The sequence below is a fragment of the Tauraco erythrolophus genome, chromosome 5 (genome assembly GCF_009769465.1).
Source record: "Tauraco erythrolophus isolate bTauEry1 chromosome 5, bTauEry1.pri, whole genome shotgun sequence".
NCBI lineage: Eukaryota > Metazoa > Chordata > Aves > Musophagiformes > Musophagidae > Tauraco > Tauraco erythrolophus.
In genome coordinates this window covers 48,489,655-48,561,743 of record NC_141469.1, presented here as the reverse complement: position 1 = coordinate 48,561,743, position 72,089 = coordinate 48,489,655, and the positions used below count along the sequence as shown (strand labels likewise).

General features: G+C 39.1%; 1 protein-coding gene across 2 annotated transcripts; it reads right to left on the bottom strand.

Annotated features, from left to right (window-relative positions):
• Positions 1-17,401: 17,401 nt before the first annotated feature.
• On the bottom strand, positions 17,402-61,379 carry GRXCR1 (glutaredoxin and cysteine rich domain containing 1). 2 transcript variants are annotated; one of them, XM_086612344.1, is made up of 5 exons: positions 60,933-61,328; positions 55,324-55,326; positions 29,803-30,042; positions 20,761-20,826; positions 17,402-17,581 (listed from the first exon to the last, which is right to left on the bottom strand). In XM_086612344.1, exons 1-5 carry the CDS (start codon positions 61,326-61,328, stop codon positions 17,402-17,404), a joined length of 885 nt encoding a protein of 294 aa, XP_086468470.1. The 2 variants fall into 2 exon arrangements, with proteins under 2 accessions (XP_086468470.1, XP_086468469.1); XM_086612343.1 differs by lacking the exon at positions 55,324-55,326 and having other exon boundaries at positions 60,933-61,379.
• Between the last annotated feature and the right edge of the window lie 10,710 nt (positions 61,380-72,089).

The window sequence follows — 72,089 nt, the reverse complement described above, 5'->3', positions numbered from 1 at the left end:
TGAGTGAACCAAATTAGTATTTCAGTGAACACTAAAATAAAACATCTAAGCAAGGTTTTAGTGCTAGAAACCAAGTGCAGGCTTCAAAGGAATAAAGGACCTGGTATAATATTCCTAATGAAAAAACAACTCCACATAAGCTCCCATATGATGTAGCACTAAAAAGGGCTGGCAGTCAGGTGATACTTAAATTAGTAATAGGTGTATGAGAAGAGAAATTAATTTATCTTTAGCTATGCCAAGATTGACACTAATAGTATGAAACTGTGTACAGTTTAAGTGTCTGCATAGTAAAAAGGTAGCTAGGAAATCTCTGAATGAAAGCCACGTAAATGATTTAAAGACTGGAGAAATTGCCTTGCAGTGAGAGTTTGAGAGCCCAATCTGTTCAGGCCAAAAATAGGGGCTTGAGAGGTGACTTGATTACTGTTTGAAAGAGCCTTCGCAGCAATAAATTATGTATTAAGGGGATATTTAATGTAGTAGAGTCATAATAAGAACATATGGACAGAAAGTTATGCCAGACATTTCTGGCATGAAGTTTTTCCAACAATGAAGATGATTAATCATTACAGGGAAATCCTAAGGGAAATGATGAATTTGTAGTTTCACCATTCATGTCTTTGTATCACGATTAAATGTCTCTCATGGAGATATACATTTGTTAAATGCAACCTCTTTGGTGTTAACTAGGTGAAAGAAAATGATTCAAGATCCTGTGATGTCTATAAATCCTCCACATCTAAACATTGAGACCAGACCTGTGCAACGTCTCTAGAGAACAGAGAAGAGACCTTTATGCATTGCAAAAGTGTCTTTTTTCTTCCCTGAACCTACTGACCTACATGGAAGGACATAGATGCCTATACTCCTGCTTCATTGAGGATGTGCAGAAACACCTGGCAATGCTAATAATTCACATCACTAGATAGATCTTATGTTACAATGAAGTCCTTTCCCCTTTGTAAGCCTCCAACTCTCACTGCTGTCATAATAGACCACTTTATGTAAGTTGATATGTAACAAGCTTTCAGTTTGGAGTTTCAGTGAGCCTTGAACCTCAACAGAGAGAGACGAATCGTCAAAAATAAAGTATCATCTTTGCTGGTTATGTGAATTTTATGGAGAGTTAGCAACCCTCCCTTATAATATTCATTTTTATGTGTATGTGCTCTTTGTGCATGTCGTTCTTCTGTTTCACAGCGGAGCCTTGCTCTAGGATTGCTGTGAAGACCAGAAACCATTCTGCTCCCTCAAGACCTCCAGATTCTGCAGATGAAGAAATTGGTGCTATTCATACATGTTTTAAAGCCATCTAGAGTTTCAGTGGAAACTCTTGATGTTGACTGTGTGTCGATAATCAGTCTTCAAATGCCTATCTTCACATCTTGTTACCATAGAATAAGGATTATTAAATTCATTTGTGGTACAGATCCTGTGTCAATGAACAGCATCTTCTAAAACACTCCGGTCACCCAAACAAGAAGTATCTTTCCAGTATTTTTGACCATGCACAAGGCTTACATAGAAAAGAAACACTGATGGCTGAACTAAATATGATATAGCTGATACAAATAAAAACAATCACCTTCCTTCAGACTCCCATTGGCAAGAAATTCAACTGCACACCTTGTCTTAGAGAAAGGTAGGAGAAAACTGGGAGACTGTTTCTCTGACAATAAGAGAAAGAATCTTCTACTGTCAGACTTGTTCTTTAATAAATGCGGTGTTCATCACATTTCTGTCCATATGAAAGAGATAGTGTAAACAGATTGGCTTGCATAGGGCAGAACACCTCTGGTGCCTTCCCTGAACTCTTTACAGAATTGAAAGGATGCTGTGTATGTGGAGTTGGCTGTAGTACAGCTGGTTTTGGAGGATATAAGGGGAGTAGGGAAATCCAGGGAAGAAAAGTAAGCAGAATCGCCTAGATGAGAGGTCTAAGGTCCTGAAGAGAGTGATTATAGAGCTGTACGGCTAAAGAAACAGTATGTTTTGAAAATTACTTGGGAGAGGAGGTCAAATCAGATATAAAGCTATGTGCTGCCCAGCAAAAGGGACGAAAAATCCTCACTGTGTCATTTTGAAAGGAAAGCATTAGAGTGCACTGGAGATATAAGACGTTGTGACTATACAGAATAGCCTGTTTAAAGTCTGGCTAGTATAAAGTGCCAGTGCTCTGGTTCAGTTAACTGAAGAAGGTAACTTTTTATTTTTCCTTGCATGCAGAAAACAAGAAAGTAGCTGCCCCAGGGAAAACCAGTGCATTCCTAGTTCTGCTTGCTGCAAGCAAAGCTTAGTTGGTTAATTGGGCTTCCGAGGATGAGAAACACACCAGCGGGAAATTACACTATGACAATCACGTTGCAGGAACTCAGCCAGCCCTGTAACATCTGTCTATTCCCAAATTTTGCCGAAGCCAATTAAATTCCCTTATAACCAGTTAGTCTCAATGTGACCACACACTGACTCAGTCAACGCAAGCTGAGCTTTCTGTGCTAGGGCAACGCAGCTTTCACTTCCACCTCTTTTGCACAACTTGCCCACAGCAGCCTCAATCTTCGTCTCGTGGACTTCCTTCACCAAAATGCCATTACCTGCAGGGTAAGGCCAAAGCTGTCCTCAAAAGGTTTTCAGTCTTCCTTTGTGTTTTACTATATGATCCAGATAACCTAATGTACACAGCCAAAAATATCTGATTCTTCTAGAGTTGCAATTATGGTTGTCAAATCAATGTCAGCGTCCCCAAGTCATTACTAGGCATTAAGTGCTGTCCCAGTGCTCAGAGCCTGAAAAGCCTTATATTTCAAAGCAGTCCCTGGCACATGAACCCTCCAACTCACGAGACCAAGGGCTGCACTGGCTGCCCAACCCCAGCCCAAACAATATGTTTCACTTCAGATGCCTTTCTAAGATATCTTTGAGGATTTCTGCTGGTTAAGGCCACTTGCCCCTTGGCTCACTGTCTTTTAAAAGTCATGTAAAAATCAGTTTCAGAGGTGTTGCCTGTCATTTTATTTCCTAGCAGACAGAGTTATTGAGAGCAGAGGGCCAAATAATATGGTATCATGGTTCTGTTGTCTTTCTGCTCCTGTGTATCAATCAATTTAGACCACGCAGCAAAGAAAGTTTTATAGTATAGTAATTTTCATGAAAGTCATATTCATACATTGATGAGGCTGTTGACAGAAATGTAAGTGAATTATAGCCTGGCAAGAGATGAAGCTGTTAAAGGCAAAACGTCCTCCAAGTCATCCTTAACTATCATCAGGTTTTATACCTGACAGCTTTTCTTTACTTAGTGGTGTTTCAGTGGGAATTACAGGACCCCAGTATGTCTTACAGTACTTTTTATCTCACATTTGAAGTGCTGTGCCTAGTCAGTGCAGGGTTGGGGAATGGAGGAAGGAAAGAAGAGGAACATGAGAAACAACATTGTTTTGAAATTAGGAACTGAAGCAGATTTTTTCCTCCATATAACCCAACCTAAAACCTTTATATACTCCAAGCTGAGTAATTGCTATTAAAACATTTATCTGATATGAATTTATCATCACTGCCAATGAAAACTATAGTAGTAGGATTTGTTGTTATAGAGGAAATATATAAATTACCGTAAATGGTTTTTTTATTCCATACAAGCACATTTTATTTTACCTTTTCATCCACAGTTAATAGTATCATCAGTGATCAATATATTTTCATGTTTTCTCTGTATGACAAGAATTAGTTTTTATAGAGAGACAGCTCTACCTTGATAACTTCCTATATGAATTCAACATCTTTATAATCCGCCATCTCTTGCCAGAATGCAGAAATGCCCTGTAAAGATAATGGTTTAGTTTGGTTCTCTTTCAGAGACAAGTCTGGAGGGAAAATAATCTGTCTTACTAAATCATGATTCAGTCTTGTTTATTGAACTCTGAGAGGTGCCGGAAGATCTCAGAAAAAATTATAAGTTCATATAAAAATAATGTTATTCGTAAATGTTCTTGTTATTTATTGATTTTTTTCCAAGTAAATATATTTCACAGAGAGCACAAGGGATGATTCAGTGTCCTAAAAAGGAGGCACTTTAAATACAAACATGATAAATAGCTGATGATGCATATCAAAGCATGAAAGGAAAGGCTTAAACAAGCCCATATGGTGGCTCGCGGTTCAAACATTATTGTTTATATATGTGTGTACATATATAGACACTATATCCATCGTATATACTTTTTATATTTATATACACACACACATATGTGTGTATAATTAACATGTCTGTGACCTACTTAAGATATTCTGAGGAATGGTTTCATTTCAGAAGAGATTATCTGCATATATTTACAGTTTTCCAAACAGTATGGATCCTCTCTTACGTTTTCAAAGCTGTTTATGTCATTTAAATAATCACCAGCATTGTGAAAATGTATTTTAATGTATCTCTGCCAGCTTAAATGCAGTAGTATTTGCATGGCTCAGAAGAAAAAACACCACAGCAACAATCTTTTTGGTTGTTCCTCTGGGCTGGAAAAGGCTGACTTGCTGAAGTAGACAGTGTCTTGGAAGAAGGTTCTTTTAAGCTATAGTTTAGAGACATTAGAGCAAAATAAGTGGCTCTCTTTTATGTTAGTTCATTCTTTGTCCCTTTAAACTTGACCTGGAGTGCCTCTCTTTCTGCAATATAACCGCTTCTGGAGGTGCTCACCAGACATCTCCTTGTTCACCAGGAGTGGGGTTTGGATTGTCTCCTTGCAATTTATTTCCTTTGAAAAATAGCAGTCCTTTTCCATAGGCAACTAATGATTCTCATGACAACATAAACCTGCTGTTCCAGAGCTGGAGGCTTTGTCCTCCACTTTTAAGCTTACACTGTCATGAAGATTTCAGGAACTACAGTGATTCTGTTTCTTATTCAAACAGAATTTATTTCTCTCAAATTACTCTGCCTTTTTCTTAATGATGCATTTTTGATGAAAGCAACACAAGCTTTCTGAGCAACAGAACTGGGAAACAGGGAATTGTGCTACCAATGGAGAAAGCAGCAGGCAAGTAAACAGATCTTTCCCTCTTACACCGCAGTACACAGCATGGACTTTGAGCCTTCAAGGAGCAAGAGCAGCTCTGGGAAAAGTAGTGACACATTTGCCATCGTAACAAAAGAGAGCTTCAGGCTGAGCTTGCAGAGGTGCATTGCCTGTGACAAACAACTGTGACTGCTGAAAACATTCTCAAACAAACAGCAGGTTTAGCCATCTTCTTATTTGTTTCTTGTTGTTGTTGTTGTTCTTTTGCCGTTTTTTATTATCAGAAAAGGCAACAGTATGACAAGTGTGTTATAACACTGTGTAATGGCATGTCCACACTATCACTAGTTGTCTCAGTGTGACTACAAATTTTGCCCAATATGTGAACAGTAGGGTCATCAAGGAGCTTTCTAAACATTTTTAATTACTCCTGTTATCTTGTAAAGCTGTTGACAATAAAATGTTTTCAGGACAAAATTCACTGATAATATACAGCATATCCCACATGGAATTATACCTACTCTGCTGGGTTCTCATTTACAATGATATTAGGAAGAACATTTTCCTCAGCTGCGCTCCAGATGCTGTTTCCATCATTTCCATCAATATTGTGATATTACTGTTTTCTAGTACATTGTTGGTAATATTTCTTCTAATCCCTGCAGTTCATTGCTGGTATTACAAACAGTGTATTTATGCTTCCCGAAATGGTTGTCATCGTGACGTGAAAGTTCAGAGCACAAACCGTACAAAGCAGGTTTTGGCTGTAATTCCACCTACATGTGACCGCATGCTTTCTCAGGGAGAAGCACCAAGCATATGGCACTCATAGGAATGATGAAGATCTAAAGGACGCACTGGGCTCCATCCTGCCAAAGGCAGGTTCTTTCCTGTCTTTTGCTCACTTTCATCATAATTCAGTACAGTGGTAGGAAAGCAAAGGAAAGCACTTCAGCTCTTTTACACCCTCACTTTGGACCTCTTCTGGGAGGTGCGTCAGGAAGTCCTTCAAGATGTGCTCAGGCTAAAGGCACTTGGCAGCTCTGCCAGTGGGCCCGGGTTTGTCAAATAAGATTAAAGAAGTGAGAAGGAAAGAGCAGCCTCAGCTTTGGGTGTCTGGAGTTTCTTAGGGTTTTTTTATTTTTATTTTTCACTTCAAGCCTGTTAACTTGCGCAGTTATGTTAACTGTAAATGATCATTTTAATTCCAAAATGAGATCTGATCTTTTGGAATTAGTGGCAGAATATATATGCTCTCCTTTTTCCTGTGAGCAACAAATCTCTTGTACTGCTCTACTAGTAAAATTCTATTTGTTTATTATAATTCATCAGTTCGAGATGGCAAGAAGTAGACTTTACTTTGAAAACCTGATTCTTTCACAATTTTTCAATGATTTAGCAGCAGAAAAATTATTTATCTTCATTCCCTGATTGGTATCATCTTATCTCTGAGGCTGGAAAACTAGCCAAATCCCCAGTAAATTCTAAAAAGTCCTTGATGACTTCCAGGTCTATAACAAATGTGTGCCAAGGCTGTACCTTCCAAACTGAGACCAACATCAACACTTTTTTTATGACAGTCAATATTTTATTCACCCTCCACAGTGATCATGAGTTCCTGACATAATGGTTCCAATGTGTGTCATATTGCAGAGGTTACATAGTTCCCTTGTGTCAAATTTCAGATTGATATACTGGGTAACATAATAGGCCAGGGCCTGTTGTCAGTGCAGATACTACGGCCACGTGTAACATTAGGTGTGAGAAATCCAAGCAGAAAATATTTTTTTCCAAGAAAAATTTATGGATTTAAGGCTGAACGATGTTAAGAAATATTTATGCAGCTTTGGCAGCTAAGGTATTGCACTGGGTCACCAGTAACCCTCACAAAGGACGTTTCCTCCACCACATCATTAAAATTCAGGCAACTCATCTAACTGATCTCTTGTGATAGATGATATGCACTTAAGTCATGAGCTTAGAGAGGCTTAAATTAGAGTGAGTAAACCCCTGCAGTAAAAGAAGTACGCTAACAACAGGCATCTACTTTTCAGCAGGAACTTAACATCCAATGGAAATCAACATCTCACTCAAAACAAGAGCGATTTTGCTTCCTGTTCAGTCCTGCTCACCATAATTCTCATTTACAACAATTTCCCTCTTATTTACATCATTTATGTAGATATAACATTAAGTGAGGTTAGAGGAACACAATAACATCTCTTGGCTGCTCTTTGTTTCTAAGAGGTATCTCTAGTTTCCCTAGAATTAAATAACACTTCTGCCCCTCTGTTTCTGTAACAATTTCTCTAGGATTGCTCTATAAGTCCTTCAACATCCCTTTTACTGTGCCATGATTTCTATTGCATTCAATCAGGAAGACATGTCCTCTTTGCATGATTACTACAGGCAGTCTGCCATTTTCCAGCAATATTTTTCAGGGTTTCATGACCTTTCCCAATGAGGTAAAAATAGAACCACAAATGACTACCTCCAGATCAAATAACTTTGAACACATCTAGGTAACATTTCTGTCCAGTCTTGGTCTAGTCTGCAGCTATTACCGTGTACAGTCTCAAATTAGTTTTTTTTTTTTTAATTATTCAGTACTCCTAAAAACCTGTCCTAAGAATGCGTTTATGAGTTCAACTGCTGTAGAGGATCTCTTTCAGCAATACAAAGAAGAGTTTGCAGCAGAAGGTACAGTGTTAAAAATCCTAAACTTGCTAGAAGCTCTATAAAAGGCCACATGGCGTAAGTAAAAGAAACTACAGTATTATGTATCACTATTTTTTCCCACTACAGGTCTCACAGTCTCACTGTTTACTCTGGTTTACCTAACAGACTACTTCTGGGTTAGGGCTATTTTACTCAGTCCTTTTACTCCTCCAGAAAAAAAAAAAATCATGCCTAAATTATGTTATATTAAGAAGAAAGGACATGACTTTTAGTTTAGCTATTATGAGGTTTTTTGTACTGGATGGTGATTTGTTCCAATATCATAGAAGAGAAAAAAAAATTAAAAATGGAAATATAATCATTTCACAGCAAGGACATTCACAGTTCATGCTAGAGTACAGGTCAACTCGTTCTTTCATTACTACAGGCAACACGAGAGCAGTGTCATCAGAGATCTATCTGCTTTCTTTAGTGACGTTACACATCAGCCTTACTTTAATACCATTTTTGGCATTGTTATTAGTTTCAAAGTGCATTTAGTGTGATCATCGACTTTGGTCTGAGATAGAAATTTCCATTTGTTATAATTTCCTTTTTTTTGGCTCTGATAGATTTAATCAGGTTAGCTTTCCCTGCTATTAAAAAAATTAATTCCAAAAGAAAGAAAAAATCCCTCCTCACACTAGGAGACTGTGATTCTAGTAATGCTTCATAACAAATACCTTTTCAGAATTTCTACTCATTAGGAATTTAATTGTTGCAAAATATAACTTTAATATAGGACATACAAATTTTGCTTATTTAATTATCTTAGCTGGATTACTGACACAGCAGAAATTAGAGATGAATATCAAATTATCAAATACTGATAAAGATTTAAAAAAATTACCAAACTTGCTACCAGCATATCACTAGTGACATCTCTCTCTAATGAACAGTGATGACATGGTGAATCTATTGCCCAGTGTTAGGTAGTGAATTTACAACAGAAAGCTCAAATTTTCAATTTACTTTACAACATACTTGATTTTTATACACAATCAGATTTAAAAAGTCAAAACAGACATGTTACAGCTATGTTTAACAATTTAATTATTTCTAGGTGTCTAATAATATCAACTGAGGATGAAAAGAAGGAAAGTCAGAAACTGCTAATTTTTCAGATATAAAGCTTTTGGAATAACTATATACTTACAGAAAAGGTTGAAGTACTTCAAAGAAATTTTTTTAGAGGGAGAAGACTTAGTGTATTCCAATTTCTATCTGATAACATGTACATGAATCCAGGCATCAGCAAACATGGTTTTTGTCTGGACGTTCAGATTAGTTTTCTCTCCCTCAGTGCCTCTGAGGCAAGCAGAGATGTTAAAACAGGGATGTCAAATCTGACTTACCATTCAGAATTGCTGTACCGATCTTTGCCATTTGTGAAATAGTTTCAGATTCACAACCAAGAAGTCTTTTATCAATTTGTAATTATTAATGTTATTATCAACATGAAATGCCATGTTGGGAAGAAAGTGCTCGGGGGATTCAGTAAAACTCTTGAAAACAAAGCTCGCTATGAAGTTAAGCCAAAAAAAAAAAAAAAAAAAAAAAAAAAGCGCAGTTATTAACTGCTTTGATTTTATGCTGTTTCTCTCCAGGTGTACATTGGATGAAGACAGTTGGCTATAAGACATTAATAGACATTAATAGCCTCGCTCAAGGTGGCTGCTGTCAGGAGGAGTGAAGGACAAAGACTGACACCAGCTGAGGATTTAGGAGAAGAGTGTAGAATAAACTGCCTCTAATAAGCAAGATGGATAAACTGTTTGAGGGAGAGAAGATTAAATGAATGAATCTGGGATCAAATTTTAAAACCAAGTTATGGTATAGCAAGGTATTCTGGACCATAAGTTACAGCAGAGCAAAGACAGATGGTAGGAAAGCTCCAAGACAGGACAATAGGATTTGTGGCTAGACCCTGAGGCTATAAATCCTGCAATAAGTAGATATACCAAGTACGTTGAAGGTAAGTATAAAGTGCGGCATGACATATTTGGCATTATTGAGCATTAAATGCTCTGCAAGAAGTATAGGATGCAATAAGAAAGACTTATTGCCATCATAGACCTGATAAAGGAGTGGAGAATAAATGTGGAAAAATATTATAGGGTTTTTTGAACCATATTTCTCATGAAGTATGTCCCGGAAGATCAGATATGGTGGCTATGAAAAGAGGAGAGAATTTTATTGTTAACTTTTCTTTGATACAGCATGTGAACATTTGGTTGAAAATGTGAGAAAATACTGACAAATTTAGGATTATTATGTCACAAACTGGTAAAAGAATGTGGGACATGGAAAAAGGAAGCTCAGCATCAGTTGTCTTAATGCACTGTGTGCGCTGCCAGGGGGTATCGCAAGGATATGACATCAAATAGCAATGAGCCCTGTTGTGAAATTCTGCATCCCGCAGAAAACACATTAGTGGGTCTCTCTAAAATGCTGAGGAAGAGGATTACAGACTAAACTTTCTGATACGTTTGTCTGTTAATCTTGCTTTACTTATTCTTACTTCTCCTGAGATAATAACCGATGAAGGGAATAACAATGATAATAACATTCTACTTAAGTTTAAAAGTACAGATTGGTTGTTTGATGGTATTCTAGTAAATATTATTCTGTGATTATGATGAAAAGGAAAACTTAGCAGCATCAGCTATTATCACCAAGCTGTAACGAGAGGCAGTGTGGCTCTCCTATAACACTAAAGGCAATGATTGTAATATCTCAAATATGTGAGTAATGATGATGACTGTTTATTTTTGTGCTTTTATTTAACAAAAAAAAAAAAAACACCAAAACAACCAATTTTTACTGAGTTCTTTAATTTTGCAGACTGAGGTATTGATCTTATGTCCTGTCTGTCTGATTAGATCCTGAGGCAGTATAAAGAACTCATTGCCAGTGTAGCTCTGTTAATGCATAAGATTTAAAATAAATACATCATCCCACAGGTCTGGAAGCTTTTTGCTAGAGTACAACGTCTCTGTCTTACTGTGTGCCATTTCCACTTGTCATATGAGGGGGAAAATTAATGTGTAAAGGAACTTAGGGGGTAAGACAGTCTAGATGTTCTTCAAAGTCTCAGACATTGGCTCAAAGTAAGGACAGAGCCCCAAATGGAAATACTGTAAAGTTGGTACAGGGAGTTACCTCCAAGAATACTCAGATTTAGATGGTGTTTTGTAGATTTGTCATCCTCACTCACTTACAATTTACCTGAGTTGAGATTAAAAAAAAAATTATCCCATATCTGACAGACAAGAATGCATCTACTAGATTTAAATCTATAAAGTAAAATAGCAACTTTTAAGGCCAATTTGATGAATGTTCAAATTTAAATGATGATTTTGATGATTTTTTACTGATCATTATTAGTCTATTTTGAACAGATCATGATCAATAATGAAACAACTTGTAGTCAACCCTTCTTACTGGTGGTATTATCTTTACTTTTTTTTGTATAGTCATAACAAGTTCTTTTCTCCACATCAAAATACAACTTTCTCCCAGCCACCAGAGGACACTACTCTGTAGCATATTTCTTCATATACTTTCAAATTTCAGGTCACTAAAGGATAACATTTTTTTTTACTTAATGTCTGATTGTTGAGGATTTTTTCCTTTAAATAAAACTTTATTTTCAATAAGATGATCCTTCCCTCAGTGGAGAAAATGTGAGGCCTCACAGAGAGACAGGCAGTATATGTCTTATTGGAGTGTGGCTTTTCTTGAGTGGAAAACTTATTGGATTTCATAAATCTTTTAATTCATTTGAAACCAATTGTTCAAAGTAGAGCTGATCAGCTAGAAGAAGCTCTACTTAGAAGGTTTTTTCACAGCCATTTCCTTCTAATGCAATTATTTCCTGATTCATCACCCTTAAGCAAATTAATGTGAGAAGAAAGAAAAATAGGATTAAACATAAAGATTTATTTCTAATAATTTTTACTTTTCAAATTATTGTTGGATTAAAATGTCTTTTACTATCATCTCTAAATTATTTAAAGTAAGCTAAGCAATCTAGGTTTTTTTCCTTACTAAATTATTTAGGGCATAAGTGTTTCCTGTGTGGTCAAATAATGTATCTCAGGCTAAGATAATAAAATTAATTTTAATGTAATAATACAAAGGCAATAGCTAGAAAAAATACCAGAAGTGTCCTTCATTATGTATTTACTCATGAAAATTGTAAAACTCAGCTCAGTAAAATTAATTTCTTATTTTCATTAATAAAACCCCAAAACTCTCAAGAAATTTTTGTTACTTTTTTCATATGACACTGAAGTCAAAAGCAGTAAGTTTTCTTCCAATACATGTCTACTTACAATAGAATTAACTTCTCTTGTTTCAATACCTTTTAAGTTCTTTTCGTTCCTAATTATGAGTTCCCGGATGTGGCAAATAAATTCATCAAGTGAGTGGACATCTTGGAGGGTTTCAAGGCTCATCACATTCTTATTTTAAAAGTGGTTTTTATACTACACAATACATAATGTTAATTAGGTAACTGTATTTCACTTGTAAAGGGAAGACAGGCTAATCAAACAAGTATTTAAATCAGTGGGACAATTCTCATTGATCTGAGAAGACTGTGTTTGAGACCAGCAAATTTCAGAATTGGGTATGAAGGTCAGTAAGCCCTGTGTCTGATGTAGTTTTTAGATATAAATTAAAAGGCAAAGCTTGTTTATGCAGCATTGCCTGCAGAAACTCTCATAATTTCAAATTGATATCAAATATTTTATTACAGTAGATTGCTGACAGGTAAGACAGTCTATCTGGTTTTATGTATCTTTAGAAATAGTATGGCAAGGAAATAGCCAGAGATTGAATGGAAATTAACTCCCAGATGCACTACTTTTTATTAAAAATGGCTGGAATTTTCACACAGCGAAAGAGGACTCATTAGTGTGTTAAAAAAATAAGTTACTCCTCAGCACAAAATCAAAAGTGTTCATTAAATAGTGTAAGATTAAATAAATTTCATAATCTCGTGCTTGCTCTCACAGTACAAATGAGAAATGCATTACTCGGAAATACCCTAATGTTATTACAAAGAAAAAAAATGAGAAGGATGAACACTCTGCTTACAGTGGTCCTCCCTATTTAGAGTAAAAAATTTACTTACACTCTACTCTTACGAACAGTAATATCCTCTACGGAGAAGACCAGTCATATGCTCAGATTCCAACCTAAGACTACATAAAATGGAACTACAGGTAGGTTTGTTAACGTATGATCATCTGTTGAAATTGAAAATATAACTATTTTACTCAGTATGATATGGCTTTTTACTTGGAAAGAAGTCCCAAATGCTTTAAGAACATTAATCTCTTTCTTAAAATTCATTAGATCAATATTAATGACAGGAAGAGAAGAAGATTTTAGGTCAAAACTTGCAGAGGAAAACCTACTATTGCAGCCTTGAAGCCAAATTTCAGACAAGCAGAGAGAAAAGAAAGCTCAAAAGAAGCTCCCAATCATCATCTGCTCAGCGAAAATGAACAGAACTTCTCAGAGTACTCATTCATCTCAGATGGGTCTGAACTCACAGGAGTGAGTGTGTGTAGGTGTGGAACAGGCACCTGACTTCTGTGGAGATCTCCCGCCAAGTGCGAACTCAGTTACTAGTCCCAACTACATCGGCATTTGATTTTGTGTTAGAAAGTACTCATATACTCCTTTCTCTGCCTCACAATGGGCAGTTGTTCCCTTTCCAAAAATTAATCAGAAAATGCGATCCATAGCAGTCTAGTATTTTCTGTCTTACTCTGCTTAGTTTTCCCCTCTGATCTAAACACTCTATTTCAAAACATTCATTCTGAAGTTTTCTCTTTTCAAAAGCGTCATGAGGTCGCTCAAGCATGTGTATTCTGCAGGTCATTATATATTGCAACATCATACTTGTCTAGCTAGTTAGTTAAAGTGATATACACAATCTCCAGAGCCATAGTCACAGAGCTTTTGTTGCTTGTATCTGAAATACTTCGATTTGCCAGAAAGAGCCTTTGCTATGGGAGCGCCTGCGTTTATCCATGAGGTTTCAAGCATGCGAGACCTCAGATGATCCTGGTGTCAGAGCCCATTCCTTGCAGCATTTCAGTTTTCACTTTTTGGTTGTTTATCATAGAGGTAACTAGTCACCAGAGCCAATGAAAAAAGGAAATGAAAAAATAAATTTATAGAAAAATTAGAGGTCAAGTTACATCATGCCATGTCCTAGGATGTGAATCCTGGTAAAGTCAAGCCACCTGACAACTGCAGAATATCAGTATGGGGGATATGTAGCACACTGAAAAGCATGCTCTGAGCTACAGGACTGAGAACTCCAAACCACTCTCTCTTTCTCAGGATCAAAAAGATTATTCTGCAAAGCAGACAGCCTAAGGATTACCTTGCTCTGTGTTACTTGCTCTTCTATATATTAATATGCTGAGTTGTCAGTCAGAGAACATCTGCTTGGATCCTTACCTCAGTGTATCAACAAGGCCAGAAACAAGAGGAGCAGAGCTTGGTGCATTTAGAAATAGAAAATTTCCTGTTCAGTGATGCAGCTGGGTGATTCCTCTCCATCACATGAGAGGAAATCACTGCTGAGTCCTTGCAAGTAAAGATGCAATACTGGTATAGTTCAGAAGAGAGCTGCATCCCTTGTCTGTTCTTAGACTGGCTTAAAAGTTGTATTATTAGCTACCTGATACATCACTTATATCAGAAAGTGTCGATTTCCCTGAACTGGCTCCTGGGTTTGCCTCAGTAATGTTGTCATTTTGTCACCTTCAGTGCTTCTAGGATGGTTGGAGTGAGCTGAGAAGCCAGACTCAAAACCCTGGCAGAGATGGTAAACCACACAGTAAAAACATCTTCTTGCAAAAAAATTTGGGTTTCTTTTTGGTTTTGATGCAGGCTACTACAAGGAAAACATAGCTGGAGAGGAAAAGCTGGTAATTCAGTTAATGACAGAGGGAAAAAAAGCTTTTCTAGTACTGGAAACTCATCATAGGTTTCTTGAAAAATACATAGTGCCTGAAGAAGGCTCTGTTTGTGAGCATTATGTGTTCTCTGTTTTATTTTATTATATTCTAGTCTTCCATAAAAACCCTCTGAAAAAAAAATATTACAAAACATGACCTTTTGCTTTCATCATTTCCCCTTCGGAAAAGAAAATTAAGGAGGTTTTGCCTCATCTTTGCTTGCAGGAGTTAAGTGCCTCTGTTAGAAGGGTAATGCCCAGGCTAGAACAGTCTCTCTAGGTTTCTTGCATGGCCCCTGGAGATAAATCAGGAAAGAAACTGGATTTAGTGTATTTGTCTCACTCTGAAAATAAGTCATTTTCTGATTGCCTGAGAGATGGGAAAACCAGCTTCAAACCCTTATTTCACATCAATGAAGAACATTTTCAGTTTCACTGAAATCAGTTTCACTGAAAATATTTAACATGCTTCGACAAGTTATAGTAATTTGACCATGCGGCACTTTAGTGGAAGAATGGTGATATGGACTATCTCATCAAGCAAAATGTCTGTTTGGAGATGAGGACTGTGGAATTACAGCATCACAAATAAACTGGCATTTTTTTCAATAGTCATTTCTGTCAAGGGCAAGTTTGCTTATGCCATCTTAAACATGGTATTCACTAGTGTGAATGAGCTCACCTCCTAGATCTATAGCATATTAACAACTAAAAATGAGTTTTCACACATCAGAAATGATGTCATTCTAAGCATCAGTATTCTACTTTATGCTATATTTCTTTCCTTATCATACCAGTCTGGACTGCAATATTAGCTAGAAATGGAGGTTACATGATGGCATTAAATAAAAGAAGGGAACTGTATTTTCTTTCTTTTCTTCTTACCCATGCAGTAATAAATTAAACACATCTGCAATGCAGATTTTTATAGCTGGGGTGCTGCCAAGCATTGTGGATGTCCTCTGTAGAAAATTTAGTATCTCTCATGTTATGCAGAAGATCCAGACATTCTCTCTGAGCCTCACTGTAGAAGCTGTAGGAGCAGCAGGATCTTACAAGCACGTTCAAGTCTGCCCATTCAATAGCTCATAGAATATGCATAAGTCCTTTAGATTCAAATGTTCAGAAACATAAGTTAGCCCTACTTGTCCAACTCTTCAGCAACAGCTACCAACTCTAGATATAAAAAGTGGAATAGAGGTGGAGGAAAGGTTGTTTTCTGTGTATCCAGAAGGGGCTTTTTTGCAAGCCACATTTTGTGCAGCTGTAGCTATCCTGCTTTATTCCACAGCTGTGCTGTGCGCAAAACACGGAAAGAAAAGCTGAGTTTCCCATCACGGACAAATTAAGCAAGGTTGTATGGGGAAGAGGGAAGGGAAATGGGATCCCCCACCACAGTAAGCAGCCTCTAATAAAGCCAACTGCTCTTAACCAAACCTCAATCAGCACAGCTTTACAAAGAATGAGGCAAAGAGCAAGAAGTGTCATGGCTTAGCATTTGCTAAAGCAGTTTGGGCAGGATGAAATGCCTACCGTGAAAGCCTTTTCTAGCCAATACGGATTTCAATAAGTAGCCAAACCTCTGTAGTGCTTGTGCCAGTACAGATAGGACAGCAGGAACAGGAGGAAGATGTGCAGTGTCAATGTAAGCAGAAGGTAGTGGTCTACTAAAGCATCCTGTTAAAAAGTACGCTGTGGAAGTGCATGAATGCTAATGCACTTCCAAACTGGAATATATTCAATGTGTAGAGCCCACAGTCCATTCAGACTAACCACCGACTAATCCTCTTGTGCTTCTGTCAGGGAAACTCACCAAAAATAAGAAAGGTATATACAGTGCTGGAGTTGTCTGGGCATAGACCAGTGTCCCTCCTGGAGAGAACAGATGCCCTGAAACACTCGCGCCAGGCTAGCCATCAAACCACAATTTCTAAGCTGAAAAAAAATAAAAGCAGTCTCATCCACAACTTTCTATCCAATCAGTAACATTATCCCATGTTCTCACTTGACCACAATAGGATCTGCTGTGGTATGGAGGATCATAGTGCTCTGAGATAGTACAACACTGATTATCAACAGTTACTGTGTTAAATGTTTGTGTAACTTTGCCTAACAACGTTGATTTAGTACTGATCGCAAAGCGTTCATGGGACCTTGAAGAAATGTTTCTGTTCCTCTGTTGTCACTTAGAATTCAGGCCAGAATTCAGCCATAATGGCTTTTCAGGGTATTGCTAAGTGGAATGGTCCTGGGCTAGTCTGCATCACAAAATCTTTATTTCACTAATCTTGTAAACTGCAGCTACTCAGTAATTTGAAGGCTAAGTTTCATTCTGCTGTAATCTTGAGGGCAAGACTCAGGACTCTGGGAGCAGAAACACATACTATTGCTGATTATCCCACATAGAAAAAGGGAAGACTTCACATCCAAAGGGCTGATAACACTGTAAGTTTTGCAGACTACAAATCTTCCTATAAAGAATGTAGAAAAACATATTTCAGAGTTCAAGTTATGGTCAGTGACCTAAGTTTAAAAGGCTCCAATGATCAAACCATCAGAAGTATACTACAAATGGATTTTTATTGACTGAAATGGATAAACAGATTATTTAAAAAAAAAAAAAATCGTATTACAAACTGGTGCAGTACCATAAAATCAGTTTGTACATGTAGAGATGCCATTCTTAGCCTGCACAGCTCCTGCAGCGCTGCAACCCATTCTCATTGCAAGCGGTACATTTGAGGGCTTTGAATGAGTCCGTAAAGCAGTTCCGAAACACAGACATCTTGCTCCCATGGCACGCTGAGCAGGGCAGGAAACCAAAGCCACCACAAGAGAGACACTCGTGAGGATGCTGGACTCTCTGCTCGAAGAAAGTGAGAAAGACAAAAACATTATCAACCACCACAAGCTCTGGGACAATCAGGACAGATGAGACTACGTGTTCTGCTTCTCATCTTGAGAAATATCCACCACCCCATCCCAAGGTATATCACTGTGGAAGACCAGTACCTCTGCCTTTTCCTTTGGTCAGATCCACATGCAATGGTCAGAGAGGATTACTGCAGGTTCATCAGTCACGCTGTATCTTAGTAGCCTGTGCTTATGCTTGCCGAAACTGCTAGCTAAGGTAGCTTGCATACATTATGATAATGTAGTTTAGATCTAGATCAATTCTAGGAGGTATTGCAATTGATTGAATCTAAACTCCAGGCAGTTTGTGTTGACAGCATATTTTCTATGTTGTATGTTAAGATATTATGACTTTTAGCATCTGCATGCTCGTGGTGAACATGTTCCTATTGCAGTCAGAGTTGATTATATCAAAAAACAATTTATAGCTTCTGACAAGAAGTGCTTGAGGAAATAAGTGGTGTATTCAAATTTATGGGTGTAGAATGCCAAAGCTTTAAGTGTAAAGGAGAAAGATCACTATTCAACAGTTTTACTTGGGCAAAATTGCTGCAAGCAAGGCTTGGGCTCCCTCAGTTGTCCTAATTCCCAAGTAAAACAACAATTTTACTCTTTTTTCTATTGGATTACAGACAATGAAGAGCACAAGAAGAGACTTCAAAGACATTTTCAAGTTTCACTTGCTGAAAATGTTGCTAGTTTGTTTAATGATTGCCTTAGAGTTCTATATCAGAGAAATGAAATGTACACCACATTGGGTACTTACCACAGCACAGATTTTAACATTGCAGTGTTGAGTAAAGACTTTATAGATTAATTTACAAAGGAAGAACAAAAATCCACACAATTCCTGCTGGCATAAGGCTGAGGAATTATTCACCACTAAAAAATTAGTCACAAATTAATAGCAGAGTATACTAAGATACGTACAGATAACGTAATTCTTCTTGTAGCTTCATCAAGAAAACTGAAGAGATTTTCAAAAAATCATTAATAATAACGTTCATCTATTGACAACTCAGATGAACACGCGAAAAAGACGCTTTTTCTTTCCATCCTGTGGCTCGTAAACTTGCCATTCTTCTTCACCAGACAAACAACTCCTATTTCTATTAACTTGTCAAGAGAGAATGTCTGGAAGTATTTAACATAAAATTAGCATTCTTTTTATTTCAGGACTGCCCACATCTTTTGTAATTATGATGGCATACTTAGATAGCAGTTTACTTATTGGACATTATTGCAAATAATCTCAAAAATTTAAGAGAATAATATTTTTAATCTTTACATTCATTATTACTTGTTAGGATTGTAAATAACTACCTTTCCATGTAGTTAAGAGAAGTAACAAAAAGAAATACAAAACTTCTTTAGCTCAGTTCCTTGAACAATGGCCATTTCCTTCTTGCACAGATGACAGTTTGTGTAACCACTTTCTTCATCTTCAGTAATGAAGAAACCTGACTGCCCCTTGCAATTGTAGAAAAGCCATTTTTGCAATAAAAAAACAACAGGCAACGAAGTGTTTGAAGTGGTGTTTGTATTCAGTAAGCAGTTATCATAGTCCGCTGCAGTCTGGCATTGTTTGTCTTTTAGATGCACTTTCTGTCCCTAAATTAGGGGACACATTGGACTGGGTAATAAAGTTATAGGACCCCCATTCATTTTGTTCCAAAGTAGTGAAAAATGTTAAGGAGGCGTATTAGCTAACCTTTCTAGTCAGACAATAATAATGCTGAATGCCTTAATCATATGTATACATTCGTTTAATAGTTTCTGGTTACCTATTCCATATGGTTAAATATGGCCAGCAGGTTCTCCTGCATTTTATACAGATATACATACACTGAGTCATGAGGCAAGGAAAGTTTTGCTGAGTTAAAGAAGGGATGAGGCAGTTCATGATTTACTGGATAGTGTTAAATCTACCTCCTGAATAAGTCAGATGTGAACATCTCTTGGGCTCAGCTTGACTAGAACTTTTGGAGGAGTCCAGGGAAGAGACTGGCTATAAGAAACCATCATGCTTCACAAAGAGATACACTTGTTTTGTGATAAACTCAAAGATGTATGGTATACAAAGAGTTACTGAAAGCAACTTAGCGTGTTAGCAAAGCATATACTATAGTATGGCTAAATGCAGGGAAAAAAAAACCTTGGGGCTAAATAAACTAGATGTAGCTTTCATCACTGTCTTTTATAAGCATCATATCTTCATCATCTATTTTTAATGTTGATGTTACATACTTCTGAAGTTTATGTGTTATCTTAATTTGGTTGGGGTTGATTTTGAAATAACAAGATAATTAATAGCAATACGTCTCTTTTCAAAGGACACAGCAATCCATATAGCCCAGACATTATGACACGTCTCCTCAAAATGTTCTTTGTTGCAGACTATCCAAAGGAAAACAGAAAATGGCTTGAGTAGCCAATAGCACAAGACCAGCGGAAAAGTGATGACCAATGGAGATCCTAGTTTACAGCAAAGATGTAGGAGAAGACTCGCGCTTCAAGTGTCTTCAGGGAGCATGCATCAGCTGGTCATAACAAAAGGCAAACTTGCCCCAGAGAACTTGAACAGCCAAGGCAAACTAAGAGCTGGAGAAAAACATAACGACCTGTAATATCAAATTTGTGCAAAATTGTGCAATTGGAAACTTCCAGTATTTGCTCAGGTTTTAGACGTCCAGATTTAGGTCTAACCAAAATGCAGATGGGCAGTTTGGTGGTGCATTCACTGCACTACACAGAGAAGCAGTGCAGCATCCACACAAGAGGCTTGACTCCTCCAGGGTATGGGGAAGGTTAAAGACCAAAGATGATGTCAGAAGTTATGGGAAAGGGAAAAGGAATTTCATATCCTGCTATGGCAAAACCAAGAGAAAATAGAGATGGACATTTTGGTTTCATGTTATTGCCACTCATGTTTTCTCAAACTTAATGGGCTGTGATATTATGAGGTCATTCATTCAAAGAGTACAACCAAAAAAGCAATTGAGATCATCACTTTATAACAGAAGAGAAGGAATAAGTTCAAAAACAAAAAGAAAAAAAAAAAAGAAAAAATTTCTCAAGTGCAAATATTCAAGGTATGTTCTTTATGTTTATTTGCAGAAATACAATTACCTCAATTTTGGTTAAGAGATCCTGTAGTTCCCCAGATTCATTCATTAGCAAAATTTTCTCAGCACCCTATTAATAATAATAAGAAGAAAAATGTCAGCTGGTTTAGCATGAAAAAACAGAGATGATTAGAAGATTTGGTTTTGAAAATTTAAACAGGCTGAGGATGAATTTGACTCACATTAAGAATTTTCTAATTAGGTCAACCTTAGGAAAGCTAGAAGGAGAAGAGAATCTAATCACAGTTCTGATAGAAGTGCCTGAGGTTTGTTACCAGGTGTCGTATCACATTGCCTTTTTGTAAAAGGTGACACAGCTTGGAAATTCTGATTGTGTTCACTTTATTTTACAGGGTATGCTTCCTGACAGAATAAAAAATAATTCTAGTTACCCTGTCAAAAAATACAATTATATAAATATACAACACATCGGAGAATGCAGCAAAATGAGAGGAGGAAATTGTATTTCAAATATTCTGGCAGCCGAGCACTGAATTAAGACATAATATGCCTAATGTATAACACAAGCAGAAAAAGACTAACGAAAATACTGCAACAACATTAAAGTCAGACAGAACACTGAATAATAATAATTTAGTCTGAGTACATCAGGCCTCTGAGGGCTTCTGTGATCTGAACCTAGACAGTACTGAAGTGGTTTTCTTTTTTTCCTTCTAAAAGTAAATGATAAGAGATTATTGCAGACAAAATTAAAGTGTCAAAGATGATGTAAAACTTTTTTTCTCTTTTCTTCTAATTAGAAGGCCACATTTGAACTCTTACACTTCATTTATGTAACCGATTTCACTGAATGCTACATATTAGCAAACACTTACAGACACTTTTAATCAGTGGATCACAAGAAGCCAACAAAAAGTGAGGAAACGGAGGCACAGACGGAGGGAACTGCACAGCTCTTACCCGCTTCTAAGGGCGATTGGCCACAGGTAGACTGAGTGATGGGTTCACAGCATCGCACTGCCCCAATTTGCTAGTCCCTGCGTCTCCAGACGGTTAAATTTCACCTTTGGGTTTCCTCCCGGTGTGAACTGGGAGGTGCAGAGGGCTGCTGGCACATGGCTCAGATGTGCCATTGCTGCCCAGGTCGGCTGAAGGGGCTCTCAGCCCCAGCTCTCCCTGCTACTGGGAGGTACAAGAAAGACTGCTGGGGAGCACAGGAAACACATATGGATGAGTAATGTACCTGTTAGTGTCTAACCATTCCCAGTGCCTTCCTGGGGATCACAAAGGCTATAAGTGTGTAGCCCAAAAGCCTACTAGGGGCCACTGAAACATAAAGGATTCTGTATGATGCCCTACTGAGGTTAGTTTCCCTGTAGAAAGTCTTCTTTCTCCAGCTTTATGCAAAAAAGAAGTGCTGTGAAAGCTATTCTTACAGCGCTACACTTTCAAAGAGTTTTTTTTTAAAAAAGAAGTATCTACAAGGTAATTAGTTGTGGTTAATTAGTCGCAGAAGATGACAGGAGACTCAGATCAGCTAGCCTTACTTGTGGTGACTCTTCTATCCAAATCTGTTAATAGATCATGGGCACAGAGTGTACCAGCTTCAACATACGCATTAGGGCTCTCTGTGTCCCCAGCAGAGCAGCTTTTAGGAGTCTGTCGGCCCCTTTCATGCTTACGCTCTTATCTTCCTCTGCTTCCACGCAGAGCGGGTGGCGGGATTGATTGGCACAGCAAAGGGAGGGTTTGCCAAGGCAGCCCGCAGAGTATTAGCTCAGCGCCTGAGTACGCTGCAGCGGCTTAAGACAAAGCTTGTGCTGCCCGTCGGATGCAGAGACATTAGGGATTTGCAGCTTTACGGATGTAATTGCCGCACCGCAAATTCCCTGAGGTAGACAAGCCCCAGTGTGCCCTCGTTTAGGAAAGGATCTCTTCTCTGCGGCAACAGTTGGCAAAAGCATTCCCATGGCTTCTGCTGCGTGTCACAGTGATGCTGTACGATAACGCTGACTGGCTTTTACAGCAGTGTAATTAAAAGTCTGACAGGTGTCCCGTTATAGATTCATATTTTAAAGGATTTATATTTCAAATGACATTCAGTTAGTCAGCTGTGTTACTTTCAAAGTGGAAAGACTCATTACTATGGTTTTAAAATTAAAAACCAAACGTCCGAATGGCTATCAATGTTTTTAAGTGTTTCAGAGTGTTTTTCTGGTTAATGGCTGCCTCAAGTGAAATTTGAATGAAAGATACTTTGCAGAGATTAACCTTCCCTTTGGACCTGTGAATCTTAACACACGGAGTCTGTAATTAATAGAGTAATTAAAGCAGCTGTTAAATAAGTCCAATAGCTGCTTTCTGACCAGAAAATTAAGCCTTTCTTTTTCTACCTAGAATGTTCTCAGTCCACAATTACCCACAAAGGGATGTGAAACATCAAAGAGTCTGACCCTCCTAAGGCTCACATAAGGAGCATGAGGGACAGTGGCCATAACATTTTGAGAAGCAGCAGGGAGAAGTGAGTTTTCAGCTTTGTTAACCAATTAAATTTCAAAGCACCAGCCTGTGAATCCTTTATCTACTAATTTCAGTAGCTCTCTGCTATGGTGGAGGAGCTCAGAGGCTGCAGTCTGGTCTTTGCCCTTTGTATTTCTCTTATTGTCCCACTAATTGCAGAACTAGGAAAAATCCAAGGTCCATTAAGTTTCTTACTGCCTCAGCTCTGTCCTGTCACTAAACCAGTCTGTTGCTCATCTATCTTGGATGTAGCCCGTTACTATTTTCACAATGTAGTTCTTCATCAAGGAATACACATAGATATATGGCTCTGCATTTGGCTCAACTAGAATATCTGCTGATTTGGGGAAGCAGCTTCTCTTCCACACCTTTCCCTATAGAGAGAGAAAAATTAGCGTGGCACTGCAGCATCTCACTTGTGGACACATTTACTGTGCAGATAAACTGCATCTCTTATTTCCTTAAAAACAAAGTTTTGAAAAGTATATGGGTGAGGCCTCTTGCTAAGGCAGCGGAATGCAATCACACTCCTTGCCATTACTGGGCCTGCCATGTCTTTTCTCTGTGGCTTACTGAGGAAACAGGCTCTGTATACCCCTGTCTTTGCCTTGAGCTCACACGCTCTTCAGCCTACAACACTACACCTCTCACAGCAAGGTGCCCCTTGGCAGCGGACGCGCGTGGGGTATGATGAAATGCCTGGAAATCTGCCCATAAACTGAGAGAACTGACACTGCAGTGTAGTACCAGCACCAGAAATCTTGGATTTGATATGCAAAGAACTGAAAGATTAATGTGTAAAGAGCTACCAGACTAATCGAACCCTGCTGTTCCTGAAATGTTAAACTGCAAAATGGAGGAAACAAGTGGGAAAGTGTTAGGTGACTCGATGCGATAATTACATCATAGTTTTACTGCCACAAAGCCATTCATATCCACCCCATCAAGAGAATGCCAGGAGAATATGTCTACTCTAACAAGACACGGATGCAATTGAGAGCTACTAATCATAAATGGCCACTGGAAAGCAGCAAAAAGAAAGCTTAATTCTTGCATAACAAGAAGTATGTTACACAGGCATTTTCTAAAAGTCAGTTACAAAAATAGCCTCATCATTCTTGGGAAGCAATCTTAACTAATGAGTTAAAATAATTTAACTGTAAATCTCATGCTGTTGTGGATTCATTACAGACGGGAAAACTAAATAGGAAACTGTTCTTCAGGGAAAAAAATATTAAATTCACATATTTGAAAAACATTCAGGTAGGTCTGTATAGCAAGTCAATACTGGAATTCTATCACATATTTAAAGTGGAAAATAAAATATATGTATTTTAAACTACTATGCAGTGAGCTAACATGTTTACTAAGGATGACTCTATTTGACTTTTTTTAATGCACATCCCTTTCCCAGCAGAGTGGGTCTTTGCATAACAGGAACTTCTAACAATCCTGAGTGCCTTTGTAAAGGAGTAAATGAATGCTCTGTGGTTTTTGGTTTTTTGGAAGTCATTTTTTATTCTTCTTTGGTGTCCCAGCAGATGGCATAATTCCATTTCAGATGGAGACAGCCTCGGGTGAAAAGGAGGGATTAGATCAGCTGGTAATGAGCCCGCTGCAGAAAGAACCTGCAATTTCCTGACAGACTGATATTTAGACAGTGTGTGTCAAGAAATACAATGATTCAATCCTGAAAAAAAAAACAAGATTAAAAAACCTGCTGTACTGTAGCACACAGGACTTTGCTTGACAGGTTGAATATGATTTTTCTATTGCTTCTACCCCCGTCGTGGGTTTGTTTCACTCCCCCTGTGCAGGCAATGATAAATTCCACAGTGCTGTGCAGATTTATCCCCACAGCCTGCGGTGCTCTAACACCCTTGTCCGTGCTTCTAAACGGCTTGGACACCGTATACACTATCAGATGCACATATGCTGTGCTCTGGTGCTTTTGTTAGATTTATCTCATTAAAAATAATCTTGTCTCCTTTCAAAACTGTTCATATTTTAATTAGGGGTTGGGGTTTTTTTCTCCTTATGACTCATTGAAAGGTGCACGGCTCAATATAGATTCTGCTTCGAATTGCTTCATGCAATCTCCTTCAGGGAGGGATTTGCCAGGAAATAAATATTCAAAATTAAAAAAAAAGAGAGACAGACAAAGAGAGGGAGGGGGGGAATCACATGATTAATTTACTGACACATCAGGCTTCTGGATTTCTGTAATGTATTTGCATATCAGAAGATAATTATCATAAAAGGCATTATAGAAATATCCACTGTTACCTATGAGACGAAATTCATAGAATCATAGAATCATAGAATGGTTAGGGTTGGAAGGGACCTCAAAGATCATCTAGGTCCAAGCCCCCTGCCATGGGCAGGGAAACCCTCCACTATACCAGGTTGCCCAAAGCCTCATCCAACCTGGCCTTGAACACTTCCAGGGATGGGGCATCCACAACTTCTCTGGGCAACCTCTTCCAGTACCTCACCACCCTCTGAGTGAAAAATTTCTTCCTTATATCTAATCTAAATCTGGCCTCTTTCAGTTTAAAGCCATTGACCCTTGTCCTATCACTACATGCCCTTGTAATAAGTCCCTCTCCAGCTTTCCTGTAGGCCCCCTCTAAGTACTGGAAAGCTGCTATAAGATCACCCCAGAGCCTTCTCTTCTCCAGGCTGAACAGACCAAACTTTCTCAGCCTGTCTTCATAGGAGAGGTGTTCCAGCCCTCAGATCATCTTCGTGGTCCTCCTCTGGACCCGCTCCAACAGCTCCATGTCCTTCTTGTGTTGGGGACTCCAGAACTAAAAGCAGTATTCCAGGTGGGGTCTAATGACAGCAGAGTAGAGGGGCAGAATCACCTCCCTCGATCTGCTGTCCACGCTTCTTTTGATGCCGCCCAGGATACAGTTGGCTTTCTGGGCTGCCAGCGCACATTGCCAGCTCGTTTTGAGCTTCTCATCAACCAGCATTCCCAAGTCCTTTTCCTCAGGGCTGCTCTCAATCTATTCTCCGCCCAGCCTGTACTTGTGCTTGGGATTGCCCCGACCCATGTGCAGGACCTTGCACTTGACCTTGTTAAACTTCATGAGGTTCTCACAGGCCCACCTCTCCAGCCTGTCAAGGTCCCCCTGGATGGCATTCCTTCCCTCCAGCGCATCCACAGTACCACACAACTTGGTGTCATTTGCAAACTTGCTGTGGGTGCACTCAATCCCACTGTCCATGTCACCAACAAAGATGTTAAGTAGCACTGGCCCCAGTACTGACCCCTGAGGAACACCACTCATCACTGGCCTCCACTTGGACATTGAACCATTAACCACGACTCTTTGAGTGCGACCATCCAGCCAGTTCCTTACCCACCGAGTGGTCCATCCCTCAAAACCATGTCTTTCCAGTTTAGAGACAAGGATGTCATGTGGGGCAGTATCAAATGCTTTGGATAAGTCCAGGTAGACGATGTCAGTTGCTCTTCCCCTATCCACCACATCACAGAAGGCCACCAGATTACTCAGGCAGGATTTGCCCTTAGTGAAGCCATGCTGGCTGTCACCAATCACCTCCTTATTTTCTATGTGCCTTAGCATAGTCACCAGGAGGATCTGCTCCATGATCTTGCTGGGCACAGAGATGAGACTGACTGGCCTGTAGTTCCCTGGGTCTTCTTTTTTTCCCTTTTTAAAGATGGGGGCTATATTTCCCCTTTTACCGTCATTGGGAACTTCACCAGCTTGCCACGACTTCTGAAATATGATGGATAGTGACTTAGCAACTTCATCTGCCAGTTCCCTCAGTAATTAGTTCTCAATCGCATTTAGATGAAACACAAGCCCAGCACAGGTTCTAGACAACTTACTGGCTTCGGAGTCACTGATGCATATTCTCCCCGAGGTGTCACGTCCACCAGGCATTGACATGGCTGTGGGGGTGAGTACTTTGTTGCCAGACCTTCTCAATCTGCAAAGTGTCCCCCTCCTTATTTCTCTTCCTAAGTTAATGAATGCTGACCCCTCTTACGAAGCCATATTAAGACAGAGTTTCCTCTTTGGTAGCGCTGTGGTTTTTAGATTTACTCTGGGATTTGCTATGAGAAGAATGTTGACAGTGCACTGATGTTTATAGCTGATGCTGAGACCTCAAGGACTTTTCAGCTTCCCGTGTTTTGCCAGTGCGCAGTAGCACAACAGGCTGGGGGGAAAGCATGGCTGGGAAAAAGGGCTCACAACTCCTAGCTTGTGGTTTGGGCTTAGATTTAGGATCGAGGCCCAAATTGGCCAATGGAATATTCTATATAATGCAACATCATGGTCAGTGTATAGATGAGGGTTGGCTGGGAGGTTTGGATTCTCTGAATTCTCATGTTCTCTGTCGTTCTCTTTTTGGATCCTTCTTTTGGGGCCTCTCGTTCTTCCAAGATTGCGGTTTTGTGATTTCTCTGATTTCAAGATTGCTTTCCAGGATGGGACAGATATTGGTCTCCGGGTGGTGAGCAATTACAATGCACATCACTTGTTTGTATATATTATTATAATTTTCTATATTATCATATACTATTATTTTAATTATCATTTTTATCAATATTACTTTTGATTTTATTTCCGTTATTAAATTGTTCTTATTTCAACCCATGAGTCTCCTTCTCTTTTCCCCTTTAATTCTCATTCTCTTCCCCATTCCCCGGGGGTGAGGGAGGGTGAGCAAGCAGCTGCATGGTATTCAGTTGCCAGCCAGGTTAAACTGCGACAACCTCCCCAGTCTGATTTTTTCCTATTTTTTAGCCGATCAATACTTTTTGTTTTCTTCTGTTAAATGATGTGAATGTAGTTGTCGTGATGTAATAAATGTCTGTAAACCAGAACACCAGATTTTCTTCATTTTTTTACCTACAGCAGGTAAAACCTGCTGACTACCTGTCAGCAGGTAGTTGGACAGCTAGATTTGTCTCTCCCACAGACATCTAGCTTTCTAATTCAGTTGCCTTCTTTTCTATACACCTCCAAGCACCTCTACAATACTTCAATAGTTTTAATCAGATTCTGTTGCTTGTTACAGTGTTGTTGCTCTGTTAAAAGACAAGTTTCTCATGATCTTTCAAAAAAAAAAAAAAGCAGCAATGAATTAGTGGGTCATCCATCATACCAAAATGACTGTAACCAGTCTTCATTACAGCTGGGCAAATAATTTATTCCATTCATTTCAGTATTTTAACTGAATTCTTTAGACAGATTGATCACACACAGATTGAGATTTTCTTAGAGTCGGTCATAACTCACTACTTTTATTTTTAACATGATAATTAGATGAGTGAAATTTAGTCTGAATCCTGTTGAATTTCAAGCTGCTTTCAAACAAAGCACTTCTGCTCCTGGCCAGCTGGGGAACTCTCCGACTCAAGTTTTTGATAAAAGCATCCTCTGCTGTGAAGTAAAAATCACTATATGCTAATATTCTGCACACAGGCAATTTTGCAGTTGTTGTAACGATCGGTGAGCCCTGTGCCAGCAAATGCACTTGCTGTAGTGCTCGGGGAAGCTGCCTCGTGCAGAGCATATGGAGAGCTAGGAGAGGGATGGGGAGAAAGGGGAGGAAGGGTATTCGAGTGTTTATACAGGCCCAATATCAATTATGCCTGACTGTTGATTACATTTCATTTTGTTACTTACATCTTTTGTGAAAATGAAAGTGTTAAGCAATACAAACACAATAACCCCACTGTGTTTAAATATAGTTTGCCTTCACAAATCACAGTCTCGCTGTTGGTGCTAATTGCTAGTTCTTTATCGCTCGAGACAAATATCTTCTCTGAGCTCTCTAGCTGTTTTCTTTGTGCCTTTTTCCAGACTCCTTTTCTTTTAAACTCTGATTTTTCCAGTTTCTGAGAAATACATTTTGAAAGTACAGGCTGGCCTTCATGAAAAGGTGATTTCAAATATCAACAGGCTTTTAGACCCAGAGTGTCAGAGTACAAATTTGAATTACAGTTTTCTATTTGGAGTTTATGTCTTGAAGCAGGGCAGAGTTGGGCTGGTTTTCTCTCTAAATTTAAGTGTTAACCAATTTTGTATCTAAAACTATGTTCAGTTGATTACAAATCCTGATACAAACTACATCATATGAAATAGAATGCATGTTTAAGGTCTGACACTCTGAGCTGTTAATTTCATATTCAACAGATATTACTAAATGACAGGTCTATGCTATGTATGTTCATTTTCCTGGGTCAATCACACATACAGGGTCCCATGACGAAAAAAATCCATTTCTCCTCAATTTTCATGATTTCAGCTACAAAGATAAGCTATTTTTTAAGAAACACAGGATAGCTTAGATTTTATTACTACCTCTTATTCCCCTCCTATAGCCTCTCTACAGTTACCTTTTACATCTTCAGATCAAACCTATCAGTGTGGATCTGTGCAGCACATATCACAGAGATCTTTGTTCCCATCATTCCAGCATTGCAAGCAATTTTCTAAAAACCCTGCTTCTCATTCATAAAGATTTTCATCTGTTCTTCCAGACTGCAGAATAAAACATAGGCTCGTGCTCTACTTACCCCAAGATAATGGCCATCGATAAACACAACAGGGAGTGAGGGAACTTCACAGACCCTCTTGCATCTTTCGTCTAGTTCTTTTCCATAATCACTGTTCAGAGCAATGTTTTTTTCTTCGAATTTAACTCTGTGATTTTGAAAGATCTTTCTAACCAGTTCACATTTTTCAAAAGTGGTTCTCACCACACGAAGGCTGGTGGTATAAATTACTATACGGCCAAACTCTAGCACTGTTGATACCTGGAAAAAATAAAATAATTCTTGTTACTTCTTGTAAGGTGTTAGCAGCTTCCAAGTATTGATTAATTTCATTAAAAATATTATTTAAGAAAAAAAATGCATCTTAAAAACACAATCCAACATTCTACTTTTTTCAAATGTAAACACGGAAGGGGACAAAATAAATTCTTACAATCACCAACTTATAGCAATTTAAGCTGTTTATCTAATTAAGGTGCAACTCTACTTTTTTTTGGAAAGTCTCAGAGATGATGAATCAAGTTAAACATTTTCAAGATATATTCAAGATATATTTAGATCCTGGTGGACTTCCAAATGTGAACAAATCATCACCATTTTGTTGATGTCTGATTCTGTTACAACAGTGACTCATGTTTGCACAAACATAGTCTTGCTGTACCCAGACTAAGCCTAAACTTGCCAGCTCAGGTGTTATTGACAGTCTCCTTTAAGCAAAGATAAGAGCCTAAGCTAAGCTTCATCATACCACTGAGCCAACATTAACTTAAAATGCTTCCCGTCTCTCCACGCTGAACTAGATTATGACAGTAGACGGCACAGACCTATCCCTAATTTTTAGTGTGGATCCATGTCAAATTACTCTAACACCCAATCAACCACAAAAAAAGTACAATTCATGTGTATTCAGTGTTTGATTCAAAGCTCACTGCAGCTAGGGGAGGCAGTTCCCTTGGCTGTAAAAAGTTTCAAACTACAATTTGGATTTGACTTTTTACTCCACTTCTTTGTATGTAGAAGTTTATGCTGCATCTTTCCCTTCTGGGATGAAAAAAATTAGAGAGTATAATATTACGGGGATTAGTTTGTCTAAGAGAGAGTGGTACATTTTCAAAAAGCCTAATGATCATTGCTCTAAACAATGATGTTATGTTCAGATAAATAGCTAAAATCCTAGCTTTTTAAATAGGTACTAAGGCATTTCCAAGCTTTTCGAGTTATCCATTATATTCAGCAAATGATACTTAATTATTTCAGCGGTATTCCAGGAGTAAAAACACAAGTTAGAAAATAAAAAGCAAAGACACCTGTAACATACTGTAGCAATCTATGGAAAAATGAACCCTGATGGAAGAATAGAGAATTTTTGAAATATGTCATGCAATAACTGTAAAGACACAGTTGTAAAATCAGGCAGATGTCATTGCAGATTTTACCACATTAAAAAAAAGTCATTATTTATCTTACTATGTAGATGCAAAAAAAAAAAAAGAAAAAAGAAAAAAATCATTGCAAAAAGCATATTATGCTTAGAAGGTGTTATAAGGTTTGACATACAGTGGAGAGTTCTCAGGAAAAACGCGTTTTACAGATCACTTATAAATCACTGGAACTGTAATTGCAAACATATGCAATGTAGCAGTTTTCCATCTTCTGTTCCAGGAAGGAAGCATATTGTGATAGGTCAGTATTTATTGCTCTTGAATGGATGTCAGAAATTCACATTTAGGAACAAATGTTATAAAAAGCAGGCAACTTTTCTCCAGCCTGTTTTCTAGATTGAAAATCTGTTATACAACTACTGCAGCATTGACTCTTCTCCAGCATATTGTTCACACTACCAAGTGAGAGGAATAGCTCGTCCTCTACTTGAAAGACAAATACTCTACATAAACATTGCCAAATATTTTAGTAACCACACATGGGTTGCTGGAAGGAAGAGGAGTTCATCATTTTCAGAAATAACCAAAAGGAGTTCTTCAAGTATTCCTTTAGAAGATAATTTCACATGCTCATTGTTTCCCTCGTCTTGGAGTGAAATGCGTTTTGAAGGGCAAAACTATTCAACAGGATGAAGTTCTTGTTCCTTCATAGCTCTAATCTCTAATGCTGTTTGTTCCCAGACACCAGAGGCTGGCAGCATAGATACAGTCATTATCTAGCGAATCATCAGGACTGCGGTGTCCCTACAGCATATAAATAAGCAGCTGGAGAGACGGAAAAATGGAAAGTTGTAAAGTGATCTGGAAAGATATCAAGTGGAAGGTGCGTACGCAGAGTCACTTTACGCTTATTCCGTTATATTTTCCTGATGTGGCAGTGAAGAAATACCCTTGTTTCTCCTGCAAAGAAGTATCAAGAGCATTAACTAAATAATTTTTTAGGGAAATTTTAGTAAACATCTTGCTTTCTATCTTACAAAAACACAGGACTTGTCCTTGACAGGACTTTATCATACCAGAAAAAATCCTTCCTGTCAGCAGCTTGGAAACACATCGGTAATTAAAAATAGGAGTCAAGACAGAGATTTACAAGGTTTTTCTTAATGAGAATCTATGATAATTCTTATTTTGCTAGTCAATTCAATGGCTACAGCCTGTAATATTTAGTGATTAGAATACACTTTTGAAGAAAATCAGTAGAATAATGTTTGAACACTGTGCCTTTCCTTCCTAGGTTGGAACTGTGGCAAAAACATAATAAATGACAAGCAATGTAAACAAATTAATAGAAAGATATTTTAGAAAATGAACTTTTACCATTTTGCATAACAAACTTCAAATAAGAATCATCTCACATAACTCACAAATGCACATGAAATTTTAGCTGAAGTTAAACAGAAGGTAATTCTGTGCTTAATGGACACGACAAAACTTTACTCGGGCTGTGAAGGTCGGACGAATGAACAAACCAAAAGATTTGGAGCAACTTACATTGACCATTTTCTCACAATTCCTGTAAGTGGGATTCTCATTGAAACTTGAAGCTTATGGAAATCATTCGGTCTGAGGTGGCAAAGTTTGTGAGAGATTCAGAAAACCCCGTGCACATGGGCCAAGAGTGTGCTTCTGAGAAAGTATCCATGTAGAAAGACTGCCAAGGAAGGGATTTAAGGTTTCAGAGGGAAATAAAGTTGCTGTACTAACAATCCTCTACACCATTTACAGCCCTTAGTTTAACAGCACGGTGCTCCTGTCTCCCCAGAGTCCAAAGGCGGTTTCCATTTTACTGCATGAACCTGGAGAGCTTGCATTTTGCTTGGAAGTGTCAAGTAGGCAGCAACAGCAGTGGCATGACCTGTGTCACTTCATGGCACAGATGCCACTCCCAGTGACGCAGGAACCGTTGCCCTTTTCTTCTCAGTCTAGAGAGAAAAAGTAATTATTGCACCAGTTCAATCCTATGCATGCTTGAGCATGAGAAAAACAAAAGTTTTTTCTTATTTTGCATCTGACTCAGTCTTTTCCCAGACTTCTTTACCGGGTGGATTAAGGATTTTGCAAATGAGGAGTTAGTTACACTTTGGTGTACAACTGAGGGAAACCTATCCGTCTTCCACCCCACTGACATCCATCTGACACAGTTGCAACTAAATGTAATAATTGACTGAGCAAGTCCTCTGCAAAAAGCATAAAGGATATCATCCCAGGAGGCTAAATACGTGAGTTTAGCATCAAGAGAGACCATAGCATAGAGGAAGAAACTGCTGATGAAAAAGAGAAGGCTTAATAGAGCGAGCAGATAAGCAACAAAACAGAGGGATGCAGGGGACTGAAAAACATCTGAAAAGACAGAAATAACCTGTAGATTACAGATTTATAGATTATTAACCAAAATACAAAATGTCAAGATACTGAAAAAGGAAGAGTAGTACAAACTACATGTAGAAATAAAACCATGAAAAATATGACAGAAAAGAGATAGACAGCAAAACAAAACAAAGTAAATGATAAAACAGAATAGAAGGTCACAGAAATATGACAGCCTGAACCTCTTTTAAAATAAATTATGATAGTCAGTGTAAGTGTACAACAACAATATAATACAGAATATATGAATCTCCAAGTTGTTTCAATATTTTGTTTTTTTTTTTAAAAAAAGTGTATTATTTGAGCTGCAGAAATACTAAATATTGGGGAATAACACTCCTAAAATAAGTATTTTAGAATTTACCTTTTCTGTATAACAGCTGCCATGACAATAACAACAGACTTCTCAGTAGCTCTGAAAATATAGTATAACAGTCAAGTGTTTCCGTAGTGTTTCTGGAAGCCAGTTGAATATGTACACCATAAATCTCCCACAGATGTCTCTGGGTTCAGATCTTCCCCACTGTATCTTTTCCCCGGCTTCTGGATCCAGCTGCCACTGAAGTAGCAGCAAAAAGCGTCTGTGTTTCTCTACTGGTCCCAGACTACCCTGGCCCTGACCAGTCTCTGCAGCCTGAGCAGCTACCACTCACGCTCCTATTTCTGAAGGGGATTATAAAATGAATTACTGAATAATAACAATAGATAATTTATTTGGCATATTTGTCATGAATTGCTTTCCCAAGGCTATAGATTTTCTTTAATACCTTTTATGACGTTTTTATATCTGCCTTGCTGACTTTGAGGGGTTCTTTGTCTTTGGACCAAAACTTACGACGTGGATATTTTTGCAGCAGAGCTAAGGGCTGGCCAAATTCAGTCCAAACCAGCGCTATTCTACTCATGGTACAAGGACCACTGGTGGACCTTGGGGCATGAAGTCATTGCTCATAAAACAGTGGTAACATTTTCTTTTAGAAAAACTTTTGTATATGACTGTGTCTGCAAGCAAGCAAACAGACAAGCCTAGCAGTAAGAGGAATACTCATGACATTAACCTCATTTTTATTTGGTTGCAAACAAAAACTATGACAGCAACACTACAAAAGTAGTCATGGCATTATCTTTTTTAAAAAGATATCCTCTCTCTGGATAGAAAACATAAGCATGTATTTTAACTTCACTGAGGTGAAAAGAACAGCTGTTTACATTCATATCCATATATAATTCATTTCAAAGGTGGCATCACCCACAAATTTACCCTCGTTTGTTTTTTAAATACAAAGTAACAAAAAAAACCACGCCACCAAACCCCCTCTGTACTTTGCATTATATGCATTATATGAGCAACTGTTTTCTAGCAAAAAAAGAATAATTTTCCTCCAAGATTAAGGGGCTGTTATAGTACTTTGGCAAAAGCTGAAATGTTAATTCCAACCTTTATCACATAGGAGATTTTTAAAGGTTTTTACTGTGTTCGGATATAACATTCAACTAATGTTATTCATGAGGTAGTGAATTGCTTCTGTGACCTAAATCAATGGCTGATATGCCCTTCTCTGTCTCAGAATATCATCTTTCAACATCTCAGACGGTTCCACTGAAACATGCACCCCTCAGCTCTGTAATTAGATACCATCAGACTGGCAGAAGTATCTGCTATCCACTGTTGGCTGAGGCAGGAATCTAGACCACATTATAAACCCTGTGCCAGGGATGCTTCAGTGAGTAACACAGTGTTCATGATCTAAAGAAAATGTTGAGCAAGAGAAAATGAGTATATATATGTACGCATGCATGTGCATTTTTATTTTTATGTATGCTTGCATATCTCGAAGCTTTGAATTAAGCTGTTCACTTCATAATGGGTATTGCATAGCTTAAGGCTTGAATTGGTATCAATAACTGAGTGGCAAGAAGAATTATCGTCTAACATTAATTTTCTGATCACAGTCTGGTTTGGACATTTTGTTTTTACTTTCCACTTAGAAACAGAAGAGATGAAAATAACAACAACTTTCTTGTTGAAGAAGTTCTGCAGAAAAAAAACATATTAATTCAAACATTTCATTTCTGCAAGATCGGAAAGCTTTTACTAGCTTTTGAGTTTTAAAAGGCTTTCAAAATGTATACTAAGAGTAATGAACACTTTCTGAAAGATTATTTTAAAGTAAAAAGCTATCACCAAAATGATTCAATTTTTTTCTGCATGACACTTCATCAGAACAGACATGTTTTCCAAAATGTATAGCATTTATAAGAAAGCATATATTTCATAGTGTCACTGTTCAGATGAGAATGTGCAACATTCTTTGAATGAGATAGCTGGAAATTGGAGGTCTTTGTTCTAGAGAAAACTGCAATATCTGGCATCACAAAAACATAGTACAATGGTATTGGAGTTTTTGAACCACTCCCTTCTGTCTATCATCGTTGATTGCCTGGTTCAAATTAAAGTTCAATGGCATTTTTCAGGAAGAATTGTCTCGTTAGCCAGAAGAATTCTTCCAACTAACAGACCTCATCTACCAAATAAGATGGTTTTCTTTGGCGGGTAAGATCTATTTACGCATACAGGAGGAATTGTAAGGGTTCCCCAGCCACAGTGTGCACTCTTGATGAAATCACATTCCCTTCCACTTCACTGTTTGCAGTTCCAACCCTCCATGGGCTCTCACACAGCAAAGCACAGTGGGCACTTAAATTTAAATTTAAGCACTCTTAAGTGCTTTATTACTTTAAGGTTTGTAGTTCTGCTTGCATTGTCTTCAAGGACTTGGCACTATACAAATACTTGGGAAATTCAGAACTTGAACCTTATTCAATTCAGAAGACGGCGTTTTAGTAAAGCTCAGTAGAATAAAGACTACATTTCTGCAACAGTGCAAGTCATATACTCCAGTCAAAGCATGTACTGACCTCCTCTTAAATACATCGCTTCAAAAACACTACACTTTTTCTTATCCAGTTTTGGTAATTACAGGGACTATAACTGTAGGACTCAGAGTCTGTGATTCCCTGGGACAGTGCAATGATATCATCAGTTATCATCCTGCCCAGCAAGCTGGGAAGATCTATCAATACCAATTTACAAGTGAGGGTATCAAGAGCCGTGCTCCTAAACAAGGCAGCAGGAAAGTCTGAGACAGTCCCAAATATAGATACTAGTTTTTCTTTCCTCCAGAAAGTGGTCGGGTCACTGTTTTTCTCAGCTTTTGAAATGGCACAAATATTTGTGTGCCTTTTGTCTGCCTGTATTCTGGCACTTGCACCCCTAAAAACAGCAGCCCTAGGAATATATCAATTTCCAAAAGCTATATAGGAGAGAAGGCTCCTCTGCCTGATTGAGTGTCCCAATACAGTGTATGAAACATCTCATTTTTTCTTGTTTCAGTTTTATAGGGCTACTAGAGAGAAGGGCTGTGATCCAGCAAGAACCTGAATTCTTTGATCTTCTAACTCCTGGGCAATTGTTGTCTTGCTTATCTGCACAGACGCCACATACTGCTGATTGCAAAATAGCATGGTTTTACCTTCATAAGGTTGACATCCTCAAAATTGCTCATCAGCTACAGTGTAAAACAGATATAGGATGTCATTATACCTAAGACATTGGTATAGTATATTTGTATCTGTCCGTAATTCATTTGTACTTTTCAGTCTGTATAGCAATTGTGAGCATGTCAGATGAAAATAACAAAAGTAATAAAAGTATTGCTTGTGATATTTATACTGTTCCTTTGATCCTGAAATGACTTGACTGAATGCTAACAAAACCCAAAAGGAGGGCTTTCCATGCTCTGACATATGTGTATTTTTACCCTTTCTGTTCCTCAAATAATACAATATAACATCATACCTTTTTCTCTGCCACTGCAGGCTTTCCACGTATCTTCTGGCACAGATCGCTGTTCAGGGGATGTCAAAGTATTTTCATTTCAAAGCAGAAAAATACTACTTACAATAACACAGCAAAGGAGTACAGGGCATGACCCTGCCTCTCCCTGTTCTTTGTAATGCTTCAGCTATTGGCAGGTTCAGAAGGTACAAAGACTACAGCTGAGCTCACCTCCCCATGTCCTTATTACCGTTCTCCCAGCACACCCCCATACAACCACGCTGCAGCCTGCCCTCTGGTGACCCGAGCTCAGATAAGAGAGCAGGTTATCTCCCTGGGGTTCATGGTCTCCACTAGACCCTGATGCCTCTGCTTGTGTAGACTTTCTGAAGTCAAAGTGCCTGCTACAGGTGTGGCACTGGCTCAGGGGGAAGTGCCTGAACTACCATTCAACAAGGCACACCCATGCCGTGGAAGATCAGCCAGGGGAAAATTTATTATGGTGTCCAAATTAGTGAAAAGAAGATCCATATCTGTCCATGCCTAATTGGATTTTATTTATCAAGCGTTGGAAGGTCTATCAATATTTTCTTGTTAGTTTATTTATGCCATTCGGCATATGATAGGGATAAATGAAACCTTTGAAAACCAGAAGCAAGAGATAATCCTGTGAGTAATTCTAACCTAGCCTGTAATTCTCCCAGGAAGAAATGACACTATGATATAATGCTTGTTTCTCTCTTTGCTTGCTTGCTCTTTATTTCTCTCTCTTCATATTTACCAATTCAACATCCCCAAGAAATTCTTCCTGGAGAAAAAAAGAGAAAGAGTCTCTGGGAAGACCCTTGCGAACATTGCATAGGTTTGTAAGAAAGGAGAAGCATTCCCTTGTTGCACAATGGCGCTGCCCACAAAGACTGAACAGGAAGAAGCAAAAGCTACCGAAAACAGTTTTGTCCCCAGCAGTTTACATGAGACACTAGAAACTGTTTGAAAAAGGAGTGTCCAATAATCGCCTTTCACATCACGCAGTTCTTTGAAGTATTCCTGTATTCAGACAAGTTTTACCTGGACTGTCCTGTAACACTCATGAAGCTACTTGTGGTAGTCTGGCATATGGGGCGTAGGTTAAGACAGGTAATAGCTGAGCTATTTATGCTAGTTTAGTGTTTCTGTCTTCTATAGCTTACAGTCCTTGTCAAATTAGTAGATCTCATCTTTCTACTTCTTTCCGAAGGAATACAGTGACTTAAAAGAAATGGTAGGGTATTTTTGATTGCTGAAGTATCTTACACTTGTATAGTCAGCACAGTAATGTATCTTATAGCTGATAAAATGTAAGCATTTAGAGAAGCAAATCACATCTCAACAAACTATTCTCTCTCATATCCTTTTTTTTTTTGGAGCAGCCAGTTGCATCTGGAGATGGAGAATAATAGAAGAAATTACTGAAGTAAGGAGTAATAATGGTCAAAATATCGTCTTGGAAACAACAGATATTGCAAATTACCAAAATAAGGTTTTCCTTTTCAATTGATGTGAAAATCGCTCAAACATAATCCTGGTGCATTGTGAAAAAACCTTCAAATGATACACTCCTCATCAAATACCGTTTATGTATCTAGTAATGTACCTGCCTAAAATGTTTTTTATAAGTGAAATATAATTACAGTGTTAGTTGACAAAATGCTGTTGCACTGTCCCTAACATGCAGTTGAAAAATCTTTCTAAGATAGTCCAGTGATGGTAGTAAGAAATAATCTTATTTGGATATTTCTTACTTAATTGACTTTATTTCATTTTGCTCATTGTTTAAAAACCCTTCATTTCTGCAGAGATCTCTGTGATTCAATTTGCTAGCATCCTCATCCCCTCTCATCAACCTTACAAAGCCACCAAGAAAAATACAATGTTAGGAAGCCCAAATCAAAGAGCAACAAGATATTAGAGCCAGACAAATGGTCTCACGGGTAATCTTTTTACAGTTGGCCTGTATAAACTTTGAACTGCCAATAACTTTGAAACTTCTACTACCAGTACAAAGATAATCTTTATTACTCCAACCATATCAGAAAAATGTGACACGTAATTCAAGACGGCGCAATCTTCTTACCAGCACTAGCCAGAGAAACTGATTTCAGAAAATTTTCAGCAATGAACGCAATCACTATGCAAAAATAATGAGCAATTACTTTTAAGAGCAGACAGATTCAGTTCTTTGCCACTTACAGCAGGAAACTCCTGCTGCAAAAGGCAGCAGTCAGGAAATATCCAAACCAAGTTTCAGCAAGGCATATGATAACTTTCCCCTTCATTTGCAAAGTGTGCTGTGGGGTCTTACACCAAAACAGACAGTTGGAACCTGATATACTATCTTTCAGCCTTATTATGATCTCATTTACAAAATATGAATCTGGAGCCAAATATTTCCTGGATTAAGTAACATTTAAAATCAGGATTTGGGTGTTGTCCCATTGCTTTAGTTTCTTTGAGTATATCAATCATCATAAGCCATGAAAAGCATTACTCTAGGATGATTATTTTATATCAACTAGTTTGACTAATGATACAGATACATTTGGAGCCTTTTAGCCAGTTCAAATTGATAACCAAGATTCAGCCCTGTAAAAGTAAACGTGATGGAAGAAATGCTTTGCCTTTCACAAGGCATTCTCTAGATAAAGTGAACGAAACTGCAGTATTTCCTAGAATACACCATGTAAAGGGAAAATGTTTGTCACTAAGAAGGTTGGCTGGAAGTAATTTCACAAAGTGATTTTTAGCTCTTGGACCACAATTCCTTGAGCACACATCAGTGACAATTCACCTGGATAAAGTTCCATGGGAGTTCCTCAGTGTATGCATTTACCAACACAGTGTTTGTTTGTCAGGTGAGCCACATGGGAAATACACTCGCTCTTTCTGATATTGATCTTCATCTTCACTGAGAGCTTGATTCCTTCTCAACCTTCATTTGCAGGGCCACCTCACCATCCAGTCTTATTCTTTCATCTGTTAGTTCGATAACTTGTAATGTCAGCTCTGAAATGAACTGACCGGGAAAGGGGAGGCTACAGGAATTTAAAATTGCTCTGACACTACTCATCAAACAACCTGTTCATCTATTACCTTCCTCTTCCCTCATCAATTCATTTCAGAGTAATTAGACTTCCTATACAAGAGGAAAGGTGCTGGGATTACTGTACCTATAAACATAGTATTTGCAAAATGGCTTTTTTGAGACAATGAACAAATCTCAAGACAATTGTTTTGAGACAATTAGAACAAGTCTAATCTATAAGACTTTTCTTTCCAGCAAAACAAGCTCAGTTTTTCAGTTGGGAATGTTGCTGTTCCTGATAAGTAGTTTTCACTTTTCATAGCTGTTTACACTATATTTAATATGAACATGCTTAATACCTGCCTTAAACTATACCGAATACATCATGCAAACTTCAGCCAGCACTGTCCTAACAATGAATTTCCTTTGGCAATGGGTTGTTCTGTATTTCCCCTCTGTGCCTGTTTTGAAAGACTAATTGAAGTGTCCTGTAACCTGGCATCCAACCAGGGAAACAATTGTTTTCTACAGGTGCAGTGTTAGTAGGAGAGTTATAAGCTAGTTTTACTAATGTTTATTATCTGCTATGTTTGATAAATGGCTTTCAGCCGAACAATCTGAGTGGCAATACGAACAATTTCTCTTTGTTTGATGTAATCACTGGATCGGGAAATTAAAACCTATACTTTCGCAAAAATGTGTTACAGGATATATAATCTCTCTAATTTACTCCTTGGGTCTTCGGCTGCATAAAACAAATGCTAATTAGAAATGCTTATTAAATTTTAATACCACTTCTTAAGAAGCAGGCTATGTCAGTCAGGTACAGATGGGGAGCTAAATTCAGGAAAATTCAATGATAAAAACTGCAAAAATTTTGCAAGACTTCAAATTCCCTTGTGGTAAGGACTAAAATTCTGGTGGAAAATTATGCTAGAGTTTGTTCTTCTGACTAAAACACAATTAGGAAGAAAGTTCACCTTAGATGTGCTTAAAATATAGATATTTTAAGTTGTAATCAAAGAATTAACAAAAGGATTATTCTTAACATTGGTCATCAACAGGTTTTGTTGCAGTACTGTGTAAAAAAATCCTGTGTCCTCCCATTCATCTGGCTTTGCCGAACTTCTGAATTCAAGCTATAATTCATAGAATCATAGAATCATAGAATCGTTAGGGCTGGAAGGGACCTTCAAAGGTCATCTAGTCCAACCCCCTGCAAGGAACAGGGATATCTCCAACTAGATCAGGTTGCTCAGGGCCTCATCCAACCTGGCCTTGAACGTCTCCAGGGATGGAGCATCCACCACCTCTCTGGGCAACCTGTTCCAGTGTTCTACAACTCTCATGGTAAAAAATTTTTTCCTAATATCCAACCTGAATCTACCTCCCTCTATTTTAAAACCATTACCCCTTGTCCTATCACAACTGGCCCTCTTGAACAGCCTCTCCCCATCTTTCTTGTAGGCCCCTTTGAGGTACTGGAAGACCGCTATAAGGTCACCCCGGAGCCTCCTCTCCTCCAGGCTGAACAGCCCCAACTCTTTCAGCCTGTCCTCATAGGAAGGTGCTCCAGCCCTCTTATCATCTTCGTGGCCCTCCTCTGGACCCTCTCCAACTGGTCCATGTCCTTCTTATGTTGGGGACTCCAGAACTGGACGCAATACTCCAAGTGAGGTCTCACGAGGGCAGAGTAGAGGGGGAGAATCACCTCCCTCGACCTGCTGGCCACGCTCCTCTTGATGCAGCCCAGGACGCGGTTGGCCTTCTGGGCCGCAAGAGCACATTGCCGGCTCATATTGAGCTTCTCGTCCACCAGTACTCCCAAGTCCTTCTCCTCAGGGCTGCTCACGATCCATTCTCCGCCCAGTCTGTATTTGTGCCTGGGATTGCCATGACCCAGATGTAGGACCTTGCACTTGGCCTGGTTAAACTTCATGAGGTTGGTACGGGCCCACCTCTCCAGCCTGTCGAGGTCCCTCTGGATGGCATCCCTCCCTTCCAGCGTGTCGACGGCACCACACAGCTTGGTGTCATCGGCGAACTGCTGAGGGTGCACTCCATGCCACTGTCCACGTCACCGACAAAGATGTTGAAGAGGGCCGGGCCCAACACGGACCCCTGAGGGACGCCACTCGTGATCGGTCTCCACATGGACATCGAGCCGTTGACCACTACTCTCTGAGTACGGCCATTGACCATCCTTATCCACCGAGTGGTCCATCCATCAAACCCATGCCTCTCTAGTTTAGAGAGAAGAATGTCGTGCGGGACAGTGTCAAAGGCTTTGCACAAGTCCAGGTAGATGACATCCGTTGGTCGACCCTTGTCCACCGATGTTGTCACCCCATCATAAAAGGCCACCAAGTTGGTCAGGCACGATCTGCCTTTGGTGAAGCCATGTTGGCTGTCACCCACCACCTCCTTGCTCTCCATGTGCCTTAGCATGGTTCCCAGGAGAATCTGCTCCATGACCTTGCCAGGCACAGAGGTGAGGCTGACCGGCCTGTAGTTGCCCGGGTCCTCCTTGTTCCCCTTTTTAAAAATGGGGGTTATGTTCCCTCTCTTCCAGTCATCGGGGACCTCGCCAGACCGCCACGACTTCTCAAATACAATGGCCAGTGGCTTGGCAACTTCATCCGCCAGTTCCTTCAGGACCCGCGGATGGATCTCATCAGGTCCCATGGACTTGTGCACCTTCAAGTTCCTCAGATGTTCCCGAACCTGCTCTTCAAGTACAGTGGGCGGTGGTTCATCCTCACAGTCCCTGCTAGTTCTTTCCACAGCTTGGGTGGTAAGACAAGAGGCTTTATCAGTGAAGACTGAGGCAAAAAATTCATTGAGTACCTCAGCCTTCTCTATGTCGCGGGTGACCAGAGCACCAGTATCCTTCCGGAGGGGGCCTACATTCTCCTTGGACTTCCTTTTGTCCCCTACATACCTATAGAAGCATTTCTTATTGCTTTTTATATCCCTTGCCAAATTCAATTCCTTCAGGGCTTTAGCCTTCCTCACCTGATCCCTGGTCACTTTGAATTGAAAACTCATGTTTCCCTAGTCCTTTTTTTTTTTTTTCTCTTTACTTCAGAGAACTGACTAGATTGCAGACTAAGCTTCCCTTCCTCTCCAGCAAGCCTGATTGCTCTTCATCTCTCTTCCAGGTCAAAGTCATCTCTCAGGACTTTAACACTCCGTTTTCCCCAGGCCTCCAGCAGAGATTTGTACATCCTCCAACGCTGCCAGCACGTAGAAGCCTTTCTTCTCCTGCCTCTCACTTTCTGCTTTATTTTCTCAAGACAGAGTACTTCACTGACACACTTGACATTTCTGGCAGCTATTGAGAGACTGACTTGAGTGCAGCCCTTATCTTTTCATAAGAGTTACTTAAGGTCAAAATTACAATCCTGTGCTGCAGGCAGGGTACAAGAATGGTTGGTAGCTAGAGACTTCCATGGTGCCAGCTCTGAAGTAGCTGGTGCCTCCTTATTATGTTTCAGTAGGGCCAAGCATATAATGAAACAGCCAAAATGGGACAGAAGCTCACCAGAGGACTCACACCACTAAGCAGATAGACGTTGCCAAATCAAACCTAGGAGCGTTTGCGGTGAGCACAGTTTCCATGTTTCTGGACACATCTTACTTGCTGAAAGCGTCACACATATCTTCTCCGTTCATATGAAGATCATCCCCATACATTGCCATAGAGCACGTCTAATGTCACCACTTCAGATGAACTCTGCCTTTCTGGTGCAAACTAGTGCCACAAGCTAAGCCAGGAAGAGACTGAGACAAAACCTTCAAAGCTTTGAACTGATTGCAGTTTATGCCTGAAATGTGATTAATTCAAAGCATTGCTTCCCTCTCTGGTAGATTTGTTGAGGAATTCTGTAAATCCAAGTGAACACATTTACCAAATTATCTTAACAAATACTGAAAATACAGAGTACTTAAATCATTGCCGAGCATCTCCACAGCCATCACACCAGCTTTCCAGGCTCTCAAAACAACATTCCAAACACTGACAGTCACAGCTCTTCTGTTTCCCTCCAAGATGTCTCTGTGAATCCAGATAGCAGGAAGCTTTCTCCAGCACCCTGTGGATAAACTCAGTTTTTCTCCACAAGTATTTAATTTATCTCTTGAATTCCCTCTACAATATCAGCGTTCCTATTTCATTCCTCTCCATCTTATCCCATATATTCACAGTCACTGACCTTGCATAACTACCACCCGAAATTTCTGCAAACTAATTATCTACAACCCAGCAGTCTCATTTGCCATGATCTTGGTTTCTGTTAGTTCTGGCTCTTGGTTAGCTTCATCTTTCCAAATACCTCTACAGAATAACTTGACAAGGATGCTACATAATTTCATGTTATCAACTTTACTCAGAGACGTTTCTCCAAAGACACTTCATTACCTTTATCATCTCTCAAGAAGATCTCTTCTACCTCCACCAATAACCTCTTGTGTTTTACCCATTTACTCCCAGTATCTACTCGTCATAGTTTTCTGTCTCACTTCCTGCACTGCTTGATGTATCTTGAATTCGTTTAAAAATCATTTACTATAGTAATGAGATATTTAGCTACGTGAAAATAATTTGCACTAAAATTCACACCCAGTCCACAGAAAACATGGTAGCAATGAAATATGATGATGATGAATGGTCAAACTGAAACTTCCCACCTCTGTAAGATTATTTCTGGCAGATATGGCTCGTGTTGTGACAGGCCTGAATACAGTTGTGATGTCTACAAAAGTGTACAATGTTATGTCGTTGCATGAATCGTGACCATTTAGAGGTCTTTTAGATTAGATCTACATTTTGGCCTGAACTTTCATTGCATATTAAACTCATTTTGGCTCCAATAAAATGTATGATCTGTGCAAAACTAAAGACACATAGCTTTTAAATTATCACAGTGATGGTTTATGATTGTATTACACCAACAAGAATGGAAAGGAAAAGAGCTGCATTTCTTTTTTGGCTGTTTGCAGCTGTTTACCTGGAGACAGTTTTCTGAAAACTCTGCTCACAGAACAGCAGCATAACAGTTTATGCAACGTGCCTTTGACATGAGAAAGATATAAGCTTTTTAAAATGTCTGGAAAATTGGAAAGTCAAAAAAAATGTGAAAATAAAAATGGTAGATTCACAATTTATCATTCCTACTCGTTTTCTGTGTCTAATAAAAGGCAATGTGAAGTTACAGAACAAACTGGAAGGTCACTTTTACTTTTCCAACATACTTTGAAAACAGAAACTAATTAATGTAAGAGAGGGGAAAAAAGAAAGTCTGCTGCATGTCGCTTGAAGAAATGCTGCCATCACTAAATTAAAATGTATGGCTTGAGCTGCATAGCATCTGCCTGCCCAAAGCTACATCTGCAATAGTGTGGAAGATCAGAGAACTGAAACAATGGATCACAGATGGGTCATGAAAAGAATGTTAATATTAATTAAACAATTCTAAACAATGTGCGAGCCCCAGAAATCTGAGAATAAGTCTCTATTCCTAGAAGAAAATTATCCTAGATAACACCATTTAATTTCCTGTTACTTGACAGTTATGAGTTACTACTTGGTGATAACAGTTATATGTAGAAGTATGAAAAATAATTAGTATTCAACATTTGATCACTGTTTATTTCATTTCTATCTATCACTGGCAATGGGGAGAAATAGACTGAGTAAAATGATAATTGAACTTCGATAAAATTGAACTTTTTCTCTAGTTTGAAAAGCATTTCATTTCTGTATTCATATTTTCTAGGCTTTTCTGTTTTCTGGTTCTACTCAAAACAGGAAGAAAGGCTGGAAATCAAACAAGAGATCATATAGGTCAACTTGAAAGAGTGCTGAGCAGCACTTACTGTTTGGTTACTTGCCCAAAAAGAACTTTTAAACATATCCAGACTTGCCTATCTTTGGTTGTTTTTATGAAATACTTGAATAAATTACTAGTTGTTTTTCTTGCATAGTTATTTTTCTTATTGTCAGTTCACACTTTATGTTATTTTGGGACTTGCCTTTTAAAAACAGGAGTAGGATTTTTCAAATACGTTTCACTGTCTTGAGAGAGAATGTTTTGTCCTGCTACTTATTCAGACTTTGGTGGTAATTCTACTGTTTACTTATGTACCATTTCCCATGATATCACCCTAAATGATTAAAAAAACCCACCACAAAATATTTGTCTTAAACATTACCCTTAGTTCTGGAGCCCAAATCCTATTTCTCTTGTCATAAGCAGCTTTTTATTTTCTTGTTATTTATTAAGCTGTTCAAGATGTTTGAGTTTCAGTTGCCTGTCTGGGGAAGATCATTGGGCAGCTTGTGTGCTATCTGAGAGTGTTCTGTAAGAATGGCTTTAGCCAGAAGTGAACCAGAGCAGAACTTCCTGCGGGTAGGCAGATAGAGATGAAGCTGTTTGATACCTCAGATCAAGTGGAAAAGTTAGCAAGCAGCATGGCTCCGAGTCCTGGTTTGAGCACGCTGGCCCCATCTGTCTGTACTCACTGCTGCTTCACTCAATAGAACATTTCGTACTGCTAGAAACAGACTTGTGTTGATCAGCAGCAAATGGCTGTCATGAAAATTACCACATCTACTCCGGCCCATTTCTTTTTAACTTGGCAGAAGCTTTGAAAACTCTGTTTACTGTTCTCTGACATGCAGATGAAGTTAAAAAAAACCCACAAGGTTGCTATCCTTTCCCTCTTTCACTTTTCTCCTCTTTTTTACCTTACTCATCCTTCCTAAAACATTCCCTTTGTCTTAGACTGCAAGAGAGACTGATAGATGCTAATGATAACTTAATAGTAATACATACATACATACATACATACATACATGGATCTCTGACTCAGTCATTTTACATTTAAACATAGTCAGGTGCAGTTTATTCATGCAGTGATTCCCTTTATAGTTCCAAAATGTCAATTACAGTGTGGTTAATTAAAAGGCATTAGTGGTCTATGAAAATTATTTCTAGTCTGTGGAGTATTTTACAAATGTGATTCATCATATTTCTGACTGGAGAGTAAAATGGTTCATGAGATCCTGCTCGTGATATTACATGGCTCTTCCTTCTTTGCCAGGCTATGCTTTGTGAGGTGAATGGACCTGTTTTCTAAGACTTACCTTCAATATACCAGAATATCATAGGAAACAGCAAAATAGTTCATGGCTTCTTTCTTATTTGCACCAGTACTGCAACTGGTGATTTTCCTTGTGTTAAACACAATCAGCAAGTAAAAACTGGTATTCAGGAAAGCTCTTATCGGTTAGACTTCACTCAGTTGAAAATTTACTGCATTTTCATTCACAGATGTTTCAGCCTTTCATCATGGACTAATTACACCCTAGAGTAAGTCTGTCTTGTAGAACAGAAGTACTTCTGCTCACTCAGAAAACAACTGAAGAAGGTAATAGCATAAATGAAATAAGGTGTCATTCTCAACTGCAATCAGTAGCAGAGAAAATTCGAAATTACTATCCATTCTTCACAATTTACCTTCCTAAACAATAAAGTCAGAGGAAAGAGTTAAATGAAGCCTGGTTTTGATTTGGGATACACACCGTAGTTTTCATGTTTGGCAGATAAGCTTTCTGTCAAAGGTCATTTTATCTTTTACTGTATTCCTGTGAACGGAAGCTGGAATGAGATGCACTGAGATCTTGAAACCCCCAAGGAGTGTTGAACAAAACTGGAAAACCATCACCCTCCAAGTAGGCTTACTTTTCATTTCCAAATGTCTGGCAAATTATGAACTTTTTCTTTCCTGCCACTTCAGACAATTTAAATTCTACCGGAAAACGTTACTCATCTGGGCTCAGATAAAGACAGGTTGTTTTGTAAAAAGTTGAAGTTGTCTTTGTACAATCAAGGAAAAGGCCAACCATTTCTCAAGTGGACACAGCATTCTCTCACATAGGGTCCCAAAGCACTCTGCAACCAGCAATGAATTTTGCACAGGTCTTTAAATGAGGCAAAGAGCAAAGTTAAGCTGTGCTTAGTGCAGCAAAGTGCTGATGAAGTGCTGATTCAGTCGTTACTCCTCAACAAGAGCAAGCCTTACCACTCAATATATGGAAGTGATGAAAAGCAATCTCTTGTATTTATAGCACTACTTTGTTCCATGTTAGCACTGAGTGATGAAGGACTTTGTTTCCTTGCTATATTACTTAACTTAATTGGAACTACACTCAACTATCTCATTACTTAATAATATCTAGAACTTCGGTACCTTTATCGTCGAACCCTGAGTAGTTAATTACCAGCTATACACTTAATCTCCGTTTCTTTAAATTAAAGATCCATCTGCTTTGCACACATACGATGCTTCATTCCTTTTCTTACGCAATAGACTCCAAAACCAAAGGCAGAGAACTTGAGATTTTTATGTGGGCATAGAGGATGCAACTCCTAGACAGCATACACAAACCAGCTCTGCCCTAGAATAGCATATACTGTGGCTGTTAGCCTTGATGTACAAAAGGGGACAGATGACTCATCCCCCATTTCCATGTGAGCAAAATAGAACACATCTCCTTGGAGCAGAGTTACAGACTTTGTTCCTGAAAATAATCTAACACGTAAGCTTTTTTTTTTGCTTTTTTAAACAAATAGGTAAAATATCTGAAAATCAGAATGTAGCAGGTTGTATGCTTTATATTAGCTCCTAAACCTGCAGTTAAAACAGCTGCCAAGTTAGCTATTCTGTACATATTACATCTGTGGTTGGAGTAATTTTTTAGCAAGGTCAGTGTGAGCAGCTTTATGCTCCAGTCTGATTCAGGATTTAGCCCACAGATGTGTATTTTTTATTCTTATAATCATACTTTTCATATAATACTGTTCTCATAATAGGGCTAGGATCTATATTATGTCATAGAGTTAAATGTGTTCTGGTCAAGGAATATGACTACTACAAATGCAAATGCTGAGATGATTAAATTGACTATCTGCTTTTCTTTTGGAGCCACATTTCAGTGGCTCCTTTGCATAGATACCGTTTAATCCTCTGCAGCAAGAAAAATCAATAACAACATTTAGTCTAATATCATATCATGTCTTCAAACAATGCTGAAACTCCATACTGATTACATTTCCGCCAGTTGCATAACCTTCTGCCAAAATGAGAGTTGAGACATCATGAAAGACAGGTCAGAAAGTTCAGTAGACATCTCTCCCTTTTTGACAACTCTTGCCCTTATCTGTTGTGACTTCAAAAGAGAACTGCTGGAGCAGCTGAGGATAAAAACTACCTGGCTGAAGGAACTACATCGTTCAAGGCTGCTCCCGGTCAGTGGCAGCAGAAAAAAAAAACAAACAATAGTATAAATCATCTGTACCCAGCTGCAAATATTGGCCTGTAAAGTGCCCTCCCACCATACAGTCTCTCACGTGAAGATCCACGAGAACATCATGCACCAAGCAGATAGGTATGCAAAAGGCCTCATCACCCAGCAGATACAAAAACAATAGCTGTCATGACAAAATTTTGCAGACAGATTTAAATGAACTGAATCTATTTCCTGAACAAGTCATTTAGAAACTGCTGTCTCTTTTAAATCTTCATGACAGCTTAAGTTTGGACGTGGAGGGACTGAGTAGGTGGTTATATTTTTGGATCGTGGTGGGATTTGGAAGAAAAAATGTAGTTATCCACTGCATATTTGGGAATCTGATTGAAAGCATCAGTCAACGTCTGGAAAGGGAAGTTCTCAAGATGCCGATTAAGACCTGCAGTAGATGAAGGAAACTCCAGCAATAATGCTTCAAGGTCTCATTTTTCACTGTATCTATCAGTCTGTTTCTTATGACATTTTCCACTTGAACAGCAATGAAAGGCTTCAGAGTTGCCTGTGGGGCTAGGAGGGAGAGTCCTTTGCGTTTAGATATAGTAAACCAAGAGCAGGACATGAGCAGCTGGGTAGGAGAAATCACGTTTTCTTTAAAAGGTGTAATTTCAGTTGCAGGTTTAGAAACTGACCGCTTTCTTATAGAAGTTGCATAGGGAAACAGATTTTTCTTAAATAACAGTGTATGACTGCTGGCAATGCTTAATATTTTAAAAATTTGTTAGATAATTAGCAATCAGTAGTATTCCAAACAAGGCTACTAGAAGTCAATTCCAAATTAAAATTTCTTTGCTTTTGCACCAGCATTGACTCATTTGTCAATGCAGAACATAGCAATGCGTGCTGTTGTAAATGTGTGCAAATATTTGCCAGTAAGTTTTTCCATATTTCTTTGTGAGAAGTGTAGAAAGAATGAGTCTGCATGTGGTATTTCTGCGGTATAGAAGACATACTCCTCTGACATTATTGATGGATGGTATCTCTAGATATAGTTCCAAAGTAAAATTGTACTAAAGTTGTTAAAATGCTTTCCACAATTCATATTAGCAGTGAATGATGGCTTTTCTGTCTTCTTTCTTGCCATATGTGAAATGAGTCTCTACCTCACTGACTCCAGCTGCTCACCTGTGACCATTTCTGTTGCTTTGCATGATGGAGGCTGTAAAGAGTTGTGCTGTGACAGCCTCTCCACAACAGAACTACTGCGTCAAGCAAAACCACAAGATTGCCTGCTTGGATGAGAAGCTATATTTTTCCAGCTCCTTTTCAAAACCAACAGGCTGGGGATGCTGTCTTGATTACTATTTATCTAACAAGTTTTGGAGAAATTCAGTGAGATTTGAGTTTCGTGCTTTGTACTAGCTTCTACTGGATATTGCAGCGATGAGGAAGGTTTTCATGCATGAAAGTCATACCTTTTTCTCTCTAGCTGCAATTTCCATCCTGAATCATATTTTATTGCACTTAAGCTATAAACTTATGACACTGTTGAACATTGCAGTCACAGGTTAAAGCTCCAGCCAAAAAAAAAGCAGTGTCTCTTTGACCGTTTCCTTCTTTCTAGCTGTTAATCATGTACCTTGTGTTGGTGTAGTGTGTAATAAACTGTCAACGCCAGTAGACAAATGTAAGAGCAGGCTGCTGACAGACCAGAGCAGTCTAGCAAGCGTTGTCTGCAAATAAAGCATGGCTCCATTTCTTCTCTTTTAGGGAAGGAAATAGTCCTCAGTGTCACCCACACACCAGTTAAATTGGCAACAGGCGATGTGGTTTTGGTCAACTGCTAAAATGCAGTTTTCCTGGGTCATTGTAACACAATACCTGCATGGTATGTGTACATTTATATTTGTCCAGCTTGTGTTTTCAAGTGCTAGTGTAAGTATTTGCAGATCCTGGCTCAGAACTGAAACAATTCTGAGATCTGTAAACTAAATGGAATTGTAATGTAACTAACTTGTTAGAAAGTATTTTTGCTAGTGCCTTCTGTGGCGTGAAATCAGAAGCATTAGTACATGCCTGGAGAACCATACAGCTAAGGTAAAGTAATTCCTCACTCTTTTGAACTTTTTTTTTTTATAAAATAAAAGAGCTGTGTTTCATCCTCATTATTACCATATTTTTGCAATTGCACAACTGCACAGTCGTGAAATCTGGTGACAAATTGGCCCAGAGTAGCCAAATATGTGCTTCCATGCTTGTAAATGTAAATAAAACATACTTCACCCAAGACAATCAAGTACAATGAGGACCTTTAAATACTTGGTTGTAAAGTAATTTATTTGTATGCAAAAATTAGAGCTCAATGACCAAGAATGATGCATATAGGGTGGTTTGTATTTGTAGGCAATTTATTTCAGCTTTATGTGTTCCATAAACTTTGCATATGCTATGTCAAAAGCATACAGATACTCAGGACATAGCAAATGAGGTAGCAGGCAGCCTGGTGTACTCTGGCAAAGAAAGGGCAATAGCCCAAAATTTTCTTGATGTTCCTAGTTTTGAGAATATTTTAAAATATATTTTCTTGCAATTGTCCTGCTGAGTTACTGAGTTGAGCCCCATAGCTAGGAAAAGAATGAAGGGCTATTGCTACTAATTAATGATTAATACTAATCAGTTCATCATTTTCATCTCTGTTATAAGAGGCCAATTTAGAAAGAAAAGATTTCCTACTGTTAGAATAAGTAGAAAAAAAATCTGCACTCACATGATAATAATTTTTTTGATAGGCTGTATACATAACATCACTTTTTTTCAAGCCAGTTTGAAGCAAGATGAAGCATTTTCCAAGTTAATTTAAAGGTTGATCACCTTATTGAGCAGTTCCACAAAGGGACATTACATAAGAATCCCAGAGCAGTACGTGGGCTTTGACCCAGTGTTAGTCTATCAGAATGATAATTTAAAGTAAGAGAATGACAAGCATATATGGTATTTTGTCCTAATACTTTCTCGTTTTATGACTAATTTCAGCTCAGAGAATTTGATGAGGCCAATATGATTTAGGAATCCCAGTTAGAAAAAACAGGACGTGTCTTTTTCCGTTCGAGATTCACATCCATTGCCTAAGAACAAGTACACTGGTGCTTTCTTTCAGAAAGAAAGCAAATGTATCTTTAGGTTTAAAGAGAGAGCATGAAACAAGGTGGCAGAACATGGCTATTTGCAATCTCTCATGTCTTGGCTACCTGCATTCAGTCTCCTCTCTACTTCTTGTCACTAACAAGCAAGTCATAGGCTACAAGCTTTTCTAGGATACCTCCATGGTGAAGCAGTGCCATCTCTATTATGCTCAAGAGAGAGGAAGAAAGAAATGGAAGTCAAGCATGATGCTGAAACATAGTATGTGAGATGGCAAGTTGAGGATCAGCAAGCCTGTGTTCCGCTCCTACACCAGCAACTTATTCATGCTGTCTCGTGACTGTCTAATTCAAAGCACAACTCCCACCACTGCCTCCTGCAGACACGATTTGTAACAAAGCAGCATCTGCTTATGTACAGTTTGTGTAGGATCCGATCCATCAGGCATGCTCAGAGGACACCTACTGCCATCAAGCCCTGCAGGTGAGACAGGCAAGGGAACGCCTATTTCGTGGTTCCCGTAGGACATAAGTAGGAGGTTACTGTCATGTCCTGTCAATACTGAGATGCTGAGGCACATGGCCAAGGCAGATCATTAATCAGTTTCATTAATAAAAGGTTTTTGCTGCCTTTGAGACAAGGTGGCACCAAAAAGAGATTTGGAGGATCACAGTTTTGGAGCTTAATGTCTAAGTCCTTCTTCAGAAGCCCATGGGTTTTTTGAATCTGTACCTAAAGTCTCAATTCACTCTAGTACTACATATTCTGTAAATACATATTCACTGTGGTATAAGCATAACTTCTTTGCTATGCCTTTTGTCATGCAAAAGATAAGACCAGGGGATTAATAAATCACTCTGGGAAAGTAAGCACGTGGAGTAGACTTCACAGAGGGAACAACTTAATTCTGTTCTCTTTCACAGTCCAGGTCAGCAGCTCTGCTATTTTCTACAGGTTGCACAATCTGCTTGGACCACAGGCACTTAGACCCCAGCTGGGGTAAGCCTGATACAGCTCTGTTCAGTACCAGTCCATTGTTAGAAGTCATCAAGAGAAGAGAGAAGGTGCTAATGAAGTGCAAAATTCTCTTTTCTCACTGCTGCTTCCATCTTGCACCTACCAGAGTATAGTTATACTTGAGAGTCCAGTGTGTTTCACAGACCCTTGCTAGGATGTGCGTCAGTTCAGTCTCTGTCTCAGGGAAGGCTAGTGTGCACAGATAACCCTGTCAGTGTTCAAAACCACACCGCTCATGTCGCTAATGCCTGACTGCAAAATGCGTAAAAGCTATTCCTCAGTTGTCTTGTATTTTACGTAGTCATTTCTACCTATGCTAAACAGATAAAAATATCACAACCAGTGGGGAAATATTAATTCAGTGTCATAACAGTTTTCACTCACCTGCAGATGTAGGTGTGATTCAAGAAGCAGTACATGCTTATGACATCCTCTGAAGCAGAAACATATGTAAACACAGACCAGAAATGTTTATTGTCCCAGGGCTTGCTTCTGCTTAGCCCCATATAGTGCACCTGAGTGTCTCAAGAACAGTATCCTCATTCACAGATCCTTTACAAGGATCAAGATACAGCAGAACAAGGATAATTTTGAGGCCATGTGGTGCTCTGGAAGGTTGGACAGATGTCCAGTACATGCTGATCAGATCACCAGCATAAAAGTCTAGCAATTTTTTTCTTCAATTATTGATTCAATCTTCAAGAAGTGATAAATGTATCCATGGTTTAGTTGCTAAGCTTCCCAGTGCTGAGTGTATTGAAAAGTCAAGACATCCCTTACCTATGTTTTTAAAAAAAAGAGATAACTAAGTCTATATACTCAAAGCTTGTATATCACTTTCAGAGGTCTAGATAAAGTCTATTTACTGATCATTTCAAGTCTATGTCAAATATGTATTTCAAGTCCTGATAGCAGCAAACCCTAAAATATCATGAATAGTTAATAATAGACTTGTTTGATCTCAGTGCTTTACAGCTGATTTGTATGAACATAAGAACAATAAATACCAACATCTTAAGTACTGACCAACCCCAGGCTCCAGTTAAAAGCACATAAACCTGAACTTTTTTCATTAGCGTGGCTATTCAGCCACCAGCTCTGGAAACTACCTGTTTTAACTGTCACTTAATCAGCTGAATCAGCTGAATCACTGTCCCATGCACTTTGGTCACAGATCAAAACACTTAGGAAGGTACAAGGGAATTGATAAAGGCACACCGTGCCCTTTTCAGTGGTGATCCAATTGTCCTTCTAACACTGAATTTTCTGTAACAAATGGAAACCCGCTTTTCATAATCACTTGATCTCCTGTGTCATTAAAAATTTCCCTATTCTTCAGTAGATTTCAATCATTAGTTTTCAAGACTTGCTAATACTAGGAACATACACTGGAACTTTATACCTCAGAGGAGGTACCTACAGCTCAGTGGGATTTATCTCCACCCGTGTAAGTGGCATTACTACTGCAAAGGCTATAGTTTTAGGTTATTAGCAGGTTTCCCTAACATTGCTGCTAGTAGGTACAAGCAATCCAGCACGTCTTTGTAAACTATGCCCACTTGGGAGTCACAGGGCAGTGTTTAGGGATGGAAATAGGAAGGGAAAGTTCAGGAAACCTTTTACAATCTTAGTCTAGTCCTAACAGAGGTCTTTGAGTTCAAAGAGTCCAATAATGTTGGAGTGTCAGCACTGATCATCTGCCAAAGAAGTGAGGATAGCATTGTGACTTCTCCAGTCAAAGTGCAGACCTCGCTTTCTCTATTCTCCCCAGAGTTTTGGGGGTTGTAGTGATACATGCTCCAAGAACTGGAGTGGTAGACAACGTGCCACCCACCCTAAATTCTTTGCTTGTACTGTTGCACCAGAAACTTTCCTTAACAACACTGCAGCATCTGCCTCTTTGGAAGACAGTTGCTTTTGCTGCTGCATTTTATTTTATTTTCACTCTGGTATTAGCTAGCCCTTCTGGTTCGTAAGCTCTGCATGTCCTGCTGTGTATTCACTTTTCCAGGTCACCTACAAGTAAAGAAAGATGAAAGTGAACCTAACCACCCCAGAAGCTTTCCTTCTCTTAACAAACTTCCATCTGATTCTTTAACCCTTTCCCTTCTCTCTATCTAAACATTAATGTTATTTCTTTTTCAGGCTGAATATTGACTTGCACTTTGCAACCTTAAACGTTAGCTCTGCCCGAGGCACTGGGCTGGAATATATTGGAGAGATCAAGTACATTATGTCTGACTCTTCACCCGTAACCCTTCTGATGCAATGTTCACAGAGGCATTAATCAGATTTGTTAACCAGGCCTGCCCTTCGGTAATAGACGTCAGCAGGGCCTCCTGAGAATGAGATCTGTAGATAATTTAGCAGAAGGTGACCTTTCAGAGCAGGTCAGAAGGCCAGTGGAGCTCGTAAGTATGGAAACGGAGGAAAGGACTCATGCTAAAACAGTGGAAATGAGGGGACACCTGCGTAAAACCTTTGGCTGAGCTCCATTACATTGCACGTTGGGATGGAAACCTGGTCTGGTATGAAATGATCATTGCGCCACTAAGTAATATACCAGACGACCCAAGGATTTTTGCTTTGTGTCACCCTGAAACCACCACAGGAATGGCCTAGTCACAAAAATCGGTCATGAAGAGAGTTACTTTTATTTCAAGGAAACAAGAATCATTTCTCTACTACTTACTATGAGAAAATATAGGAAATATTCATACCCATTCACATTTTAACTATTCTAATTATTAGAAAACAAAAATTTTAGTAATGTACTGAAATAGGACCACAGTAAATTTGGATATGCAGAGAAGGGGCTTGTGTTCCTGATACTAATTAGCAGGTCATGTACTCAGCTCCAGAGCTGCCAACACCATCAGTTTCAGTGTTTCTGGAGGAGATGATTTCAATTGCACCGAGGAGGTGCGCAACCAGGGAGACTGGGAGCTCCAGATCCTTCCCATTATTAAGGCGTTTGAGCAGTGTGCATTTCTCACAAATAAAATATTCCCGACTGATTGACCACTGTACCACCAGCCCTGGAGGAGCCCACCCCTCCAGTCCCAGGATACGTGCACGTGGAGGCCGGGTGGACGTCTGTGACCCATCCCTGCTCTCCACCGATGATCACCGACTGGCCTCTCATTTCCCCACCAAGCCGGGGCTCAGAAGACATTGACACAGCTACATCCTCTCACCCACCCACCCCCTCCCCAGGATGTGGTTGCCATGTCAACACTCTCCTTGTGGCATCCACCCCTGGGAGAAAGAAGCTGGAGAAGTTGCCATGGAAACTATGCTCCCCTGAAGCATCAATAGGGACAGTCTCTTCTCCGTCTTTCTGCCCCTAAAACACCCTGCTGTGAAGCTGAGATGACCCCTGGACATGTGCTGCTCTGTCCCACCCGTCCCCACGGCCGTGCCAGCCCCAGCTCTCACTGGGCTCACAGCTTCACCATCCATGCAGGGCCAACATGATAAGAGACCTTTTACTGTCACAGCACTGAAGCTCGCATCCGGGAAGACAGTCAGTCATCAGGTAGATTAATGCGACAGTCCTAGTTTCTCTTCTCAAGGAACAGTGGAAATAGGAAGTCGCTGGTTGTGCTGGTGATAGAATTGTTCAGTGCATGGATGTGAGAAGATGTAGCAGGGGATGCATGTCTACTTAGCAGTAAATTTACATTCTCAGGCCAGGCTTGTGTCATACTATAACAACAACCAAAACCACCTTTTCCTCTAGAAATACATCCTGTATTACAATATTTTGTTCACATTCTCAAAACTCCAGGAGGTGTGAGTTTTTCAGATGAGTCTGTTGTGGGAAGGAATTGTCTGAATCAATTGAGTAGAAAGGCTGTAGTTAGAAAATGTTGGAAAAAAAATTCAAAAACATTAAAATACATTAGACATTAAAATACTTAGAATTGCTTTTAGAGCAGGTATCTGAACAGAAAACATCAAAGGGCTTGACTGCACAACTTAACAAAGCCTGGTTAATGAGTCTCTGCTTATCGCTAGAATATCTGAGCAAAGTGATTTGTTTTAAAGGACCTCTCTTCTACCATAGGGAGCATATGGGGATTTTGGGTAATAGGACAGTAGAGGAGTTTGTAGATATAGTCGGAAGAATCAGAATACTGACACTGCTCAGGATTTAGGACTGTCAAGAGATCACATGTATACTCTGAGATTACAAATGCCTGCTTTGACACTGACTGAGAAATGTGTAATGAGGTGATCTGCTGCTGAATCATCAAAGCGGCAGAGATGGGCTCTCCTCAGGGATAAGGGATTTTGTATACATCTTAATTATTGTTATACATCTGTTGTTACTTACCTAAGAGCAGCAAAACTTGTAACTGCAGATGACCTCACATAGAATCATAGAATCGTTTAGGTTGGAAAAGACCTTTAAGATCATCAAGTCCAAGCATTACCCTTACACTGCCAAGTTCACCACTAATCCATGTCCTTAAGTGCCACATCTACACATCTTTTAAATACCTCCAGGGATGGTGACTCAACCACTAATCAAGGAGGGAACTTAGAAAAATACCCAGATTAAGGATTTTGAGTTATACCTTCTAATAGAGACATATTTCTATCTTATCATATCTTTGAATGCAGAACTCCTGTTGTTCTCTGCACAACTAATTATCTGGAACATACTTACAGAAAACTAGAAAACATCTTCGAATCTTACCCTATAGGTCATTGCTTCATTTGTAATTGGATGGATTTTGATCGTATTTCACATCGGGATCAAGCAGTTCCCTATCAGTCCCAAAGCCAATCTTTGTGCTTTGCTCTCCTCTGTGTTCTCCATGTGGCACAGAAAATTGGCTCACAGTATGACATAAAAGATATGCAAATGATTATTCTTCTTCACTAGACTTCAAACTTCATCTCTGAGGAAACAAGAACCTATGTTGAAACCTCAAATCATTATGTATTCTATATTATTGATTGTATCTTTGATGCAGTAGATGCTAAAGGTAAGAATATACAATTATTTCTGGAAATCAGTCGTCTAGATCTGTCTGAGCAGAAGCTGCACAGTTCCCCATGTATTTTCCTCATCCATTTTTAAACTTGCCTACTCTTTTGGCCTTTACAATGCTTTACAGTGTAGTAGAGTGCTGAAATTTAATTATGTGCTGTATGAAAAACTTTTAAGTTTGTTTTCACCAAATAGTTTAATTTTTCTACTTTCTTATGCTGTAAAATACAAGATCCTTATCATTTTTAAACCATGAAGTATTTTACAACTTTTAATTACGAACTTCTATGGTGGGCCTGGCTATATACCATTTTCTGATGTTATCAGATGGGTATGCCTCCTCTCAAGCCTCCCTTTCTTCTGGCTAAGCACCTCATGGAAATAGTAGTGGTCCTAGCTAGATTTCTTACAGGAATAAAAGAAACTTCATTGAAATCAAAGTGTATTGATTTCAGTCCATGAACCTTTTCTGAAGAACTTCCAGCCTAAAACCGAAGACAAAACCAGCAAATAACAGAGCCATCAATGAAGGTACATATGTCTTCAGATGGGTCCGTCTATTTAGGTGATTCAAATTTCTTAGCTTGGTGTCACTGATGCAGCGGAGGGAAGGTTTTAGGAGGGAATGAGGCTAGAGAGGTGAAATTATGTACTCCATGTAACAAAATAACATGGACCAGTATTTGGAATAAAGGTTGGAGAAGAATCCAGACACGCCCCCAGTTAACATTTTCTAACTCATCTACTTAGAAAAAGTGAGTTTATTACAAATTTTATCAGAGTAGGGAATTCAAAGACAAACTCTTTAGTGAGTGGCTTGAAAGAAAGCAAGCTACTTGAGTGCTATGTGATATAAAGAATAAAAACGAAAAATGAACAGACAATTAATCTTTGAAATATCCATCTTCCACTGAAACATTGATATTGACAAAAAGACTGTTATAATTTAGGTACAACATAGAGGATAAATTTCTATTCAGAAGCAAGAGAATGTTAATCCATAACCATTTCTAAACACATGAGATGACTTAACTTCAAAGTAAGAAAGATATTTTAGAAGATTTCGTTTCAATACACAACAGTTGCTACTAATATCAAATTCCCCATACTTTAAGACTGCATAAATGTTATTAAAACAATACTCTGAAGCCAATTACAGGTTAATTTAAATTACCATCATAATTCTGGATAATAACAACCTTTAGAGTTTGGTTGCATGTATGTTGCTGTTTTGTTTGAATATTAATGACTTAAAGACTTAAAGACAGTGTATATAGAGAAATTATATATACATGAACTAAAATTTTTAGAAATTTTATCTTGATTTTTCTGAGGCCTACATTTCTCTGCCTAAAACGTCAGTGTGACATACACTGTTTCAAATACAGATATTCTGCTCTGGAATAATGGAAAACAGACATTAATAAAAGAGACCTCCGACTAAGATTTCATTCCTCTGAAATTTTCATGTGGGAAAACTGTCATTGCTGCCATCCTGCATCTAATTTGATCTACTTTGCAAATTAAACACAATGGAATTTGCAAGTATACATAGTTACATGTAGAGGACAGTAGATAACATCGTAAACTCATTAGAACTAATATAATAGAAGTGGAAACATGAGACGTCCCTGTACAGTGGATCTGTACAGATCTCCAACAAAGAGCCAGTTAAGTCCTCTGTTACATTTCTTTCCTGGTCTGTACACGGATAGCAAAACATACTCATTTCTAGCCAGCAAATTTTAGGTCAATTTTTAAAGAAAAATCTTACAGTTAATTTGGAGTGGGGAGCCAGAGTAAACCAGGAAGAGCAATGAGCCCCTCCTCTGCAACAACAAGTGGACAGCAATGGGAATGAGGCAGAATATTGAGAAATCATAAACAAGAGGTTTGGACAAAGGGAAAGAATAATGTGGTGAGTTAAAAGGGACAGACACAGGGCTTACAACCAGCAGGACCACACCACCTACCTGAAACACCTTTGCCAAATTGTCAAAGAGGGCTTGACCAGCGCTGACTTTATGCTTGACTCCCCTGACTGTGCCATTTTTGCTGAGGATGTTGACTCTTTTTGTACCAAAGCCCCTCTCTTTAGTGGCTCTGACTAAAATGAGCAAGTCATCCTGCTCGTTCTCGTTTTCGTCGCACTCGGACCCTATGTGCCCATTCTGCTGTCCGTCCACTTCGCTCAGCCGGCTGGTTTGGTCGGTCTCCGAGCTACTGGCATACTCGGAGTCCAGAGAGTCAGCAGCCTCCCCATCAGCATACACCTCCTTCAGCACCCGCCCGCTGTGCGAGGACGCAACGCGGAATCGAACCTTCCTCGACAGCCTCTCGCTGTCCGCCTTCATCCCACTTTTAAACATCGCCTCTTCCATTGACATAAGCAGTTTGCATTGTTCCAGCGTGGTGCCCATTGCACTTGCCAGTCTGTCACACTTAACAACAATATCAGCACTGTTTCCTGTCGACAAGGGTTCTCATATTAAACTGAAGAGGGTTCCCAAGAAGCTGCACTGCCGTTCTGCAGTTAATAATGGATACGTTTGTGCTATGGTTACCTTTAAACTAAAACCCGTAACGCGATCTCATCAATTAAATATTAAAAAGCCGTTGTGTACTTTTTAGCACTAGGGAAGAAAGCAAGAAAGGGAGAAATTATATTCATTGATTAAGATAAAAATTGAAAGCCACACATGACAAACCCAGTAATAGAAATTACTTGAGTCTATATGAATGCCGTTTTTGTTTGCTGGGAAAGGCAAAGAAGAGTTTCTCACAAGATCTGCAGACTCAAAACTGTTTACGTACATTGTACCTGAGGGGAAAATTGCAAAATTCAGCACTGGAGTCAATGATGGGCACACTTCTTTCACCAAAACAATTAATTCCTTCATCAGTCAGACCTCATTCAACAAAGCTTGCTTTTTAGATGAGCTTGCAGAAATTCAGCAGGGAGCTCTGACTTATGTTTTGTGATGCTGGCCTTTTCACAGGCTGGTAGAGCAGTGGAGAAGCAATTAGTCACAATTTGTTGCACAGAGTAACACAGTGTTATTAAATAAAACCAAGCCACAACTAGTACCACACAGTAACCACAGCCTCTGTTCAGTTTTGTCAATTATTCAACGGACTGGGCCAAGGGAATCTGAACAAAGGAATAGGAGAAACCTAATTAATTGGGACAACAAGGATCAAACAAAGAAAAGTAGGCTAACGTACATTCTACCACAGGGGAAGCAAATCCCCCTATCCTAACAAATCACAAGTAGACGTTGGCACAGTATTAGGCTCTAGATGTAAAAATAACAAACCCACACTTGAGGTTTCTGGCTACGTCTACTCAATATCATGTAGTAGCACCTTAGATCCCCAAGCTGGTTCTGAGTTTGTGTGAAGATCCCTACTTACAATGCTAATTCTGCATTTTCTCCATTCAAAGTAAAATGCAAAGCATTCCTTAGAGCAGCATCAAGAACTCCATCCCCTTCTCACTTTCCTGGCAAACATTCCCTACACACTCGCTGAAGCATCATTTTCTCTCTAGACTCATGAATACTGAATTGCTTTCTGAAGCCTCTGACCCCCAACAGGTGTAGGCATGAAATGAGTCCCTAAATGCTCAGTCAACCCAGAATGGCAACGCCTGTAGTCATGAGCAGCTGCATAGCTTTAAGCATCTTAGGAGACTTTCTGGCCAAGATTTTGGAAATGCAAGCTCAAATGTTTCAGCAATTAGGTGGGAGTTATTGTGACTTTCTTTTGAACAAGAGGCATGAAAATACTGCTCTTCAGCCCAAGTAAAATCACAATTTTTGTGATTAAACTCTTAAGTTACTTCTTTTCCACCTACAAAACAGAAACACAATTTATTAGTGGCATTTCATAGCACTTGTGGTTGCCACAGTTCTTTCTAAAATGAGATGATTCACTGTATTATCGACTACTATTATTGACATAGAAAAAAAGTAAAAATAATGTTACAAGAGTTAAAATGCTTATCTTTCAGTGAAGAAAAACAGTTTGTATCAAAATCTGTACTAATATTGAATACGACTACAAGATATCTTGTGAAATTCATCGGGGGAGAGTGGTGGGGGTCTGAATCACAATGTAACACAGCGACTTGACCACAGGAGTTTTGACAATAAATACAGCTCATTATTACTAAAAATGAACTTCAAAACCTGCAGTAATGAACATTTTTAATATTTTTTTAAATTCAATAATAAAACCCTAATGTTCTGCAACAAATCGCCACAGATTAAGAAATCTCAGCTTCTATAACAGAAATATTTTGCACAAATCTTTTATAATATTTTTATCTTCTCCAATTGATGCTGTCTTTGACATAGTAACCATTTTACTCTCATTTCTGGCAATGGGAAAGCTTGTATTGTCTGTAGTGGAAAGGATTTCATGCTACTCAGGTGATTAAAAAAGTTAATGTGGCATTGAATACATGCAGAATTAACCAGTGCCACATTTTAAAAACACACTAAACACTGTTAGCATCTTGTTCTCTGTTAATAGAAAATTAGTTCATCATTTACTTTCATGGCAATTCCATTATTCATTGGGAATTTTTTTTATGTGTAGTTATGAGACATGAGAATCTGTATACATAGTTTTCTCTGCAGAAAAATAGCTAAGCACAGTGGAGACTGCCCCTTGACAGCAATGTTTACACACATAAGATTTCATCTTGATGTTCCAGCTGTGGACCTTTTCTAAGCAAATGTGACTTTGGGGGAAAGTGCGCATTGCCAACAGGAAACAGATAACAGACTGTTAAGTGGTTATATTCATGACATGAGACGTTTGAGAGATCAAAGACCTGAAATGCACATGTTTGTACCATCTGCTGGGTGTATGTTCTCAACAAAGGCAGAAATGATGGAGCTTGACTAGGCTATCTCTGTCCCTCCTGAAGAATAATATTTGTAGTAGATGCTGACACTAACTCCACTTACTCAGTCTCGTGCTGCACCCTGACAGCTGTTATATTTGTGTTTATAATTTTCCAGCTCCACCAGACAAAGTTCTTTTCATTCAGAGGGTTATTTCATTTAATGAGCAGTATCCATTAAAAGCTAATGTGGCGGGGTCTTGCAGTAATGAGGTATTTCTTACCCATAATTATGACTCTTCCTGAACCATTTGGCTGTTGTTAGTTCTCATTTCTGCCTGTTTGGTCCTAATGTTCTGCTATTGATTAATTCGAGGCCAGGGGTTCCAGCAAGCATAAAACTGAAGCACACAGAGAAAAAAGTTGTCACTACAGAGATTCATCATGAATAGAGAAGTATTCTGTAAAAAAACACCTGGAAAGAAGATATTACATCCACTGCCTCTTCTTTGACTCTGTCTCATCTCACAAGGAACTGAATCAACCCATTACCTTGATGTTGCTACTAAGTAATACAGTTTCCAGTAAATTCCTCGTATTTTATCACATTCAATTTTATCATTAAGTTGAAAGGAACGAAGATGATGATGCTTCTACTAGTCATTGACTTCCGATGCTTCTTCTTGACACAGTCAAGGTAACAGTACTGGATGAAGCCCAGGGGACAGATACTATACCATGCAGTCTAAAAGACAAACACCTGCTCTCAGATGGCCATCTGAGAATCTTCCACACTCCATGCAGGAAGGTGCCTGCAAAGGGCAATTCACCACATCGTTCTTCCATGACAGAGAATGTAGAGAAAGTCTAACTAATAAGCCTAGTCTGAATATTTACCTTTTATATGACTGAAATTAGGTCAGGTGAGACAAACTCTATTCCACTTTAAAGATGAAAGCTTTGAACTAAGCTGAAGGAGCCATCACATTACTCCAAGTGAGAGGAAGAAAAGAGCAGAGGAGAATAAAAGGAAACTCTAGTCTCATTTATAATCCTGACACAATTTCTTTAATATGTAGGTGGTGTCTAGCTGTCAGAGTTCGTCATATATATATATATATGTACATGTATATACTTCAATTTCAGCAGGTAATGCAAGTAGAGAATGTGTTCTAGGCACTCCATTTCTGTAAGTTTAGAACACTACCAGATTCACCTCATGAAAGGACCACAAATTAATAACACTCGACCGTAGCAAAATACTTGAAAGAGTATCTAGATATGTGTATTAAGCAGCAGAGATTGTTTCCATTTTGCTGAAAAATGCGGAATGTACTATTTGGAACTACTGTAAAAATGGACTTCATGATGTTCCCATCGATCAGAAAATAAAAGTTGAAGGTATAAAAAACTGTTAGAACTTATAGTATCAAGATAGTAGTGAAATGAAACCCAAATCATGAAAATGAGACTTTTGGAAGAAAACAGATGTCCAAAAAAGAAATTAACCAGGTTGAAATCAACAAATGCCTTTTTCATTTCTGAACATGTGATAATTTTAATAGAGCATTTATCCTAAGACAAAGCGTTACACTCTCTGTTTTGATGCATAGTGTAAGTAGGGTCATTTTGCCTCATGTATTTGCAGGTTACTAAGTATATATAGCAAAACTGTAGGCTGAGCTGATACCATTCACACTGGTGTCATTCATCATTAGACAGATGGCATGAATTCACAGTGACATGTCTTGTGATACTAATTTTTCTTCACTCTACAAGTGTGTTTGCAACTGTCTCTAACTTTATTACACTGATAGTAATCAGAAGCATATTCTGTCATCTGTAATTCTTAATGCACAATTAGCAAAGCATTCATGAGGACCCAGATATTCGAGAGCCCTAGATTTCCCATCTGTTGTTTGGAAGTAGGTATTTTGGCTTGTAAAACACATGTGGCAAGTTAAGTTTGTTTATTCTGTTACAAGTAAAGTTTGTGAACAGCATGCTCTATGCTTTAGAGACTACAAAAACAGATGATCTGAGCCATGAATACTAACGTGTTTCTAGCCGAGACAGATTTAGTGCATTTCCCACTTGCTCAGAGAAGGAATATTCCCATTTGCTAAGCTGGGAAAATATCTATCTACTTTCCTGCAGGTCCAGAATAACATTTTAAAGGTAATAAAGTTCAGGAGGGCATAGAGAGCATGTTCAGGTACCCATCAGAGAACTCTTGTATGTGGCAGCTGTTTGTCAGGCATAGCAGCTGCTAAACAGAAGTACTACAGACGAGAACAGACTGAGTGTACTGTTGCTATTATAGTGTCTAATTATTCATAAGTGCTTTACACCACCATTTCTTTTTATTTGTAGATATGATTTAATGTCTGTTAAACAATCGTTAGAATGGAAGGGTTCTGTTTACATTAGTGAGGTCGAGTGTGCTGTTTCTTCAATTTATATAATGAATGAGGAAATCAAGACATGTATATAGGCCATGCACACAAGTGCATAAGGAGGTAAGAGGACATATGGGATCTTGCTGCTGCCTTTTTTGCCAGAGGTAGGAGAAAGCCTCCATTTCCAAACTCTTTAGGGAGGAATGCTCTACATTGTAACTGGAAAGGTAGTCAACAACTATCTTTAACTTGACATTCACAGCCATTTCAGCACAGTTCTTTCATTTCTACTTTTTCCACGGCAGATTTCCATAGGAGCCAAGCTGTTGAGCTAAGTGCTGAAGCAGTAGTTCATGAAGAGCTTCTTTACTTATAAGGTAGTTCAACTTCAGCTGAAAACTATTTTGTTTACTTACTCTGAACAAAGTAAAAACTCAGTTCTTAAATGTGTTAAATATCTGAGTTATACGAGGCACAGACCAGTTTTGCTTCTTCAGGAGAGCCTGTCAAATACTTCTAGCCTACTGACTACAGTAGTAAGAATAGTGGCTGGAAACTTTGATCCATGTCATATGGCTGATAACAGGCATAATTGTTTATTTCTTCTCTTACACAGTCAGCCTCAAAATTCATTGCTTGTAGCTCCATTCTTTTTAGTCATGTAAGTTGTCATCATAGGATGTGTGTCAGTGTTAGCTGTCTTTAGCCGATAGTCGGCCACCAAAATTTTTGGTGGCCACAAATTTTAGAGTCTAGGATAGGATTGAATTTATATGCTGATCTCCATTAAGATCTTTGGTGTATATTCTCCTGTGTTCTAGTTGAACACATAAAAACTGTGAGAGAAAAATATTTCTATTATAGCAGCAATTTGTAGAGAAAAGAACAATGATGTTATGAAAAAAAAAAATGGTTTATAGATTTGATGCATCAGGAAAAAAATATCTCCAATTCAACAGAGAAAAAAAAACATGTCATAAGAGGTAATTGCTCAGCCAAACTGTTCCTTTGTATAATGTACTGACTAGATATCAAGCTAGACATTAAGTTCTGTCTACCCAAGTAGCACTATGGTGAATTGAGAACCTTGCAGTTTGTTGGGCCACTTATGCAGTCCAGACACGTCCTACTCAGTGCAGAATAAAGAACAGAGTGTGCACCTCACCAGGAAGCCGCCTCCCAAGTGAGCATGACAAGTCCCAGGGAAGGATGTCTGGATATCAGAATCCAGCATAGAACACATCTGAGCATCACTGTCAACTAAAGCTAAACTGCGGAGCAACTATTAAAAAAGGACAAAAATGTTGTTTTGTGTCTGATGATTCCACAATGTCTTTGCTTGAGCTCATCTCAGATTGTGTTTAGTCTCATTAATACTGGAACTACAGATGAGGTTGTGTTATAAAAGAAAAAATGGGAGATTGGAAGACATTGATGGTATGGCAAAATATTTGTACATATTTCTTGTAAGTTCTGCTTAAACTTCGTAAATGTGGAAAATGTGATCCCATCCTTTTTGGTATGGTTTAGAAAACCTTTGTTTGAAATCTGGCCTCAAATCTGATAGTCCTTCTCCATCAAATGTAACAATCCATATACTACCAAAGATTTGGAAGAAGAATCTGCCACAAGAAGGTCTGATTCACTAGGAAGGATATCCTCTCCTGTACTCAAACTGCATTTATTGTTTCAATGACAAAGGAACAACCAGGAAATTTTGAAAGAGATTTATTCTTTGCTTGGAAAGTAAAATGAGTCTCAGTGAGACACTGGAACAGGTTGCCCAGAGAACCTGTGACTGTCCCATCTCTGGAGGTGTTCAAGGCCACGTTGGATGAGACTTTGGGCAACCTTTTCTAGCGGAAGGTGTCCCTGCTCATGGCAGGGGGGTTGGAACTAGATGATCTTTGAGGTCCCTGCCAACCCTAACCATTCTATGATTCTACGATTCATTAGCATTTACTAACTACTCCAAGTACATTTTCCAGTCTATTCATGATAACGGATAGCATCTCTGTGTAATAACAGTGTCGTGGTTTTAGACTGATCCAGCAACTAAAACTCACACAGTCTCTCCTTCTCCAGTAAAGTAGAGAGAAGAGAAAAAAAAAACCAAAGGGGCTGAGGGTTGAGACAAGAACAGAGGGAGCACCCACCAACCATGGTCCTGGGCAAAACAGGCAGAGCTTTTCTCAAAGCAAAACAGTTTATTAATAATTACTTAGAAGGACAAAGGGAAACAAAAAACGATTACTCGAGAGGACAGAAAGAAACAAAACCAGATCTTAAAACCGACACCTTCCCCCCTCCCTTTGCTTTTCCTCCCGGCTCTACCTCCTCCCCCCAGCAGCACAGGGGGCAGGGACTGGGGGAGTGCAGGTCAGTTCATTCCGTGCTGTTACTGCTGCTTCTTTCTTAAAGGAGAAGGAGTCCTTACACCCTTTTCCCCTGCTCCAGTGGATCCCCTACCCACGAGGAAAAATCCACAAACTTCTCCAGCGTGAGTCCAGCCACTGGAAACAATCCTCCCCACAGATTGCTCCGGTGTGGGCTATACCACAGTCTCGGGTACTTAGGGAGCTGTAGCCACTCGCTCCGGCGTGGGTCGTCACGCAGACTCCAGATGCCTCTCTGCCTTGTCGTGCATCCCAACACGACCATCCTCAGGCTCAGGCATCTTCTCCCCACGGGCTGCGAGTGGGTCTCTGCTCCACCGAGGCCGTCCTGGTTGCAGGGGGGCCGCCTGCTATCTCACCATCAGCCGCAGGGGAAACTCGGCTCCGGCACACCTCCTCCCGCTCCATCCTCACTGACCTGCTGTCGATGCGGCTGTTTCTCTCAGATCTCAGTCCTCTCAGGTGAACTCAGCCCAGTGGGCACCCCGGGAGTGGGGTGCCCCCGAGTTCCCCAGCTGGCTCCGCCGCCGCCATTCTCCGTGGGCGGCGCCGGCCTGACGCAGGCAGCTGCCCGGCCGGGAGCCAGGGAGCGGGGGCAGTGCCCTCCTCCTTCTCTGCTCGATCCTGGGTGAAGCACCTTTTCCGGTTCCTTTGTCCTGACTTAAATAGGGCAATTCGCAGCGGCGCCCTATTGGCTCAATCCCGAGGGGGATGGCAGTCTGATCTGGTGGCCAGAACTAAGCCTAACCCGGTTCCAAAACCGGGGAGGTCACAGGGACCAAAACCCCTCTCCTGCCACCAGAACCCCCCCCCGCCTCCACATCAAACCATGACAAACAGCTAAATAAAATTTGAAACAAATTCTATCAAACATCTGTCATCTTTCAACTCATAAATATATATATTCATATGCATATCACACACAAAATCCATATAGCCTTTTTTATAAGGCAGGTATTTCAGACCTACTTGTTCCTTTCAAAATTTTCAAATGCTGCATTGTTAAATTTTGGATGTGGTGGCCTTCCCCTCGCATTGCTGTTTTGTTAAACAGCTGATGAATCCCACTGCTGAGGTGTCAATACTTCATTAGTGAGTGACCTTATTTAAACGTATCTTTTAAATGTTCCTTGGAGACAAGAAAGACTTAATTCTATAGTTTTACTGGAACTCTGAGACTCATAAAGAAATAAAAAGGATTTATAAGTACTGTGAGCAGACTTATGTTTTTTAAATTTTATTCTTAGGTTATGAAAATATTTTTCAGGTTGGTTTATATCTAGCTTGGGGTTTTAGATGGGTAATATTTATTTTGGGACTTTAAGTCTGAGGGAATCAATGCTAACAACATGTAAGCAGCCCTTTTTAGTCAGATTTATTCTTCTGTGAGAGTAGGTACAAGTTATTGCTTGCAGACCATGTGGACATTCTGCTGCTGAGCATGCAAATGTCTACCAAATCCCTGTATCTGACTTGAAGCATAGATCTTGTATGCATCTCAAAATTTCCAATATGTAGTATTTTTGACATATATTTTTGAGCCAAAAATATGACTACTAATGATTTAGAATTTTTCTTTTCTTGCATCTCTGGCTTTCACAGGAGAAAGTCATATTCAGTGTTTTCTTCCTACCATTTTTTTTCTCTCCTTAGAAAAATCGCATAGTTATTTTGATTGTAGACAGTAGGTACTTTAGAGATAATAGCATATAATAATGCAGCTCAGCTTTCATTTCGCACATGGGAATAAAGTGATGAGAATAAGATAAAGGACTTTCATTTAGTTTCTTTGTTACTAGCTAATGTTACTGCTAGTATTCTTTCCGTGGGTTTCTTTTATTCAAAACTTGATAAATCCTTACATGTTGTTTGTTCTCCATGTCTTCAGATCATTGCTGAGAAAACAGAGACCCAAAAATCTCGTTAAATTGGGATATTTCCAACTGCTCTTCATGTATGTAACAGCAGACTGACTCCTGTATAGGAAGATGATTTGCACACACTATGATTTCCCATACAGCCACTAGCTGATAACAAAAATCATCCAATCCCTGGATTGCCATGGCATTTTTAATTTAAGATAGGGTGGGTATCAGTTTTGGTGAAGGAAATATTTATGTATATACAAATGTATTAAATGCTAGATGGAAAGGAAAGGATAGCATTTCATACAGCCTTCAGGATAACAGACACATCAACTTTATCTTGTGTGCCCCTGAGGAGAGTTTAATAGCCATGATTCCCAAAGGTAAGTCTTTATCAGACCTGGAAGCAGAAGAGCCATCCATGGACACAGAAGAGGTGAGATCGATGTGACTTTTCCACATGACAGTAACATATACCCAAGTCTAGACTTGAACAAAGACCAGGCAGAGGACAAAGAATTAGGGTATTGGTCTGTTTAATGCCTGAGCTAATTGCAAGAGAGAGAAACTATAAAGTCATTTAGGCTCTGCAGATCTCAACCACCAAATTGGGAATCACCCCACTCAGTTTGATTCAGACAAACCCTTACTATGAACAGGGGAATAATGTCAGTAAATGCGTGTCTGGACTGACTGATGGAACCATGCTGAGGCTGGATGAAATCGCTGCCTTACACCAACAGAAATTCAGAGCTTAGTCAGTGCAAACAAAGGGGCCTGGACCAGCGATTTGCCTGCCAGTGCAGGGATGCCAGGTGCTGTCAGAGCCAGTCTTGGCAAGGCTGGCACACAGCAGCCCCAGGCAGGTGCAGAGGGGCTAAAGAGGCACCACCAACAGAGGAGAGAGGCCTTCCTTTTCTGTTCAATAACAGAAAAATGGGTACTTTTTGATCTACAGAGGAAGGAAAAGCTTGACAGGACAGATTATGCTTTCTTCTTTTAGTACTGATTGCTTCAAAATCATTGGGAACAAATGATGCAGTGCTGTCCATCTTTTTCCACACACTTCAGTGCACTATTGTTATCACAGATCCAGTTATTCACAACTCTAATTTGCAGTCACTTCCCTGGGCCACTGGTTTGCTACTTAAAAAAAAAAAGATGTCAAACATTGTCCAAAAGGATAGGCACATACCATAGCACTGGGGGGAAAAAGAAATAATATTCTACCTTCTCCTTTAGCTTTCCTTAATCTCTTTAGAACCAGGAAACACTGACTCACCAGCTGAGTACCCAACACTCTGGTATTTGAACACTGTTTAATAGATTAATTTGTATATTATAATGAATCCTACATCTTCAGTCACATATTATTTTGTTGTTGTTATTATTATTATTGTTATTTCAGTCTTACTGGATTCCTCAGGAAACCAAAGGCTCCAAAACAAGTATCACCTGCACACACTAGTCTAATCTTATTTTCTTTTCATTTCAGCTTAGGTTCTGAGCACTTAGACTGAGCTAATTCAATTTACAGGCTCATTAACCAGACTGCAAATGAAAGGAGAAGACGGTGTGTCTCCACAGCAATCCTTAATGTCAGAATGGTTCCTGGGTT

What these genes read in the sequence shown, in the direction of transcription:
- GRXCR1 (XM_086612343.1), bottom strand. Translation starts at nt 61,379, where the DNA reads ATGGGCACCACGCTGGAACAATGCAAACTGCTTATGTCAATGGAAGAG. An exon ending in ATTTGGCAAAGGTGTTTCAG is followed by an intron (nt 30,043 to 60,932) that starts GTAGGTGGTGTG and finishes TATTTTTTCCAG; the next exon opens with GTATCAACAGTGCTAGAGTT. An exon ending in TCGATGGCCATTATCTTGGG is followed by an intron (nt 20,827 to 29,802) that starts GTAAGTAGAGCA and finishes TATTATTAATAG; the next exon opens with GGTGCTGAGAAAATTTTGCT.